At 34.2% G+C, this 72,089-nt stretch overlaps 1 long non-coding RNA gene across 1 annotated transcript; it reads right to left on the reverse strand.

The window, feature by feature from the left end:
• Positions 1 to 7,427: 7,427 nt before the first annotated feature.
• LOC124091794 (uncharacterized) lies at positions 7,428 to 33,727 on the reverse strand. The gene is made up of 2 exons (XR_009226687.1): positions 30,232 to 33,727; positions 7,428 to 7,840 (listed from the first exon to the last, which is right to left on the reverse strand). It is a non-coding gene; the product is annotated as an uncharacterized LOC124091794 (long non-coding RNA).
• Positions 33,728 to 72,089: the final 38,362 nt, after the last annotated feature.

Below are 72,089 nucleotides of genomic sequence, written 5' to 3' on the forward strand. Positions count from 1 at the left end.
TCTTGAGATAGGGTCTCATTGCCTCCCATGAGCATGCTCCATCTTTGGATTCTCTATGACTAAAAAAGTCTCTTTTATATTGTGCTATATTCTGTTCCTTGTGTATCTTCGTTTCCAGTCCAAGTTATGTACCTTATGTTTGGGGCAAACAAAGTTAAAAAATAAGCCCGTATCCTTCCTCAGCCCTCAATTATTAGAAGATAACACTGTAGCCTAATGTTCAATAGTAGATTTTCGAGTCCCATTTCATCAAGTGGCCACATTGTTTTAGACATACACTACTTTACATATATATCACTTATAGAGTAATGAACACAGGATTACTTGAAAAATCTGACCAACATAAAATTGAGAAGGTTAATTTGTTGTCCTACTGTGGAAATTATATCTGGATGTCATATATATATATATATATATATATATATATATATATATAAATTTACATATATATAAATTATATCTGATATATCTGTGTATAACTGATATTATATATATTACATTATCAGATATTAATGACATACATACAATTAGAATTTTTTGGACTATCATGTCACTCTGTGGGACACACAGGTAGTGGTTAGGAAACATCCCAAGTCTCTTGCCACGTACTGATGACAAGGCACATGTCTTCCATGACATCTTTGTGCAGTTAGCTCACTCCAAAGGCTGAACTTCCACATATACAAATGCAATGTCATTGTTTCCAACCCTGCCCTTCCTTTCAGCATACAGCAATCCACATAACAACTTTTTTTTTGCTTCCTTTGAAAAAATTAATTATAAATCCAATAATGCCTTTATCTTAGTGAAACAAAAATGTGGTGTAGGAAAGGATTAAAAACAGAGTCCTATTGCTCGCCACTCATATCCTCTCTCCAAACTGATGATCTTTAAAGCAGGAATTTTTATTTTTTTATTACAATTTGTAACAAAATATGGTAAGAATATAATCTTATTTTTAAGTCTTTAAATTTACTAATTTACAATTTGAAAATAAAACCAAATATTTGAGGGTCTTGTAAAACTTAGGAGTTTTGGTTTTTGATTTCAGATAAATGGGTCAAATAATTTCTTTCAATAAACTGTCTTCATTGTTTCCCTGTCTGTCTATAGGCACCCTACCTCCCTAGTCAATTTCTCAAAGAATAAATTTCACACATGAACTTTTCAATAGGTTCCATTGTTGCATTTATTTTGAGTATCATCATTGCACACAATATCACAAGTTTTTATTAGTTCCTTCTCAGCATGGATTAACATTTTAATTTTACCTCAGTGTTTTATTTTCCTTCTCCTTAGGCAGAATGACAATCCATTTGCCAGATGGCTGCCTATATGTTCCTAACAGACTGTGACCTAATCACAGGTTAATTCACTGAACATGGGAGACTTATCACCTAGGGTGAAGCATGAAAGGATTTTGCTTTCTAATTAAGCCACCAATGAATATATTTTATAGGAGTTATATCCTGTAAAATTCTCCAACATAATACATATCCATATAAGCTCAATACAGTCAATGACCATATTGTTCTAAATGGAAAGTCAATATCTTTTTACGTGAAAACTTGTTATGTTTGGATTTACATCAAATTTCCACTCCCAGCACAACAATAATACAACACAAACCCAAAGACAGTAAGTAAAGCTTAGATTAAACACAGAGCTAATTTTTAATTAACAAATGGGAAACTGCTTTAAAATCATGCATTAAAAATCCCCTTTTATAGAATTTTTTGAAATGACAAAATTGTTAAAGATGAGTGGATTAGTGATTGCCAGGAAAAACAGGTGGGTACAAAGATAGGTCTTTGTGGTGATGGAACAGTCTATACATTAATTTCAATGGTGATTACATCTGTATATTAATGTAATAAAATGGTATAGAACTACCCATGCACACGTTATTACCAACATCAGCTTCTCAATACTGTACTATAACTTTTTAACCATTGCGGGGGGAGAATTAGGTGACAAGTACATAGGACCTCTTCATATAATTTTTGCAACATGATCTATAAATATAAATTTACAATTGTTTCAAAATAAATACAAGAAAAACCCAACCTGTACAATTTATTCACTGTACAGATAATTGCACAAAAGCTATCTCAGTATCATTAATAGGTATTTACCAAGATGAAGCAAATACATACATAGAAATTGCCTCTGGTCATTTTTGGAATGAGGCAGGATTATGAACAAACTTTAAAAATTTTAAAGGAGTAATGGAATGAGGGATTAGGAATTTTGTGATTAAATGTGTCAAGTACAGAGTTAAAGTAAGCAAGCTGAGTCCATTTTCGGTAAGTAACAGAAACACACTGCTAGTTAGGTGACACTGCTAGTTAAGGGAATAAATGCTTCTCTTTGTCTTTTCCTTATGACATGAGCATCTAATGTCACCTAAGTCATTCAGTAGCTCAAATAATGCAAGAGGCCAAAGTCTTCTATTTATGTAGGTTTCAGGAAAATAATCCTCAGGAAAGATGTTCAGAATTTCATGTGGTTTTCTGTTGTTCATGGTCATGATAACCAGTGCTATATAGCTAAATTGATTCTGCTGTTTGGGAAATCCCCACAATTCAGAGTTTAAGCATGCAAACCTAGATAATTTTGTGTGTTTTTGTGTTTGTTTGTATAAAGAAAGTGATATATATATATATATATATATATATATATATATATATACACACACACACACACACACACACACACATGTGCACCTGTACATATACATACACACATACTACATAAATATATGTGTGTATACACACACACACATACGTATGTTTAAAATAGGATTATTTTACAGGGTCAGTGTTCTGAATGAGAGACAATTAATCTAGAAAAGGGTGAAGTCATGTATCAACTTGTACCAAGAAATCTGTGTAACGCTCAGAACAAATTAGTTCATGGCTAGAACTTGAATCTCAGAATCTCAAAAAAATTCTCAAGAGCCTAAAGACCATGATATTAAACTCCAGACGAAACACATGGACCAGAGGAAGACAGAATTTTCTTCTACATGGTCTTAATCCTGGACAAATCTTGTAAGCACTTTCATTATTATTATAAAATTAGAAGGCAAGTGAAAGAACTTAAGTTGTTTGGGTTCCTGCAGAATGTGTGATACCATAAGAGCAATTAAGTGAAATGCCATGAACTGTTGAGTCAGAAAGACCTGGGTTCCAGACATAAATCTGACATGAATAAGCTACTGAAGTTGGGCAAGGAATTTAGGCACTTATGATCACAAGAAAGCAAGTACATAGCCACACCTAGCCTCAGAGGTATGGAGAAGTGTAATTTCTCATGTGCCAAAAGGGAAGAATGGAATATTTGTAAACAACCTCAGTGACTACCACATTTTCTTAATTCTTTCTACTTCAATTTTGTTCCCCCGAAAACTGGGACAATAATGTCTAACAGAGGAGGACACATGTGCCTATCACGTTATGATTCACAGTAAATCTCTGGCACCACACTGCCAAAGTTGAAATCCCAGTTCCAAGCCCTATAAGCATAACCTTGGGTAACCTAAAAGGTCTCTGTCATCAGATTTCTCACCTGAAAAATAATATGCATGCCTACTATTTACCTGTGAAGATTAAGTCTGTTAATATGAACAAAATATTTAGAATAGTGCCCAGCACATAGTAAAGACACCAAGTATTTTCTCTTGACCCCTGACACTGCTCCTAGAATGTAGAGAATCCTGTGATGACTGGGTATGATGAAGATTATTACCATAATAGAAGCCAGGCTTTCTGCTGCCCAGCACTAGCTGACTGAATACCCGAGAAAGAATAAGTTGGTAAAAACTGACTGAATCAGATTCCACTCCCATCAGAGTGAACTGGAGTAGATTATTCTTGAGGACTTTATAAAGACTCACTGTGGCATATATTTAACAACAAGCTCATCAGGTGTTATCCCCACAAAACTAGAAGCTTCCTGAAGGTGGGCACATCTACTTGCTTGCCCCTGCCACCCAATGTGATGACCTCACCAAGTGGGTGTTTATGGAGTGGGACAGGGTGGAACAGCCCAGCATAACTGCAGTGATGTCAGGGAGACTTACCACATCCAAACAGAGCCACAGGCAGGGTCTGACTCTATTCATACATATACATGACTGGGCTAGTACGTGTATTGGAATTATTTTAAAATTCAAAGATGGTTTAAATGACATTTTTAAAGACACATCTAAGCCTAGTGCTGAAAGCTGTTTAGTACAGTCAGAAATTCATAGCTTTCTAATGTCTGAGTGATGCAACCAAGTTTTGGGTGTTGTCAAATTCTCCAGTAATGGGCATTATTAAACTATAGGAATAACTCATTTACCCCATAAAATTTGCAAGTTAAAATAGTGTTTTTCTACCTGAGCCATGTAGGATGCATTTTAAGACATATTTGGCTTCTTGGTGATAAAGCTTCTGATAAACTCAACATTGTAGAATCTTTGGAGTCACTCTGAAGTCACAGGGCATTTCTCTAGTCAGGTAATTTTATTCTTTAATTATGATTATTTTAAAGATCATCCAGATATTTCTCTTTCAGACCTCCTGTAGTGTCCTGGGTTTGAAGACGCTTCTCCAAGATATGTACTATTGTTATGTTTTGAGACAAAGAGAAAGTCTCTTTGGGACTTTTTTTTTTTTTTTTTTTTTGGTACTAGGGACTGAACCTGGGGGCGGTTAACCACTGAGCCACATCTCTAGACTTTTTTATTTTTTGAGACAGAGTCTTGCTAAGTTTCTTAGGGCCTTGCTATATTGCTGAGGCTGGCTTTGAATGTTAGGGACTTCTTAGGTAAGGGTTCTACCTGCCTTATCTAAGACCAGGTGATATAGTTTTATTGATATTTTTAATACTTATTTCCAATTTTTTTAATCAAACCATAGTACTCAGAGAACTGCTTAAATGAATTGTAGGCTGAGTAGTTTTCATAAATGGACACCTTTATAACCAATACTCAGGCAAGTGAGTACATCACACCACCTAAGAAATCCTGTTCATCATGTCCATTTACACTCATCAGTCCACTCGGTGGTGTAACTACACCCTGACTTCTATCACCATAGATACAGTTTTGCCTGTTATTAAAAGTAACATAAATAGAAACATATAGTACCTATGTTCTCTTTAATGTCTTGTTTATTTTGTTCAACTTTATGTTTGTGAAATTCACACATAATTTTGGGTGAAGTTGAAAACTGTTCAGTTACAGCACTGTATGGTATTCTCTTATATGAATACATAACTATTGATGAATTTTGTTGTTGATTGAAATTTGGGTATTTTCTGATTTGGAGCTATTACAAATAGTGCTGTTATGAACATTTATATTTATTTATTCATTTACTTATTTATTTGGATAACATTCTACAACTTTCTGTGAAGTAGGTAACAACTGAGACATAGGACACAGATGTTCAGCATAAGCAGAGATCCACCAAACAGTTTTCTAAAGTGGTCATATCATCTTATGATCTCATCAGCAGTGCAACTTCACATTCTTGACAACAGCTTTTTTTTTTTTTCCTTTAAATGTACTTGTTCTAGTAGGCATGTCTCAGCACTGAGTTGTGCTTTTTATTTACATTTACTTGATAACTAATTAGACTAAGTAAATTTACATTAATTGATCATTTATTATTCCCTATAAATTCTTTATTAAATGATCATTACAAATGTTTTTGTGAATTATCTGTTCATGGGTGCTCATTTTTCATTTGCTTGTATTTTCTTATTAATTTATAGGAATTTTTTATATAATCTGGATATAAGTTCTGTTACATGTACTGCTAATATCTTCATCCATATGCTTTGCTTTTTCATTTTCTTAATTTTGTCTTTTGATAAGTGAAGTTCTTAATATTATTATTATCTAAATTATGATTTTTTCCCTTTCTGATCAATATTGTCATGTGAGTATTTTAGGGGAACTTTCACCCAATTTAAGGTCATAAGGATGTTCTATATTTTCTTTCCTGGAAGCTTTACTGTTTTACCTTTCATATTTAGATCCATAGATCATTCTGTCCTCAGTACAACTTAGTTTCATCTTTACCACAGTGGTGTCTCTATCTACTGTATATCTGTGTGTATATCACACTCTTATAATTGCCATAACTCTATATTCTGCTATATGGTAGGTTAATTTATCATTTTTTCTTTAAGAGTACCTCAATTATTCTTCATTGTTTAAACTTTAGAATCAGTTTATCAGTTTCCAAATGAACACACATGTCTGCTTATATTTTCATTTGGATTGCACTGAATCTGCAAATCAACTGGGGGAGAATTAGGTCCTTAAGAATATAGAGTCCTGTTCTTAATGAAAATGGTATATCTTTCCATTTGGTGGTGGTGGGGGGGGGTCTTCTTTAATTTCTCTGAATAATATTTAGTTTCCAGTATAGAGAACTTACACATCTTGTTAGATTTATCCTTGGGGAAATTTGAGTTTTTTTGACACTATTATAAGTAGTATCTTTAATTTTTTTCATTTTTACTTGTTACTGCTATATAGACATACAGCTGATTTTTATATATTAACCACACAGTTTTTCAATGACAGAGTAAACCAAAATAATACCCCCAAAACAAATGTTGTGACTAAGAACTTGCCTTCTGCATTTTTAAAATCAACAAGAGAATGAAGCTGTATTCAAATCTTGAGAAATCTAAGCTGGAATAGTTTATAAATATAGATCACCACTAGATATTATATGTATGTATGTATGTGTGTGTGTGTGTCTATACATATATGTTTGTGCATACATAATATGCACAAACACAAACACATTAAAGACTTATTAATTTAAACAAATAGGAACAAGGAGACCATGAATTCATAAATCAGTAAAATATACTATAAATACACTTTTTTCCCATTGAGTGTTTAATGACACAATTAGGCTTACAGTGAATTATCAATTAAAGCATTTTTTTCCAAATAAAAATGTTTACATTTAAATATATCTTGTTCTTTTAAAGTCTTTACAGCATTTGTTTAGGAATATACATAATATAAAGATAAATAAACTGTATTAGCAGCATTTAAAGAGGTATAAACCTGATCAAAATCTCAAATAATAAAGTTTACTTTTGTATCATATGAAAATAATTTGAATGTAAATAATATGCAATATATAAACACATAAACATATCTTTTCATTTAACGGCTTAACAATTTATCTCAGCAAATATATATATATATATATATATATATATATACACACACACACACACACACACACACACACACAATAGTGACTGTGCAAACATTCTTGTGAATACTACTTATTTATGTCTCATTATTAGCTGCAGTGGGAACATATCTAGAAGAAGAATGCTGAATAAAAAGCTCAACATATTATGTAGGTTTATATCCAGGCTCTCATACACAACAAAATGTATGTTCTTAAATATTTAAATTTATTTGGTTTTAAAAGACTCAAAAAAGCAATAATACCATTTGATAAAATTAAAAATTTTACATAGAATAAACAATCTTTTTTTAAATCTTGCACCACTTACCACTGTAAGTTTCAGGACAGCAAGGGTTTTGTTCATGTGTTCTGCTATATTCCTGGTGCCTAGAACTGACACATAGTAGGTGTTCCATAAATATTTCTTGAATAATGAAATAAATTTTGGCATATATTTAAATAAGCTTTGAAGCATTCACATTCATGACTGAAAGGTAATATCCACTTAGATCTGGAATGTGCCAATGTTCCATTCTTTTAACTCAGGTGGAAGGACACATATGACCCCTCTTCTTTCCACTTCCAGCAGCTTTTGTCCTCACCCATGTAATCCACATTTCCTGGTAGAAAGCAAAATTTCAAACACTCACAGTAATTATTCTTTTGAGAAGACTGGAGAGCATTGTCTATAAGAGGGTTGCTTTAAGTCTGCAGGCAAAATTGACAACGCTTAATGACTCAACCAAGCTGAGTGACTCAGCAAGCACTTTAGCAGTGTCCATTACCACTGCAAAACCATCTTGTTCGAATACTTCCTTGAGACCACATGCTAAAGTCACTGTATTCACACACAGTTTTTTGTTAGACTCTTATGAAACAATCTTCCCTATTGTCTTATACTCTAAACACAGGGAGGAAGTGAAATGAAAACTTCCTTTAATACTTTTAAAAGCAATAGTGTGTCCTAGTTTATGTGACTGATGCTTATATGCCAAGAGTATAATGGAAGTAATTGTGTCAAGATTTAATATTTAAAGCAGATATAATTAACCTCATAAGGGCTTGCTATATAAGAATATACTTTATTATTTAAATATTCTCTTTAAAAAGAAGGCTTATTTAATATTGATTAGAAAATAACAAGACTCAAATTTTGGGTAAGTCAAATTCTAGATTATATGTTCAATAAATGTCTGATATAAATCATTTACTAGAAGAAGAAATGGAGTATGGAGAAATTTTCTTCATTAAGGCTGAACCTACAAGTTAGTTCTGTAGATTTTTTTCTTAAAACTTTCTTCTTACATGCCACCCCCATCTCCCACTATCCCCTATTTTTGCTTTAAAAGTATAACTATATTCAGACTTTACATAGCAGGCTTTTTTTTCATATTGTATATCATTACTACTCCAAGCATGGGGCCCCCAACTGCATCTGATAAAGTAGCAAGTCCCAGAACACCAGAACTTTTGCTTCAAAAGAGTCAAACACAATGTTTAAATGCAACTCAGGTTAATGGATAACTGTTTTGTCCTAATGTGCAATCATTTAATGTTCTGGTGCTTTTATAAAACAGGCCACAGCAATCCACAAATGTAGCTTTATACCAGTTACCAAAACTTTCATCTCTTGGGTATTTGGTAACTTAAAAAAAATAATAATAATGTGAGATAGTTCAAAGACAACTCATCTGACAAATCATTTTACGTTTCTTAGCATTAATTCATTAATTTACCTTTTTCTTCCTCTTGGAGTTGATCTCATAAATGAAGGACCACTGGATAGTATCAAATGTGACATATAGAAATACTCCAAATCCATTCCTCAAAGTTGATTTCCAAGGCAGAGACAGTAAACAGCCTTCTCCCAGCTTTCTTACTTGCCACAGCTGAGAGTGTAGGATGTTTACAGTATCTGTCGCTCAGTGCTCTCTAGGGAGGGGTTGGTGGTCAGCAGTAGAAGCCTCAGGAAACCCAGCACTATTTCAAGATTACTATAATATGTCACGGAAAAAAGATCAAAAAAGTATACTTGGGACTAAATTATGGCTCTTTTATAAACCTGGGCTGAAAGGGTAGGCGTGGAGGCCACACAATTCTTACTTGCTTTCCCTAAGTTCTTGTTCCCTTCCTGCTCTGTATAATCCAGGATTTTCCTGGAATCTTCAGCTTTGGCCATGCACATTCAGGGATTCTGTTAATATTGGATGTTCAATATCTATGTTTTTCCAAAATGGTCTCAAAAGTTTTATCCCCTCCTTAAATGGCACACATTTCCTTTCTGACTGTGGGAAGAAAAGTAATCTAGCTTCTCACTCTCTGAACCATATGACTTTGTTCCATCTCACTCCCACACAGAGCTGAGAACAATGGCTGAACTGTGTCTGCAGACAGAGGACCATCCAACAGTTTAGTAAAAGTTAGTTACCTTCATTATGGTTTATGTAGTTATAAATTCAATCAAATGAATAAAAAGTAAATGTTAGGATAAAAATCATGTGCACAAAATGGTGTATCGCAAATTGTTAATGCTTAAGTTTTTTTTTTTTTTTTAAATCTCATACTTAGAAGGAAGTAATTCTGTAATTGGAAACATATGCATAAATAGAGTTATTATATTCCTAAACTCTTTTCTAACCTTTTAAATGGTCATGATGCTCAAAACACTTGGGTGAAGAAGAGAATGTCAATACTGTATATCACAGAACAACACTACTTACCAAGAACACTATACTATAAACTAAAGTAGTATATAGTCTGAAATTGTTAGAGGATATCACTCTTTCATTCGACAAACATTTGTGGGTACCTGCCATATACCAGTGATGTTTAAAAATCTAGGTGGTAAGAAATGCATAACATCATCCCTGCCCTCAAGAAAGCTTGATATGACAGACACATAAACCTTTAAGTGTAACACATGTTATGGTGGGTCAAAAGTTGCCTGACAAACCAGGCTAGGTTGGAATATTGAATAAAGTTGGTGAAGTGAAGATAGTGCCAGTAGGAATTTGGAAAGGATAGACAGTGATGAAAGAATGTCACAGAGAAAGACAAAGTTAAGGTATGCTGAGACCTTCAAGAATTCAGCAGTTGGAACAAAAGATGCACATGGGGAGGGGGAGGGGGAAGTGGGGCTAGAGAGAAGCACAGGGGAAGATGGGGGCCCTTATATGCCAGGCTAAGGGATTTGGGCAGTATGTCGAAACTACAGAGGCCAAAGGAAAAGTGTAAGCAGGCAAATGGTATGACCATATTTGAACTTTAGAGAATTTGCTTTAGCAAATTCTGTAGGCAAGGAAAATAGGGAAAGGATGACTTTCTGTGTTAGTAGTATAGAGGATAGCACAAAAACTTTTACTTAGGGAAGAGATAGTAGGCACGTAGAGAAAACAAATATGAGAAAGCAGAAAGATAAAAAGCACAGCAGAAATCCATGAGTGACTACTTCAGGAGATGAAGAAGTTGCCTAATTCTTAAGTCTGGCTTGAGTGACAAGGCTTTTCATGCAGGAGAGGTTAAGTATGAAGACAAGTGATAAAGGAAAGAGCTCTGAGAAGTACCAATGGTAATGTGAAAGGGAAGGGACTGAAACATTTATGAACTCCTGTGTGTTGAATACTGAGTTCTGTCATAATGAAAGGATGAAGACATTTTTCATGACCAAATCACACAAGCCTACTCTCTATTTTACACTTGTGCTTACCCTTTTAGCTGGTGAATACCCATGCTCTTCAAATCCAAATCAAATGTCCTATCTTGTAAAGCCTCATCTGGTTATTGCCATCCCTGATACCTGCCCCCCTTCCCCCATCCTGGGAGAAACTGTTGAACCTGTCTTCTCACCACTACTGTAACTCTACATATTCTTCTAGCAAAGAATTCTAACTTTATTATAATTATTTTCTTACTGGTCTACCTCTCTGTAAAGCCAAGTCACTTGAGAAGAAACACCATGTTTTGTTTCACTTAGTTTAGTTTTTTAAAAATTCACACCATGTAGGAGCTTAAGTTGTGGCTCAGTGGTAGAGTGCTTGCCTTGCACATGTGAGGCACTGGATTAGATCCTCAGCACCACATAAAATAAACAAGTAAAACAAAGTTACTGTGTCCATGTTCAACTTAAAGAAAATTAAAAAAAAAAAAAATTAAAAAAAAAAATCACAACATGTAGCCAGGGTTTGTTTGGCACTAAAGGAAGTTCTTGGTAAACAGTGAATGAATGAATGATGCTAACATCTGGCAATTTATTAACAATTTGAATATGATTATTAATATTTTTAATCTTAAAATAAAAAAATATGAGTTTGTGAAAGCTGTTTTTAAAATCCCTGATAATGCAAAGTTAGGTTGTTTTACTTTTCTAAGGAATTCATGGCTAAAAAAAGAAATGACTGCATCACACTCTTGCCTTAAATGACAGCAATATCTCTTGGAAAGTTAATCTTTCATGAGGGCAGCCTGAATTTTAAATTTTATTTTTTGATAGATTCCAAGTGAAGAAAAGTCAAAGTAAAATGTAACTACAGAGAAGAAATCCATGTAAACAGTCTTTAAATGGACAAGAATGAAAGGAAATGGCCCCTAATAGTTGGGTCTGAATATTGAATAATCATTTAAGAGTTTAAAATGTTCTAACTGGAAAGAACCACACCCTTACTAAATATAGTCATTAAAATAACTTCAGTTACATAAAATGATTATTTTAACCACTCAAAGACAAGTCTGGAAAGTTCTGTCGTAACATGCAATCTAATCTTTTTGCTTTAGCAGGGCTTTTGACTTTAATAGGCATTTTAGTCACATAAAGCCAATCTCTGGTAAACTACCATTTGATCATTTTTAGTTCTAAATGAAAACACTTATTTTAAATGTATATTATAACTGATCACATTTGGCATATTCCATATTCAAAAAATGTGTGTGTGCATGCATGGGAATGTGCTGGTGATTGAACCTAGGGCCCTGCATTCTATAACTGAGCTAGCCCCCCCAACCCCCACCATCCCCATCCCCCACCCCAGGCCTCTATAAGCCTTTAATCTATTATATGATTTTAAAAATCCCTAGTAGTGCAGAACATCTTTCAGATACACAGGAGCTTTCTCTGTCATTTTTAAGTTAAAATGTAGCAGCTTCAAAGTAGCCAGTGAATGATTCATTGGAGAAAAAACATTGTTACCATTTTTGAAGCTTAAGGTATCTTGTGTACTAGGATTTTTAGCTGCTCATTCCCTGCTCAGGCATAGGTGTTACTAATTCTTCTTCTTTTTTTTTTAATTGTTGATAAATCTTTATTTTATTTATTTATTTTATATGGGGTGCTGAGAATTGAACCCAGTGTCTCACACATGCCAGGCAAGTGCACTAACGCTGCACCCCAGGCCCAGCCCCAGCCCAGATGTTACTAATTCTTAAAGTCAGGTCCAGGTCTCCTACTGCTGTTGGATTTTTAGAGCCAAATGGGAAAAAATACCTGGTGAGGAGGTTTCTTATTCTAAGGGCATGTTTCCATAAGTTACTTTGCTACCTGTCCCCTTCCCTTGTCTAGATCTGGCTTAGGGTACCATTTTCTTTTCCACCTTTTATTCCACTTTCATCTTGCATGCATAGAAGGTGAACATTTAATAGGGAAACATCACCCACCAGTTGAAATCAAAACTCCAAAACTCCCATAATGTAATAAACATATCATCATATAATAATGAATTATATGGAAACCTTTAAGGAGCAACTATGAGGCAACTATAAGTACAATAAATAACAATATGTACTTATTTTACAGTAACTTCATTTATAGTAACATTAGAAGTTCTTACTCTGGTTAGTTCTTATTTATACCCTGGATCCTAAAGTTTCCATATAATTCATTATTTCCTAAAGGAAAATTGCAAACATAGAACATCTTGCTATGATGTTACAAAATATGGCTAATCAACAACAATGGTTCTTTAAAGTAGATCAAAGTACTATATTCATAAAAATCATGGACCTTTATCCAACTCAAAAAATTCCATGGTTTTATGAATAGATCCTTTATCCTAAGAAACTCTACTTCCTCTTTAATTAACCTTCTCATGTTCATCTCCAGGAAAACATTCTCTTCCTTGAACCCAATTTGCTATACTTTGAATTTCTAATTTACATCATCTTTCTGTCTCAGGTACTCACTGTAGCTCAAATCAACCTGTAGTAAATTCTATAGTGCGTGGAATTGCTACAAGTTTGTGTCATATTTGTTTGTGTACAATGCTTGTGATAGGTTTTTAAATTATAATGATTAGTCTGGCATAACCTTCAATCTTACTTTTCTTGAAAATTCTTTGGGTTCCAGATTCCTTAATTTATTTTTTTTAAAGAGAGAGAGAGAGAGAGAGGGAGAGAGAGAGAATTTTTTTTTTTTTTTTAATATTTATTCTTTAGTTTTCGGCGGACACAACATCTTTGTTTCAATGTGGTGCTGAGGATCGAACCCAGCCCGCACGCATGCCAGGCGAGTGCGCTACCGCTTGAGCTACATCCCCAGCCCAGATTCCTTAATTTTTAAAACTTTCATGCATACAATTTTATTTAAGTAATTATGCTGAGAGGACAAGATACTCCTATTATGATGAATTCATATATATATATATATAATATAATATAATATAATATAATATATAACTTTTTGCTGCCTGTCAATATATCACTTTCCTATTAAGAGTATAAAAATCTTATTTTTTTTAACATTAGGGGGGCTTGAGTGTTTAAATGAACATACATGTGAATTTTCAATGAAAATTATAAAGTATTCAAACAAAATTTTCTTATAGGTTTTTTTTTTTTTTTGAGTCTTCATATATTCTGTGAACAGGGTTACAGGCTATAAATCATTTTGATCCTTTTAGTCATAGTAAATTGTGGATCTTATATTTAAAAGTTGGCTTATGTTGGCTATAGCCATGGAGATGGGAGTGTGACACTGTGACAGAAATGAAGGTATTCTTACCACTGTTGCCATAGGAAATATATATTAGAAGACTTAATCTATACAAACTAATAATTACTTTGAAATTAAAATGTAAAATGGTAGACTGACCAATATTTTAGCTGAATCCTGAATATTTACTATAGGAATGCTCAAATAACTTTAAAATAACTGTCACTGCTATAAAATATCAAATTGTTATGATGATACTTGGTGGCATGAGTTCAGGTTTTGATGAGGCTAGTCACTCCAATGAAAAGTCTTTACCAGTATGAACTGACTTCAGCCAAATACTATTATGTTTCAAACATACTGAGTAAGCAACCAACCACCCATTTCTATATTTAACATTGTGTGTGTGTGTGTGTGTGTATGTATGTATGTATGTATGTATGTATGTATGTATGTATTAGTAGTATTAGGGAAGGGTATCTAGAAAACTATAAACCAAACTGATGGTGGCAATTAGGAGTAGGGAAAGGAGGGGAGAACCAGGACTGATCACCAAAGATTTTAACTGTATTGGCAGTATTAATTTTCAAAAAGAGAATGTATTCATGCAATGTGCATGTAAATCTAAAAATTAAATTGGAACATTTAATTGTAAATTTTCTCATTGTCCAAATTAAAATATAGAGTTCACTTAAAAATTCTGGATTCCCTCGAGATTTAACCAAGTTGATTAACTTGTGACTTTGGGTACTCTAGAGTTCTGTCTTGGCTTTTATAAAATGATAAAATAAAATACTATGTGCATTATGGTGTGTGCCAGGTATGTTCTCAAAAAGTACACATCCTCAGAAATACTTCATGTCATAAAATATCAGCACAAATACTTCTAATATTACCATGTAAAAATAACTTCATTCTTTTGGCCTTAATTTCCCCCTGTACACAGGGCATAGATTTTTCTCAAGCCAAAGGTAGAAATATAGGGTATATTGGTTGTCTCCCGCATGGTTTCTGGCCACACAATCTCTTCTACAAAAGAGGATGAGAGCCAGGAAGGGAGCAGCCTCTTAAGACACATCCTAATGGATAAAATATTCATTCCAAGAGATGTTCTAGACAAAATAAGATTTTCAAAAACAAAAGCTAAAACAAAAGTACCACCAGGTGTCACTATAACACAAAGCACTGTTGGTTACTTTTATATTCAATTGGAAAGAAATGCAAGGATTTAATATTAGAAGCAAATGGGTACTGTCTCTCAAGGCTTGCCATGGCCTAGTCTATCTAAATAGATGCGAAAAGGCACAAGCTTCAAATTTAAAAAAAATATATATAAATATAGAATAAGACAATGAACAATAAATAATTTCAAATGCAGTAAAAAGACCTGTGGAGGTCAAGTTCAATTTTGCCTTTTGGCAGGCAAACATCAAGGACCACAGTTATGTGATATTTGATGGGGACAGATTTGATCATGGAGCAAATGAACAAGTCCAACTGATTACTCAGCACTTCTCTTATTATTTATTCCATATTAAGTTTGTTTCTTAAAGTGATAAGATGAAGAGTCAGAAGTGTTCATAACAAAATTCTAAGAGATTATAAATTTATTCTAGAGATAATTAATAGCTACTCATACATCTTAATTCTATTTAATGACCTTTCTTTAATTTCCTAAAGGCATATGACTTCTTATAGAAAAACTTATATAATACTCTGTTTGGGGTTTTAACACATAATATATATGGTAATAATAGTACAAAGAATGGAGGAAGGTAAATGGAACTCTAGTGTTTCAAATACACTAAATGTTTAACTAAATACATATAATTACATATGTAATTACATAGAATTATTTTTATCAAAGCTAATTCAATACTAATTCTAAGTTGGTTGTGACAAATTAAAGAAGAATATTGCAATATCTGTAGTGTTTATTAGCACCAATTCAAGGAAATATAATTTTAAAAAGACAACAGAATGAAATGGTATATCAACAAAAGAGGGCAGGAAAGGAAGGACTGAGGAACAAGCAACACATAAGACAAATAGAAAACAAATAGCAGAATAGCAGTCCTAAATTCAGCTATATCACTAATTACAGTAAATGTCAAGTGGACTAAACACTAATCAAAAGACATGTTGGGCCAACCTGTGTTAAAAAGCTAGCCCCAACTATGCTATCTATAAGAGACATACTATTCAACCTCTGGTTTAGTATGGCTCCTATATTTCCTTCTGTTTAAGCTTTAATCCATTCGTTTTATTTTCCATTATGATAGTATGCTCTTTATTAAGTGGAGCTTTCTACAGCTTATCCATTATTGACTTGTAAAAGACAGAGGAACTGTCTCTATATTTGTCATATGTTACCTTTTAGGTTTTAAATTCATAATGGGCAACAAGCATGTTTACCACAATATATTTCCAACTCCATATGGGTAGGCATTACACTTGCTTCTGAAGAGATCACGTATATATCTTTATCAATCCTTGTCTATTAATGTTTCAATGTGCATCGATGAAACCAAGAATGTTTGCTTCCAGAGCTATAAGCATATAGCTCCCCAAAGAAGAAATTCACATAGTAAAATATAGAGGTTGCTGCCTTTACTATAATTAAAAATTCAGGTCAACGAATTTTTGAGTTGGCATTTTGAACTTTAATATATGCATAATGTTGGCATGGTTGCAGTGAATGTTATATTCGTGTGAAGCCAAATGTAAGTCTACTTTTGATTTGCCGATGTTGCTTCATAAAGTAGTCCCTTAAGTCACTAATTTGATATCTGTGTATGATAATTTTTAAAAGTACACAATTACTTTCAACATCTCACACAGTTGTGTCTACAAAAAATGAGTAGGCACTGGAATATAATATGTGAAATTGAAATATTCAGGTTAGAATAGTAGAATTACACATCGTTTTTCTTTGGGCACTTTTTGTTACTATTTTCTAAATGCCTCAATAGATTTTAAGACAAAGATAAACAGGAAAGCACTGAGTCTCACAATGATGAGACTTAGATAAAAAGATATAATGCTCTTTGTAGATAAATTGTTCAAAAAGATGTTTGCTTGCTACACAATAATTGACTGCTTTTTAAAAAGTAGCAAGAATATAAACGTTTCTCCAGTGGCTTATTATATTCAGTTAAACCTGAACAGGGGACTTTTTATATTTTAAGAAAAGTCTGACAATGATTTCTCTTCACAGCACTGAGGGTGGTATCCTTGTGTAGTTTTTTTTTTTTTTTTTTTTTGTAGCTATCATACATTAACATGACACAATGTTTTCTTTTGATGTAAAACAGAACCCAGTAGAATCAAACGAAGAAAACTTCTACAATAATTAGTATTAAAATATTCTGGTACTTTGTTTCAATACTTAATCTTTGTCTATAAATGTGCTTACAAACGCAGATTAAATTTACCACAGATCTTAATTTTTTCCATTATGTTAAAATTCAAAGCTTGTCTCAATTGAAAAAGTAAACTTATAATGAAAAGCCTCATGATAAAATAACATGCTATTTTGTTATCTTTACAAAATAAAGCTTCTAGCCCAGTCTACTTTATTCCCCACCAAAAAACAAACAAAAACTTTGAAAAAAGCTGAAATCCTATCATTTGAAAACTCATGTGAAATCTGTGCATTTATTTTCTTTCCAATCTATCTGAAGGCTGAGGAGTTTCTAAGGGAAATAAGAGAAAGTTCAAATGTCTACACACAACTCAACTGGCTCCAATTCTAGCTTAATTGCTGAAGTGTCTAGGGCAGCAAAAGCCATCTCAGAGGTTGAAAGGGGCAGAACTAAGAAATTTGTAAGAAGTTGTCCCCAACATCTCCTCTATCCCCAAAAGGGAGGAAAATAAAGCAACACTAGTTAAATCTTGAGAACAGTTACCTTAGAAGTAGGACAAAGAAATGAAGAGTAAAATCAAATTCTTTTCCTTAGTGATAGTATTAGAAGTTCATGGAGAGGAACTAAAGATGTAACTTTCAGAATAACTGCAGGTTTCATTTATATTCAATATCCTGACCTTATTCATTCTGGTATGGAGTTGACACATTTCAATAAAGAGCTGCTTACAGACACAGTTTAACACATTGCCTTTTGTGTTCATTATACTTTCTTTAATAAAAATATGCCAATAATATTTGTAATTAATTTCATATTTTGTTTTGAGACATTTATCAGGTCACATGAATAGTGTGAATCTGACTCCATTTACTACTTGTGTGACACTGGGCAAGCAATGAACTTCAGTGTATACTTAGCCTTAAGAGAGATGATGGTAATGGCAACTCTCATTAAGATAAACATCAAGCTTCTTTTTTTTAGAGAGAGAGAGAGAGAGAGAGAGAGAGAGAGAGAGAATTTTTTAATGTTTATTTTTTAGTTTATTTGTATGTGGTGCTGAGGATCGAACCCAGCACCTCGCGCATGCAAGGCAAGTGCGATACTGCTTGAGACACATCCCCAGCCCAACATCAAGCTTCTTAATCATCAAAACATATTAAGTATTCTTTGTTGAGAAACATTACAGTGTTTACTATGTAGCAGGCAGTATTCTAGGTTATAGGGCTCTATCAGTGAGTCATTGATATCATGGTATTCATAAGGAGAAAAATATGATCAATTAAGAAATTAACATATAATTGACAGGTAGCAATAAATGCTTCAAAGGAAAATACAGCAGGTTAAGTGATCAACTGGGAGAGACAGCTATGTCAGATGAAAGCAGGGGTTGGGTAAGGCCTTTCTTTCTTACTAAATTGATGTTTGACCAAGAAACTAAATGAACCAAGGGGGTGCCTTTGTGTGTACCTGGCATCACATATTTGTCTAATTCATTTAGATGGGTTTCCTTTTCAAAGTGTGACATACATTTATATAGGAAGTTAAAACATGGAGAAATAAAATAGTAAAAGTAGTCCAGGAAGTAAATAGACCAGAAAGAAAATATAAAGGGAGAGTAGAATAATACAGCAATAGTAAGAAAAAGAAAACATTTATTTCCTTTTGGGCAACTGAGGTCTCACCTGTAGCTTCTGAGTTTGAGCACAATCACCCTTCCATGTAGCATCCATATAGAGAAGGGAGAAGGAAAGCTGGGCACCCAGAAGTAGGCTCCAGCAGGAAGCAAGCTCCAAGGGAAGAAAAAAACATTCCTTTTCCCCCCACTCTTTCTGTGGGGGCTACCCAATTTTAGACTCAGAGATGAGCTGCCCCAAACTGATTTAGGGTTAAACAGGAGTCTTGGGCAGATTATTTTATGATTCCCCTCGACAGTCCTCTGGAGATCTGTGCATGGAATATAAATAACTTAGAAATCAGGATAAGAGTCAACACAGGTATAGCACACACCTAAACAAAGAAGGACTTTCAGAAGACGATTAATATGAGCCCTCTGGAGAAACAGTGGGAGAGATGGATGTTACACAAGCAATTCTCTGAAAACTCACTAAAGAACATGAGTCTTAGGCAATGTAGTAAAAAATTGACTCATTGTTCTGCTATGCCCCCCCACCCCCCACCCCCGTGGCTAAAGAATCAAAATTCTTATATGGCAGTTCTAAGTTCAAAGACATTTATTTTAGATGACAGTGCCATTTTTAGAGCAATTAACTAGAATGTGTGAAATCTACCCTTAGTATGCACTTGAATTATGGGCATGAAGTCTATTAATACTAAATGTTTTAGAAAGTGAGCTGCTCCAAATTTCAGTTTCTTAGGGTTTATTTGTTACATAGTTCAAAGTTTCCCAATCTGTCTGGACCTTGATGGCTGTATTTGATTTTAGAATCTCAGTAACTTAAAAAGCTTCCACTTTTTACACACCCTATTTCCCAGCTCTGTTCTGTCCACCACTTACCCAGCAGCTGCTTTCCTCTCTCACCCCACCCACAGGCCTCTTTGAGAGCCTGGCAATAACAGACATTTCTAGGGAGGGCAGGGAAAACATCCGACTTGTTCACAGCTGCATCACCAACCTTAGCACAGTGTCTGGCTCAGAGTAACAGCTTAATAAATGTTTATTAGATGAATAAACAAATGTCTGAAATCCTCTGCCTTAGATCAGTGATTATCTTTTATCTTTTCTAAGAAGGATCTGGGAGAGAAAGCAAGCCAATATTTATATAATATGGATGTTGATTTTTATTTCCTCCCTTTTTAATATGATTACTGGATGGAGAGAGAAAATCTGTTAGGCAAAGTCTATTTGAACAAGTCTCAAGATGTCCTTGTGGAAAAATTTAGTCTGAATCCTAATACAATCAGGGAGATTCATGATGGCTGACTAAATGTACCCTAAAAGAGCTGATTACCACAGATTAACATAGAAGAGTGTTGACGGCTATTTATCTTTGCTTAGACATTCCCTATACAACATTTTAATTTTCATCTTTATTTATTAATATCTCCAATTAAGCTAAGAGAGGATAAAAAGGTTTTCCCAATATAACGCACAATTAAAGAAGTTAGTTATTATGTTGCATGAGTGAATCTGGACCCCAAAGGACTTAGACATATTAGTGCAATGGGTCAAGTCAAACCAAAAGTTAAGCAGCATTTCTAACAAATTTCCTATGGAGGTAAAGGTGACATAGCAGTAGTTCTTGTGAAATCTTAGGAATAAGTGTAAATACTTATTCACATTCAGAAAATGGGCTACACAAGCCCCAACTAGGGCAAAAGGACATTCATATGACAGTGGAGGGAGTTTTAATTGCCACTAAGCCCAACCTGAATAATACTGATGACTTCCAAAAAAAAAAAAAAAAAAAAAAAGAAAAAAGCTAATATGCTTTTAGCCAACATTAAAAGAACTGTGAGCCAACATTAAAAGAATTGTGCTATCTTTAGAAATAAACCAAGTATTTATGGACCTTCTATTGGCATTGTTCTGAGTGCTGTAGGGGATAGAGAAGTATTAGACATAATCCCTATTTCTAAGGCACAATTTAGTCATAGTGAGATTATCAGTGAGAGCCCAAAACCAAAACCCCCAAATCAAAGGCTTCTATATGCAAGAGGTGGACTCCATTAACTGATGTTTACAGCCCAAACTGAAAGTCATCAAGAACCTGCTGTAAATAAGGTCCACTACTCTTTTCAGAGAAACCAAGTAACAGAAATACATCTTCAAAATAGTCTTGTTTTATTTCTTTAGTTTTAAATGGGATAAAATTCAGTTATCTGGAGAATTCGGTTGTGGAGATTAACTCATTTCTAAATGGGGCCAAATACATCAAATACCACTGTAAATAGTTAACCACTGCAGTGTACATTCCAACTGTAATGCTAGAGCAAAGAGGGAAATAAGAATGAGTCGTCAAAGAAACAACATATTATATTCCAAACTCTCATAAAGCTGAGTCAGATTTGTGGGCTCTGTGTAGTTAAAAGTCATGACACAGCCAAACTGTTAACAGGAGGAAAAGGGAGCAAAGCTACTTCTTCTAGATAAGGCAACTGTATAACTTCTCAAAATACCTCCTCTATCATGTCCCTTTTTATAACTATGGTGCCCTACATGCCAAACAATGGAAAATTTCTTTCTCATGTGGAGTTTCTCATGCCCATAGTCTTTCTTCTTTCTGCCTATATTTTGTACTTTTGACTTGATGCCACAAAGTAAATACATACTACCCCAAATTTATGGCTTCTAATTTTAGCCATCACTCAGTGAAGCACAGAGCATGTCCACCTTTCTTTTTTTATATTTGTAGTTTTGGTACTGGAGATTGAATTCAGGGGCATTTTGCCACTGAACTATATCCCCAGCTTAGGGCCTCACTAAGTTGTTGAGGCTTGCCTCCTGTCTCAGTTTCCCAAGTCAGTCTCTGGCATAACAGTCATGTGCCCACCACATCAGGCCATTAGGCTCACAGCAGCTTTTCTGAATCTCCACCTTCCTCCCTTTTTTCATTCCCTTTAGCTGTGACCTACATCACTTCCTGCCGAATAAAGTATATTCTGTACCCAATATTACTGCATCCCATTACAAATCTATTCTAATGTTTTCTCATCCTCCTTCATACAAAGACACCTTTCTGCTCAAGGCTAATTACTTCATTTCTTTTCAGCTGTTGATACTGTTGACTTCTTCCTCCTTCTTTCTCTCTCTCTCTCTCTCTCTTTTTTTTTCACACTCTAGCTTCACTTTTCTCCTCCTCTTCTGAAGGCCCCCTTTGAAGCATTTTCCTCTGCCTGCCTTTCCATGCCACATTTCCCTGATTCTGTACATTCTTCTTTTCACATTGACTAAAACAGAAGACCCACCTGCAGCTCTTTCTGACCAGGGCCTGCCTTCCACACCTCCATGCTTTGCACACATTCTAGCTATTGGGGTATCTGCTCCACTGGTTCAGTTGCCCAGGATCTGCTTGTCTTTCTTTCAATACGTTCAAATGTATTTTTTTGAACTGCTTCTTGATTCTAAGTTCTACAGACCTTCTGTATATACCTTTTCTCCTAAAACTCTCAGCAGCAACTCAACCATAATTTCTCTCATGCAATCACTGTCTCCAGGGTTTATCTTCATTTAAATGTTAACTCCTTTACATAAGGAGGCTGCCTTGTTCTTTGCCATATCTTTATGTGGGCAAAAGCTCAATAAGCATCTATCAAGTGAATAGATTAATTTGATATGTGCAAAATGTGATGTTGGCATTAGTTCTTGACTCAGAAAACATCCAAACACTGTCTATATGACCAATGGGTGGGATTACTATTCAATAAAGCTATGGACCAAGTAACTTAATGCCCCTACCATGAGGAAGAGTTTATAATGTTATGATGATCCTGTACCAAGTAAATCTCAATTAAATTATTTTTTAGAGACTAGAAATTAACAGTCTAAATATACTGTATGATAAATTTAAAAGTACACTGGTGATATTATGCTTCCCTTTTTTTCCCTAGCAGACACTGAAATGTTTCAACCACAAAAGGGTAACTTTTGCTCTGTTATGGTGACATGGGTCACTGGCTAGTGAAGACCTATGCCATTCTTGTATACTGGATGTATAAACCTAGTAGGTCTTGGAGGAAAGAGATCTAACCTTATTCCTCAGAAGTTATCCTCTAACTTTCTATAGTAATTGCAGATAATCTGACACTATCTGATGGGGACACCAGATCCAGGAGACGTGTGTTGTCAGCAGCTATCTTGGAGACCTCACATGGCTGGAAGCAAAGGGGGATGATGATAACAATATCTTTTCCTCTACTTTGTGCAGTTTTTATTTTTTAATAGAAAGCTATTTGTGTTTAAAGCTTATTTAACTACCAAATCTTACAATGCACATGTAAAAGAAAATAACTTCATAGTTTCTGGTAAGGTTGGAGACATTAAAAGAACTTTGGTTGTTGGATAAATTTACTGTCCTGAGAGACTTTTACTTCCTCTCTAATTCCCCTTCAAGAAAACATTTGAGACCAGTATGAAGTTAAGAAGCTACAACTCTTTCTTCTGATGACTACCTTTCACGGAAATAACAAAATGGAAAAATTATTCCACAAGGTTCAATAAAACATCCAAATACTCCCAATAAACCCACAGATAACATTACTCTTAAACACCCTCCACTTATGGAGGGGGGTGGGGAGAAAAAGAAAATTTCCTTAGATCCATTCAACTATAAAAACATTCTTTACTACATAGAATTTTATAAAATCCCATTGTTAAGTACTTCCTCTCAAACTCCTGCCAAATGGGAGGATTACTGCTGAAACAGACAAGGAATATGTGACCTCCTCCCCATGCCCTGACGAACGTCAGGGTTACACTTTGGCACACACACAGATCTATTTTCTACAAAGGATGCAGCTTTCCAGAGATGTGAAGGATCTGGAATGAGAACACTGGCTCTCATCAACCCACTTCCTCTATTGGAAGGGAGTCTCCCAAATAGTCTTCTGAAGGAAATACTGAAGTGAAGTCACCCATGTTTAGAAAAGTAACAGTGGCTAGAAGATGTGATTGTCTCAGCAGTGGTACAAGGTCAGTCCAACAATTAGACTGAAAGTTCACTGGGACTTTTAATAAAGCAAGTTTAAGTGGATATTTGCACAGATGCATACACAGAGCTATTTGTTCTGCTTCAATGAAACTCATCCAAGTACTAGTTTTAAAATATAAACAGTGGGAAACCACTATAGTAAGGACTAGCAAAATAAGGCAATTATCTGCAAGAGTTGAAAAATCTAATAAAAAAGTAGGAAGTTGTGTGGGAGAAAAAGGAGTGACATTCTCTAGTGAGTCCATTTGGAATTTAATAATTCACTTTGGCAATCATATTTGTTTAGTCAGCAGGCCAGTGTTCCTACTGTGCTTGTACAATGCCAGGGACAGTCTTCATCTTAAATGTCCACTATGTTAAGACAGTAAAATGTTTGTAGCTAAGCTACATAAATACCATTCATGCAGCAGTCCTTGAATTTAGATTGTTTATTACATATCTCTGAGAAGATCTGTGCAGCAACATAAGACGCTTGTTAATTGAGAGATTAATTTGGCTGAATGGCACCAGAGTATGTGTTATTGAGCAATACTTTGAAAAATCCTGTGTTGGCAGAAAGTTATGCTCTAACTATAGACCCAGAACAGTTTCCCTAAATTTTCAACATCTCCTTAGTATTATAAATAAAGACAAAGACATGGAAAACTCTCATGCTTTTCTCCTTTTACTAAGCAGTGTTTTATTGCGTAGAGATATTTTTCTTATCACTGTTCATCAAAATAACTTACTTTTCAGAAGAGTTGTAAAAGTGAAGAGATTACAATGTATATATTGCCATAAATTTAAAGGTGGAGAGATGTAACAGATAATCAGAATAGCACAATTGAATTAATGTAACACTTATTTGATGAACAGTTCAAATTTATAAATAATGAAAAACTATGGAAGGCCCGTATAGAACACAAAATGTAAAAAATGGAAGTCTAAGAATATGAAACTGCAATTTATCTGTGTACATTTATTCATAAAGTATCTTTGTTTCCTGTGCTTATTCTCTAGTTCTCTGTTTGATTCTTAAATATCACTTAATTGGTTAAATGAGCACTTCACCAGGATTTATCTGTTAGAAGTTATTTATAGTAACCTGAAAGTCATAGACCTCTTTGTTTGTTGGTTGTTTGTTTTTCTCATGTAACAGATAGTGAGATATGCCTAGTAGATATTTTTTCCTATGGCAAAATTATGGTAGAAATGTTTGTGGAAAAAATGTAAATATTCTTTCAAAGAAGGAGAGTTTAGATATCTGACAAGAGGGTCATCCTGTGTATGAAGAAGCACAGAGCTTTATAACTCCTGGGCGATGAGAGATTTGTGCAGTTAATCCAACCTGGAATTATTTCCTTTTGATCAAAAAGTACCAGCTATAAACAGTTCCATCCCATAGCAAGGGGCAGATCCCACTGAGATCAGCCTAGAACAGGTTGGCCTCCTGCATATCAGAGACCCAGAGCAGAACCTGGTGGCTCCAGAATGAAGAGTGACTTCCTGGTGGCACAAGGGGAGTTGGCACTTTTTAGAATGCACTAGAGAAAAGTGGTCATCTCAGAGAAACAGCTTAGGAAGACTAAATGTTAAAGTTTGAATTTAGAGCAATAATATATCGGAAGTTGAAAATCTTTAAACTCATACTGCAACACATGTCCAGGAATCTCTAAGAATAACAGCTATGGAACAAGAGAAGAACCAAGTCTCATTCCATTCCCTCAGCATCAGCTATCTATGGAGTTAGTTATTTCCTATTTCAAAGATTGAAAGTTTGGACCTGTGTGTAATTTGGTAGATAATAATTTAGTTTTAAAAAATATTTAGAAAATTATAAATAAACTTTTCCTCCAGCATTCCTCACAGTCCTTGGTAAAGAGGGAAGCTGTGATGTAGAAAAAATAACATTCTATTATGGCTACCTTTGCCAAAATAGCCTCTCTCATTACAGGTCCAGTTTGACTTCGACCTCAGAATCTTTTGAACTAAGAACAACTCAGGCCATTGTGATTTAGAAGTATTCTGGTGCTAGAGAAGATACCAAGATGGTCAGGAGACAATGGCAGCATTAGAAGGCCCTCACTGAACAGAATATATAATTCCATTTAACAGCTGCTGAAGCTCATTAAACTATGCTGGCATGAATGATTCTTTACAACTACAAAAAGGATGAAAAACAGATAGCAGCCTATTTACAGATGCAGCAAGAGCTGTCCCTTGTTTTGCAGCTTTCAAGGGAACCAAAACATGTCTGCATAATAACTTCAACCTACAATTCAACACTATTTAAAAGTGTAGTTTGCTATAAGCTTGAAAACAGATTTTTGCACATTTCCAAAACATTCCAGCATAGTTTCTTAGTGTACTATTTCCAGGCTCCCTCTTACCTGTGGGGAAAGACTAATCAGGAAGCAATTAGCTGGCCCAGCCAATCTCTCCAGGCACACACCCCACCCTGCACTCCAACTTTTCTCTCCAAACATTCCCTGTACTTCATGTCCTCAATCTGAGGAAAGTATACCACGGATACTATCCACCTTTCTAGTTTAAACTGGCTGTTCTTGCCTTTTTATGAAAGCTTCATTGCTTTTTATTTTTTACTTTAGGTTCTCTGCCACTTCCAGAGTGATGTTGAATAAGTCACTATTAGGAAGATTGAAGTGTGGCACCTCAAACAGTGCCTGACATACAGCAAAGACCCGATAAATGTCATCTAGAATTTCATCATTACCACCATTTATGAAGACATCATTCACCAATGTTACTCATTTCACTTGTACATCATCTACTCCACTACAAGCAAAACTTCTTGAGGAAAAATTTAGAATCTGGGAAAAGTACAGCTGCATATTAGCACTTTCCTTGCCCTCCTCCCTCTTCCACCCCTTCCATATTCTCCACACCCTCCTTCCCCAAATACATACAGAGGAGGTTTTATAGGCATTATCTTGGCCTCTGAGAAAAAGTGAAGATTTAAGAACACATAAGAATGGTCTTTATACTATTTACACAGACTTCCCCTAAGGATATTCTTCCTACCAAGAGAAAGTGGTACCATGCAAACAGCTTCTGATTTTTCTTTTACTTTCTCAGCCTCTGTTCTTCAATATATTTCATATATACAACTGCCCAATATGGGGCTGCAGGTTAAAGGAGTGTAAGATAAATTATTCCAGGCCATCACATTAACATTCTATATTGGGGTTGGAGCAGATGCCCTACTTGGTGATAAGAAGCTATACTGTTTCTTTGTTCCCCTTCCTAGCATGTAATTCCTGAGGTACCTTTTCAAGGAGGTCTGGCTGGTCTCAGGTGGGATTCAAATAATCTTGGATGTCTGGTCCACATAACATCATATCATTCCACTCTTACTAGCCACCACATGGATCAAAGCTTTGTCAACTTTGTATTCTTCAGCCCCTAACACTCAGTATCCCTTATGCAAATAAGCATTTCATATTTCTTGAAGCAAGCTGTTATTCACATTTTGAAAAAACTACTACCTTCAGATAGGGTCAGACACTATGATTAAGGTGCTATCATTTAATTTAACCAAATTCAAAATTCAAAGAACATTTCATAATTACAAAATATTAATCCAATGCTTATTGGTAAATGTCAAACTTGTCACTATGACCTACAAGGCCCTGTCCATTGCTTAGCTCTTTGACCCTGTCTAGCCCACTTGGTACTGACATATTTCATAATTTTTGCTTGATCCAACTTCTGGCCACTTGCACTTGTTCTTTTTATCTGTCTAAAATGCTTTACCTCCCAGAATCCCACATGGTGGGCTGATTTTCATGATTCCTATCTTAGGGCGAAGAAATTGCCCACGGCATGAACAAAAATAGAGAATTCTCTCCACAAGGAAACAACAATGTAGAACAAAATCAAAAGAATGAATGCGCATGCCTGCGTATGTGCATGCATGGGTGTATGCGTTTAGGGGTAAAGGTAAGAAAAAGAAGAGCATTCAATCTATGGAGGGAAGAGCTAAGGAAAAGGCCTTGGGACATAAAGGAATAGAACAAGGTTGTTCAAAGAACTGAAAGTCTGTGTAGCTGGAACTTAGAGAACAGCAGAAGATGGGGCATGAGCCAGATCAGAAAGTATGCACTACAGCGTTTATGCACCTTAACACTTAACTAATATCTTGATCTAAGATAGAGTTGTCATTCTTCATTTTTAAAAAATCATTCTGTCTTTATTGGTGTTCTCTTATTCTTCTTTAATCTACAAATAATTATCTTAATTTAATCTAAAAATAATAAAGGTGTTGGTCATCCCTGGGAATTAAAATTTCCCTCAGGAAAAGTAAGCTACTACTTCTGGAGATTTAGGGAATAGGACTGCTCATACCAGACTCTGAAAGCTTGTTTTCTGATCCAAAACATTACCCTAATTTCTCTGGCACTAGTCCTGCCCTTGTCTCAGGTGGCAAACTGAATTATTTTAAAAGGTGGTTCAATTAGCTATTAATTTATCATATACATTCAATTTGCAGCAATACCTAAATCTGTACCAATAATCTGAATAGATTCTGTTCTATACAAAAAGAACAGATAAATTATATTTTAGTAAACTGAATTCTAAGAAATGAAATTCATACTTTTTAAATGACCTTAAATTTTTAGAATTTCTCACAATTCATTATGATTTATTTTTAATTACTCAGAGACTTAGGATCAAGTATGAAATCAGCCCAGAATCTAAAGCAAAAGTGTAGAAGGTTACATGATTATTTTATGGTACAGTTGAACATTATTCTGTGAATAAACAATGTGAAAATTTCCTAATGTCTTATTAAATTTCTGATTGTCATAATTTATTTGGGGGTAAAAGAGTATAATAAAAATCAGGCATAAACAACTATATATCTGATATAGCCATGAAAACATATGAAAAAGAACAAATGTTTGAAAATAAAAATTTCTAGATGGGCTTTTCATAGTTTAAAGATTAAAATTCTAAAAATAATTTTAGTCAAATGTGAAAGTTAAAATTAAGTAATTTAGTAAAATAATTTCCTTAGTGTACAGTTTAAGATCTACTAAGTACAAAATGTGAATGTTCAAATTTAAATATGTAAATTTGAAACTTTTACTAATTCTTGGATTCATTTCAACATTATTACACTCAGTGGAAGTAAATCTTCACTTAAACAGGGTAACAATGTTTCTATAGCATTAACATCACATCCTGAAAATATATATAAGTATATATTTTTATCTCTACTGACAGTAGAAATAATGACTATAAATGCTATTGCTTTATGGCACTGATACTTACATACATTTAACTGCATGTACTGCTATTACATCAATTTTTCTTTTCTTATAGACAATTGGTATTAGCACTTTCACTTTTTGAAAGTTTAACTCTTTAGCAAAAAAAAAAAAAAACAAAAACAAAAAACACCAAACCTAAAATTTAGAAATAGTGGTCAGAACCACAAGGAAGCACATTGAAATGAAACAGTTTATAATACCTTATCACACTGAATAATGCTTTATATTTTCCAACATGCTTTCCAAAATGTATCTTACATCTTGAGACCTTCTTGTATTGTTTTTGAAAGGAGAGCTATGGAGAGGTTCTGATGTTACTCATATAGTTGTAAATGTATCTGATGGACTACATTCATTAATTTCTTTAAACCTGCAGGATGCTGAAATCTATGGGGACAGTAAGTTTACATTTAGCTTTGGTGCTAAATGAATTCCCAATCTTTTTAATTTTTTTTAATTTGTGTCAAAAAGCTTCAATTCTCAAAGTATTGGATCACCAAGCTTATGTAACAATCAGATCTAAAATGTAGGAAAAGCAGATTATCACCTGGCAAAATTAACTTACCCACTACATTCTCATTACAAATTTAAAAAGTGTATACTAATGAGTAATAATTTGTCCATGCCTAACAACTAAAAAAGAATATTAAATAAATATTTAATTCATTGACTATTATTTCTAATAATAAGCACATTCAGAGAATAAGGTATTTTTTTTCATTTTATTTACTGGCTTTTGCCATTAAGAGGAGCAAGATGAAGAAGAAAAACAAAATAAAAACTCACTATTGGGGCTGGGGTTGTGGCTCAGCAGTATTGTGCTCGCCTAGCACATGCGAGGTCCTGGATTTGATCCTCAGCACCACATAAAAATAAATAAATAAAATAAAGGTATCATGTCAAACTACAACTAAAAAGTAAATATTAAAACAAAACAAACAAAAAAAAACCCCTCAGGGCTGTAGTTGTAGATCAGTTGTAGAGTGCTTGCCTAGCATGTGTGAGACACTGGGTTTGATCATCAGTATCACATAAAAATAAATAAAGAAAATAAAATATATCTTCTACATCTATTCAGAATCTTGAATACTTATTCTGATATAGCACAATGTGAAGAAAGTCTTTTCCATTATTTTAGTGAGACCAAACTGTGGAGCCAACCTAGATGCCCTTCAGTGGATGAATGGATAAAAAAAAAAAAAATGTGGCATATATACACAATGGAATTTTACTCAGCAATAAAAGAGAATAAAAAATCATGGCATTTGCAGGTAAATGGATGGCGTTGGAGAAGATAATGCTAAGTGAAGTTAGCCAATTTCCCCAAAAAACAAATGCTGAATGTTTTCTCTGATATAAGGAGGCTGACTCATAATGGGGCAGGAACGGGGAAATGGGACAAATAGAAGAATTCTAGAGAGGGAAGAGGGGAGGGAGGGAAAGGGAGGAGGCAGGGGATTAGCAAGGATGGTGGAATGTGATGGACATCATTAGCCAAAGTACATGTATGAAGACACAAATTGGGTGTCAACCTACTTTATATACAAACAGAAATATGAAAAAATGTGGTATATATGTGTAATAAGAATTGTAATGCAAATAACAAAAACAAACAAACAAAAAGATGGTATACTTAAGAATCATTTTGTGTAAGTTACTTCAAAAGGTAACAGAAACAATTAACATCCTGTTACTCTTCTAATATAAAAAAGCAACTGGAAGTTTGAATTTGTCTTAATAAATCACATAAAACTGACAGCCTTAGGAAAGTGTTTTTTTTTTTTTTTTTTTTAAATCCAAATAGTAATAGTTAGTTAAAATTTGGCTTAAGAAAAAAAGGCAATTCTGATAGCAATCTGGGCAGACATGGGCCACAAAGGTCTAAATTTCAAGTCCTACTCAGGGTTACACCCACATGCAACTCCCTTGTCTCCACTATCCCCTACCCTGGTTTATGCTGTTCTCTCAGGGAGGAAAGGGTTTACATAGGTGAGGTATTTATAGACATAATCACCATGAAATGAAATGCAGGTTCAAATCAGAGTTTCAGGATCAGGAAGAGTAAGTATCATTCAAATGAATCACCACTGCTAATTTTAGAAGCTCTTATACTTCCTTTAGGAAGCTCCCTTCTAAGGATGTGCCAATTTTTACTTTGGCAATCATAAATAAAAATGAAAGGTACAATAGTCATGATGGTTAGTCAGTTTGGTGCTATTATTTAAACATTACCAACTTTACAGAAACATTCAGGTTATGATTATCTAGCATCCACATTGACAGTATCTTATTCTCAGTAATTGATCTACTACAGTCCATTTTAAAAAGCTTAAGGAGTTGGGAGTGCAACTCAGTGGTAGAGAATGTGCCTACCATGTAAGAAGCCCTGGTTTTGACCTCCAGCACTGAAAAAAAAGATGATGTCCTAGTTCATGTATTATATTTTATTACGCTGATACAAACATGAAATTTAAAAAAAAATAGGAAAAAAACCACATGAAAGTAATTAGTAATGGTTTCTAATTTATGCAAAATGTTAATTTATCTTACATAAGTGCACAATTACTTTGTCCAGGTAATTGTAGGAATGTAATACTGTAAATTTTTAAAGTTAGATTCTTTTTGTGAAATAATAAAAAAAATTGTACTAGATCTTATTTCAACTATAAATAGCACACTGTTAATATTTTTAAATAGCATTTTAGATTGTTACTGTGGAAATGTGGGGAACAAAGCAAAACAAATAGTAGGTATCAATTTTAAAACTAACCAGAATGACTTTATGGAGGTTTGCATTTGTTGGTTTAAGAATATCTAAGAATGTTGTAATTTTTACAACTGAAGAAAATTCCAATAAGCAATTATTATGTGAAGGAAATAAGCAAATAGAAGAGGAAAATGGAAATTTTAGGAAGCAGTGAGGTGGTGGGGGTGCTTGAAATAACACACGCGGAGAACCTAAAGACAGTGAAGGTCAAAGAACCAGGAAAAGTTTACCCATTTCTTCCAACCTATAGTCATTCCCTGGGAAATAATGTAGGTTCCCTGGGACACAGCTGAGTTATTTGCTCTAAGTGTTTTCCGTTTACCTATTAAAACAGGCCACATTCTCAATTCCAGACCCCAGGGCCTGACAGAGGGCTCCCCCACCCAGCCCCTTGCATTTCAGTGGCAGCCAACTAACCTCTCATGGCTGGCATGACTAATTGAGTTTTTTCACTTGATGGCTTTATGTACAAGGGAAACTTACAGGCATTTTTATACATGTCTCTCCATTACAGCTATGAGAATGGATACGATTTAAAATAATGAGATAATCACACTGCTTTACTATCACTTCATCAATGGGCAGTAAGTGGGGGAACAGAAGCTATAAATTCTAAATTAAGGAAAATAATACATTTTTAAAATACTGTGTTTCAGAACATAAAGGATGCTGCCTTCACCTCTTTTAAAGTTTCTAATTTCAACAATTCAAGCAAATAAATATTCATATGTTAAAAATAAACAGATGAACTAGAAATTAAGTTCATTACAGATTCATCATAGGAGTCTCAATCTTAAATGGCTTTCATATATTTAGGATAGAATTTATTATTTTTAGGCAATATGAGTTATTGCATAAACTGTTCAATTGAGAGGAAAAAGTCTCTACCAAGGCCTAAACTACTCTGCTGAAAACAAGAACAAATAGATTTTTAAAATAAGAATCAGTTGAATCAATATTAGTTTATTTTACATACTTGACTATCTAAAAAATAAAAACAATTAACTGATACTTTATTATTTAAAGACTAAGAAGGAAATAAAGGAGGTTCAAGTCAAATAATGTGAAAGTGATTTGGTCTTTACTTTTTTCTCTTTTCAAATAATCTATATTTCATTAATAGAAATTTTTGTGAATGGCTCAAACACCTACTTTGAAACTGCAGATAAAGACAAATAGGATAAAACAGATCATTTTTTTAGAATGACTTTTAAAATACTATCTAGTATACTGGTTTTAAAAATAACAAAAAAAATTATAATACATTTCTTCATTTCTCTCAAGAATACTTTTTAAGAATTACACACACACACACACACACATCATATTCTATATACACACAAGAGTACTTCTTCTCCTATCTATCTGAAGCTATCTAAAAATATACAAAGAAGGTTTAAAAGTTATTTAATTTGCACCATTTTTACCCAAGCTTTTAAAAAATATATCAAAAAGAAAACAAGGTATCCAGTTTTAGTAAACAAGATAATTGCTCTTCAAGTGGATCCTTGAAGTCTGAGGCAGTAGGCAGCTGCAAACATCCGACTGAAAGCCAGTTTGTGGCTTCACAGCTTCCAGTCGAGGATGTTTACAGTCGCTCACTGTCAACAGGAATAAGCCTTCTTCAGCTTTTGGTTTGGTTAACCTGAAGAAAGCTTCCCAGCAGGTGTTTCTCAGATATACAGACAACAATTTGTAAATTTAAAAGCCCCTAACAGAAATATTCTAGAAAATGTCTCAAATTCAAAACAAGCACAAAGCTTCATGAATGTCTTCTGTTCATCTACCAAGTTTCTATAAAATGTTGTGATACACTGAGACCGCATATGCAAATAGCTTTCATCCATTACTGTTGTCTACAAGAAACAACAGGCAAGAGACCAGGTTACTTAATATGGCTCCAGCATGCATTATGTAATAAAAATCCTTCTTACAGCATAAGTAACCAAACATAGAAACTACACTCTCTTAACAGCATAATGTGCACATGTAACATTAAAAAGCTGTAGTTAAGTGAATTTAGACTATAAATAAAAATAGGAAAAAGTTATAAATTCTGACCAAAAAAAGAGAGACTTACGTGCTGTTTATAGATCACTTTTGTTCTGAAATCTGCTCCCAGGGAGAACTTGTACAGTCAGCTGATTTTTGAAAGAGTAAGCAACAATCAGAAGAAAAAAACAGAAAGGAATAACGAGGTATATAACACACTTGTATCCCATTGTGTATCAAAGTTTCCCACTGGAAAAACACAAAACTTATCACTCTCAGCGGAGTGACGCACATTAACTCCAAAATTGAATGTTTTGAATTCCACTCCCATTCTCTTATGAAAATAAATGAGGAAAACTGAAGGTTAAGCTCTATCAGTCACTACTTTCCTAAGGTAATTTAAAACCCTTATGAGTCCAGTGAAAGATTAAGCTGATACAGAAAAGTGGGTGTGCTTTTCCCCGACATTTGGTTTTAGGTGAAGTTGCCATAGGTTCTTAAGTTGCAGAAGACTTAGGAGTTTGTGACACCAACCCAGAGCAAAAACAAAATCCTCACAAATAGGAGCAGCATCATGCTTACTGAAATTAACAAAAGTGAAAAGCTCCATAAATTACTTTCTCAAAGCAAAGGGTAACTCTATCCCATTAAGGTTAAGGAAGTTAATCTTTGAGGCAGCAGGTGAAAACAAGCTGAATTATGTTGTGGCCTTTTTCTTTATTAACTACGGACTTTGAACTATTAAAACTTCCTAGGGAACCACATTTTCTCAATGGGTCAAGTCACATAGGGGAACAAAGCAAACTTTATCAGTGCTGTGCAATTCTACATTCCAGAAATTCTTAGTACTTGGCATTCATATACCACTGCTGACCAGAGTTTGAGTCAATCCTTCAAACTCAGCAGCAGTTATCAACCTCATGAACTCTCACCAAGATACCCATTTCTTTTAAGTTATCCACATACACAGACAGGGTATGCTTTAATTAAAACAGATAAGTCCCCAAACTTACACCCTACGAGGAAATTGTGTATCAGTTACCATTTACAAAAAGAAAATATTTTTACTTCCACAAATTTTTCAGAAAGTGATAGATCCCGGGGGGGGGGGGGGACTATAGCTAAGTTAGTAGAGTGCTTCCCTTGCATGTACAGGGCCCTGGGTTCAATCCCCAGCACCACACACACACACACATACAAAAAAAAAAAAAAAAGGTCGTAGAAAGTGATAGATCCTCTGCTTGCCTTGGAATCTTACCAATTTTGAGTAATAATTTTAAATTAAAAATGATGAATGGAAACTGACTTAGTATATACTAATCAAATCACTTTGGATAACAAATAATTCCATGAACATGTAGTGAGATAAACCTTAGCACAACTTTGAAAATCCAGGTTTTTACTCAGCAGTTTATGAACAGACATAAAACATTTTCTAAAGAGCCAAGTATGGTAGCACACACCTGTAATCCCAGATATTTGAGAGTTTGAGGCAGGAGGATTTCAAGTTTGAGGATAGCCTCAGCAACAGAGTAGATCCTGTCCCAAAATAAAAATAAAAAGGCCTGGGGAACATAGCTCAATGGTAGAGCACCCCTAGTTTCAATCCCCAGTCCCCCAATACAAAACAATCAATAAACAAATTATCCAAAGAAAGCATGGAAGACCACAAGATCATAGTTCACAAGAGTTCATAAATGGAAGGCCATTTTACCAGTTATCAGTATAGTACTTCATGGCCTATATGTATAGATTTATTTTTCAGCAAGATCCAAGCAAGATGGTATCTATGTAAAAGCTAAAGCATATTTATTCCAATAGATACTGAAAACTTTTGTTAGTTTTGGTGAGATTTAGTATTATTTAGGTGTTTAAACTATTTGTTTTTTGGTTACTGAGCTGTTTAGGCCATATTTCACTCTCTCTATATATATCTATCTTTCTATCTGTATATCAGTGTAATTATCAAAGCTAAACAGTAGTAACAGATTATCTAGACAGCTTCATCTAACTCCATATACCTCAATTTTCTCTTACCACAACCATTCTGCAATTCTTAATCAGTAGATGAGGAGACTGCTGGATTTGTATATTTTGCATGAGTTATCTAAGGCTTCCATTATATCATTCTGGCAGAGAACCACTGTTCTATAAGGACTGAACTAAGTAAGTTTGCTTAAGACTGAAAAAATCTTATTACTATCTGAAAAGTGTGACCAGTAAATCTACTCAAAATCATGGGTTAAAAACAAATATGGCAGAATAAGATCCAATTTTGTTAAATACATCAGATTTAATGCTTGGTCATTTACAACTCTGGAAATACCAAAAACAACTTGTCTAGTTCAAAACCATGAGCATTCCATTTCTTTAGCTCTGTTAATTGATGTCCCTGAGTCTTCCTACCCAAAAGGTACAGCTCTGGATGTCTATACCCTGGTCAAGTTTTATACTCTTTCCCATATCTGTTTGAAGAATTGTTTAATTCCTTCTTGTGGGGAACAGTTTGGGACCAGCCCCAGAAAAAAACTTAAGAATTTTCTTAGCTCACCTTAGTGAGCTAAGATTCAATATTGACCCTTTCAATTGACTCTTTAATAATGTACTTTCTGCAGGCTATATACATTTTAAGAATATCTTAAAATGTTATTAGGCACCCAAGTTCCCTACAACAACTATTCACAATTTATTCACATAAATTTAATGGCCCATATCTGACTGGAGATTTTAGGCACTTAGCAGTTGGTGAAGGTTACCATTGCTTATGATGTCTATGTGTCTGTCTCTTTCTCTCCTAGTACTCTCCTTTAGAGAGTGATGGAAATGAAAATGTGCATGTAGGAACCCTGGTCACCTAGAGAATAAAGCTTCTCTCTCTGCTTTCACCTCTCTCCTCTCTTGTCCTTATAACCTTCCAGTCTTCAGGCTAGAGTTTTTGCAGTGGTGCTCTAGGAAGGGGTGTATTCCAAGTCAGCACAGGGCATAGTGCCCAGGCTATGCATCCTTCCAGCCTACCTCTCTTTGAGGCCCTACAGTTCAGGCAATTGCATTAATAGTGTTGACATTCAGCCTCTGTCCTTTTTTTTTTTTTTTTTTTGAAACACACATGAAGACAAACACAAGTGGTCTCTCTTCCTTTTGTAGAATGCATACCTAGAACTCATCTGAAATGGAAGTGACCTAAATATACAAAAAAAAAAAAAAATCTACACTTTAAAATTAATCTTTGTCTTCTCTGATTTATTCTTTTACACTTAGCAGTCCTCATTGTTTTTAACCTAGTTCAAGGGCTTCTAATTCTCAATATACTTCTTGCTAATAAGCAGTCTTTTGTTAGCTTTTATTTATAAGTAATACAAATAAAGACCTACCTGGCCCTTGCCTTGTGAAGATGGATAGAGGGTACAGGAATTCCCTGAGAACATTTCTCATGGCTTATGCTCACATGAAAGATTAACAATCTGAAATTCTAGGAAGAGAAGATTATCTTGAAAGCATACAGCTTCCAGAGTTATAAAAAATATATATATATTCTACTGTAGAAATGAACATAATTATTTTGTTCAATAAGCATTCTTTGATAAAATGGCAGTGAAAATGAAGAATTAAGCTAAAAAGTATATATGTAACCATATATATATATATATATATATATATATATATATATAGTCTTAATTTAAATATAACCTCAACTAAGTATTTGTTGTATGTCAAGCAATGTCAATGCATGGCTTCATTTCATCCCTGTCACAGCATGAAAAAGCAGTTGCCATCACAGGTATGTCATCAGTATCACAGGATTGAGTGTAGAAATCACGCCCATCACTTACTCTCTTGTTCTGATGTTTTGTTTATTGTAAGTCTTTCTGGATCATTTGTGGTGCAAGAAGACTTCATGGGTGTGGATAAATATGAGATAATCAATAACAGTTCATTGTAAATTGAATATAAAAGTTAACCAAAAAATTAAGAGTAGAAAAGACCATTTGGTGATGAAAACAATTAAGTCACTCACTCATTTTTCATGTATTTATTCACTGCCAAGCTCTCCTTTAAAATAGTACTGATTCCCAGACAGGAGCTCTCAAACTTTATCATGAGCTTTTGGGCTGTTATCACCCTACTTTCTCCACCCACCCTGATCTACTGGGAGCCCATCCTCTCCAACTTTGGCTGGCATCCCTACTAGGGAGGGGGATTCCAGAGGGTCAGAGCATCATAGCTTTCAGGCTAATAAGGGACTTTCCACTGCACTCCTCCTGCCTCAGGGCCCTCCCTTTCCTCCAGCCTACACTGTCAGCAGTTCCCAGGCAGCCTCCCTCAGACCACCTGCTGGCTCAGCTCCACCCTTCCTTGCTCAGGCTCCATTAGACTTCTTCCTCACAAAGAGCCTCTCTCACAAGAAATACTCTCCCAGTTCTGCTGAAACAGACATTTCTGAGGGAACATTATGTAAATTTAGGATGAGTTTCACTGTAATAATCATGTGGCAGAATTCAAAACTTCGTCTTTTTTTAAAAAAATCAAAGCTATAATTCCCTAAACAGTAAAAATTCGACATGATTAGTACTATTCCTTCAGAGTAATAATCATTTCAGAGGCACACAATTCTATAACAGAAACTGCCTCTTAAATGTTTATTGTGTTTATAAATTTCATAATTTGAAAAACATCAATTTCTAATTCAGGTCCAAAGTATAAAGTTGATACTTCTGTCAACTTTTTCAACAAGTTAAAGGAATCTGCAACTTAATTCATTTTTTATTTTTTATTTTAGAAAGCATTTATAAAATCAAAGTTAATTTTGAATCTTTTATTAACCATTTTGTATAATATAATATTAATAATAAATTGGCATAAAAAGTCAGGTTGACATAATTAGAAACTGAATCACTTTGAAATTACATAATCATTAAAACATGTTTTCAAAGCTATGCAATAACTGAGAACTTTAGATATTTCATCAGGTTAAAGAAAATCTAAGAAAAAAAGTGATATAATCGTTACTATATTAAAGTATCTTACAAATTTTCTCTAATATGGATACTTTAATACAAAGTATTAAAAATGTTGACTCATTTCAGACGTAAGAAATAATACTTTCATTCCTCAAGAGCAACATAGAAAAAAGCAAGACATTTCTTGTGAATAGTTCTCTACGTGAATAAATCTAAAAAGAGGGAGGATTGCATAAGCCTTTTCTGTCCAGGTCACAATTTTGTCTTAATCACTACTGGGACCCTCAATGTGCCTGGGATATAGTGGATGCTCATATATTGGCTGAATTGTTAAAATGCTGGTAAGGAGATTTTTTTAACACACCTTTTACAATTAAACGCCATCTTTATTTTGAAAAATTTAAGAGCTCATAGTTCTCTAAAAATGTACTTTTTTCCCCCTTTAAAAAAAAGTTATGAAATAGGCAGAGAAGTTAATAATTGGTCCCAGGTGAGAGCCAACGCCAACATCTAAAGATAAGATTTCTCCATCCTGTGGTCTTGGGAACTCTCCTGAGATAGGCTATGATTCTGCCAAGATGGGAAAACAAGAAAATGAGCCCTTCTGATAGATGTCAGTATAGACAGGTCTATAACCTCCCCCTCCCTCCCCCAGACATGAGCCTGCTTTCTCTAGGAGTGGAAACTAGGATACCTATACCTCATAGAGCACTCCTGAGAAGTGATACAGGTATATATGAGAAAATACTATAGGCCTGTTAGCTATGTTTCCTTATTATTACTTTCTGATTATTAATGTGCTAGGACAGATTAATCAGAACAGTGTCTATTAATGGAAACGTACTAAACAAGCTACATGATCTCATTTAACTTTACCGGACATCAATCTCCTTAACTGTAATGAGAGGGTTCATAACATTCTCTATAAAATCCTTCTAGTTATAAAATGCTTTGACTCTTCATTGCTTAAATTTATGAGGTAGAGTGGAAACTTCAGTGAGGGAGGGCTAGAAGTTTTAAAAAATTAAACATACACAAATTATGGAAGCAGACTTCTAACTAGTGTGATTTTTCTTAATATAAAGAACCACCAATTACCCTGAACTCATTCAACATCACTTCCCACACCCACACATGTTTAAAAATAGTGGGACTACAAAATTGTTTGAGAGTATATTTACAGACACAGTAGTTAGCACCAGACTTATAAAGCTTTCTGCAGAAGAACTTACTTGTCTCCAACACTGCATGGTGTGGGGACTGGGTTATAAGAGGCTCATATACCTTATACCAGAGGCAAACAGGAAGAAAGCATACAGAAAACAGTGACAATGAAAATTTTACTCAGAGTCCAACCAAATCAGGCTGCAAGATTTCTATACCATTTCACACGAGAATGGATAACTTAATTTAAAATAGCTCACTCACATCAAAATCAGCAGTTACTGCAAGTTAATATTTGACTTAAAGTGTTTTGGACTATCAGTTGCTCAAATAAGAATTCATAGATTTTCAACAAAAGAAACATAAACCTATAAAAAACACCCTTCCTTTCAAAGAATAGTTATTTTAAAACCCATGTTATGATTGCATTCTACTTTTTCACCTAATTAATATGTACTCACAGCAGGTTTGTGATAAATGTGAATCACTAGAGATAATGATGAAATACAGTAAGACCACATAGTTAAACATTAAGAATAGAGGTAAGAAAAAACTCAGGTCAAACAGGGCAACTGCAGAAGCAACAGCAACAAACCACCAATTTCTGTTTTATTTCTCTTGCTTCTAGGGAGGACAGAGTGTCTGAGAAAGTATGGAATCATTTCCACCTAGCTCTAGGCCCAGGTTCCATTTCTGCCTTAAAGCAGAAAATCTTGGTGTGGTGGCAATCTAGGATGCTCAAATGGGGAGAACAGTAGAGCAAAAAGAATATTTCCATAAAATACAAAAGGATGGTGAAGTGGGAAAAAAGTAGGTTAAGCAAAAATAAAAGTAAAAAAGGAAAACTCCTTTTCCTCTTTTCTATTTCCTAAAGGTAATTTATTAGTGATTTCTCAAATGTGTGAACAGTATGTTACTGCCATACAAGTATCAGAAAAAAATCTTTAATTTACTTTGTTTCATGGATGGGGTTCTAAACAAACCTGATAGGATCATGTTTCTCTATCTGGGGAATGAACTACTATTTAAAAATAAATGAATTTATCCAAATCGACACTTTTGCCATTTAGATTAGCTTAACGTTCTGTTATTTAAACAGAATACTTTTCATAAATGTGAATAAATAATTACCTTTTCTACAGATAACATGATAAAAAGGGATACTTCCCTTCTTATAAAAAGGGGGGCCATAATATAAATTATTACAAAGTTTAAGAGTAAGATGATCATGTATTATGGATTTTCTGTAAGGGTCATTTTCAATTATTCTTTCCCAATATAATCATAAATAAGTAAGACATTCTTTCGAACCTGTGTCTGACCAGGAAAAGTCATGAGAGATGAGTTAAACAGCAGCAAAGAAAGAAACTAAAAGTCCTCAAAGAATTTTTGTTCCAACTTTAGTTCTGTATTGTATGAAACAAAAGCGGTACACTTATATTTCTGCTAGACTATCTATTAAGAAAAGGGAACTTATTCTATACTACATGAAGAATACTTTACACTTACCTTTTTAAAATGAACTATCCTAATTTAGAATCATTGGGGGAAAATCTATCATGGCGGTTAGTATTCTAAAGCACGCAAGCCTTAACTTTTCCTTTTATTTTTTCTTTCTTTCTAAAGTTGTTCTTCAAATTGCCTCTGGTATTTTCTAAATGTGCTCAGAAGTCCTATGGCTCTCGCAGTTTTTTAACTAATAAAATAAACATAGCAATCGAGTACCTGCAGTTCTGTTAACAGTATTGTTTGTGTTATAAGCCCCATCCACAAAGGCTACAGAGATAATATCCAGTACAAACAAACATTACTGAGATACCAGTGGCATCTTAAAGCAGCACACCCAAGTTTCAAAATGCAGAAGAGAAAAATTTTCCACTCCCACAATGCTCAACTCCCTGGTAAAGCACATGTCAGGGAAAAGAGAGTGACACTGCTGCTGTTACTGTGAATTCAGGGAGGAGGTGTGGGTGTGAAGCAAATCAGCAATTCTCTCCATTTTTTCACCATCCTTCCCCATCCCAATTTATCTCTTCTTTTCTACATTCTCTCTCTTTTTTTTTCTCCATATTTCTACTTTTTACTACATATTTCCATATTGTCTGATTTTAACTGCTCTCCAATTCCAACAAAAAAGATGGATTTGACCTTTAATTTTGTTGCTTAACATCAATCTCTGAATTTCATAAAATACAGATGCATAGACCCTACTGAAAAATATTTCAATGGAATATGCATAGTGCAAGGAAGGGGCTGCAGTGGGCTGAAGTAAAGGCTGGGGAAAAAATTTCTCCAGTGATTTGCAATGCCCAAATTCCCAGCTGAGGGAAAAGTTAAACCCTTCAGGGACAAAATGGCCCTGAGTCAGCCAAGAAATGCTAGGAGGTAAGACATAAAGGTTGGTGCAGCCCTGTAAGAATCACATGAGCCAGTACAATCCACCTGCCAGGCTGAACAGGCAGCTGAAACCTGAGGAGCAGCTCCTCTTTCTAAGTTTGTCCTTTGCTTCTAGAGCCCAAAGACTTAAAATTGAGTAAGGATGACATGCCACTCTTTAAGACTAGGCCCAGCTGAATCCTTACTCCTTCCTAAACAGACCCATCTTCCTCAAACTCCTGCATATCTTTCTTTTGCTTCTTAGCACTACTATTAAGTTATCTTCTTGACCTACCCTCAGTAGTCTCCCCCAACTTAAGGCCCTACCACAAGATAAAACTCTGTACCTTAGTTTTCTCAATTGTAAAATGAAGCTATGTGTTAGTGTAGAGTTAAGAGGATTATATAAACTAATATTTGTAAAGTATTTAAAACAGTAAAATATAAGAATTTGTTAAATAAAATGAAAATAAATCATCTTTGAATACATGTATCCAGATCCAAATGACAGGAAGGTCTTCATAATGGCAAAAACAGGCTTCAAACAATAAAATAATAGCAAAATAATAGCAAATATACTGATTTTGCAGTGTACCATCCATCCAAAAGACTTACTAAGGACTGAGAAAGATTTCTGAAGAAATGAGGTTTTAACTTAAAGTTGTATATTTAGTCAATTCTGATCCCAAGACACTAATCATTACTGAAGAAATAAGTCTATCTGCTGAAACAACACCTTACAAAATGAAAGTATGAGACTTCACCCTTAGTCTGGGGCATCTTGTACCTGACTATTCAGTATTGCAATGGTTTGCATTCTTTAGGCCTTAGTAAGATAATATTATTTAAGGTGTTTCACTGTACACTCCATTTTTTAAAAAAAGTATCTGAAGTAAAACATTTGATTAAGAAAAAATGATGCATTTTTCATTTGCACATGGGGCACTATGAAATAAAAAGGACAGGAAAAAGTAAGGAATAGGAAAAGAGATGGTGAGAAAATAAGGTCAGTTTCATGACAACTGGACTGTTTACCCTGCTTGTAATATGTGAATATATAAATAATATAATGTGATATATAATAATATAATTAAAACTTATAAAAAGGAAACAGTGCATTTCAAACTGGAACTATATATTTGTACAGTATAAAATTACATCATGAAAATGAAAACTATTTTAAACTTTAATAATCTCCTATTTAATAACCATTTTTAAGGTAGAAAAAATATTCAAAAAATGTCTAAAATGCCAAAAGTAAATTACTAAAAAATAGTAAATACAGGTTTTTATTTTTCTGTCAGAATTTAAAAAGGCTTGGAGCAGTGGCACATGTCTATAACCCCAGCAACTTTAGAAACTGAGGCAAGGATCACAAGTTTAAGACCAGCCTTAGCAACTTTAGTAAGACCCTATTTCAGAAAAAACAAAATACAAAAAACAACACTGGATGTAGTTCAGTGGTATAATGCTATAGCACCCCTGCATTCCATCTCCAATACCAAAAAAAAAAAAAAAAGAAAGAGAAAGAAAAGGAAAAAATTAGCTAACCATATTAAAAATTATTTCCAAACAAACGCTGGATTTCATAAATATAAGACCAAGAAATCTTACAGACATTCTCTAAGTGATAGTAATAAAATATTTTTTTAAAAATATATTCATATTTGACTTTTTTGTAATTCTTCAGTTATAGCAAAATTCTACTCAAAATCATTCAAGAATTATAGTTTTTCATGAAGATAGTTCCTGTGAATTCTTGTTTAATAAAAAAGTATTAGCACTGATACTTTTAATCTACACTAATAGAACTGATTTATAAAAGTTTATGTTAATATATATATATATATATATATTGAAGTATTACTCTTCTCTAAATTTTAGTATTGTGCTTTGAAGAGTTCTAACTTTTTCAGGAATAAAAGTACTTTTCATTTAGACAAGAAATTTCCATTACTTTGTATTAAGAAGCCACACCCCATACAACTAATGACAAGAAAACATTTTAATTCAGACCTCTAACTTGGCCTGAAGCAAATTAAAAAAAAAAAAGACTCAAAAAATACAAGGCAACTCACATTTTCAAAGAAAGGAAACTTTTGCTAAATAAGTCGCAATTATGCTGAAGAATTTATATGCTAAGCACGACTGAATATAAAAACACCAGAGCAGTCAACCATAGCTTTAGCACTTTCAGTATGATTAACAGAATGAACCTTCAAAGGTCAATTAAATGTCAACACACTTTAAAGAGATATTCTTAAAGTCTGGTCAATGTATAATAGCATCTCATAATTTAAGGGTATCCTTCTTAATTTAAGTATAATGTGCATGTGATATATGTACATATATATGCAGGCTTATAATATTTCACCAACCAGCTTACAATAAAAAGTCACCTGGCATCTATTCTAGAGTTTTTAATATCTTAATGTTTTTCAAGTTATGAAATAATTTAAAAAACTACAACTTTGTTACTATATAGCATTATTCAATGAAAATAAAACACAAAGTTGGCTTTTATATTGAGATTCAACTAAAGGTGGATTTAAAATATGTATGTAAAAATTGTTATTGAACATATGTAGCATTTGTATGTCATTATTACCTAAACAATACAGTAAAATAACTATTTACATTGCAGTAAGTATTACAAGTAACCTAGAGATGATTTAAAGTATCCAGGATGATGTAGGTAGGTTAAATGCAAATACTACTACACCATTTTATATAAACAACTTGAATATTCACATATTTTGGTATCTGTAGGAAAGTGGATCCTGGAACCTATCCACCATGAATACTAAGAAATAAGTGCAAATTATAAATTCTCAAGACTAAGTTTATACAGTAGATGAATCTATTTTTTCTATCATAGGAAGTCAATCCTAAGGATAATGCATTTTTGTCCCCAATAACTATCATCTGGTATATAATCTATCCCCCAGTAATCTTTTCTGAATTCTTGTGATTGAAAAGCTTCTCAGAAAAGGTATATGCCAATTGAAAATAGAAATCTGTGGGACTGAACAGGTCCTGAAGGTACTAAATGCTTGTATTGATATTTTCATCCAAGAACACAGTAAGATCTCCAATTTCATCTACCCTAAAGAAGGTCAAATTATCATAGATCCTCAGAATGAGAAAGGCATATCAATGTCATTTGGCCCAATCCACTCCATTAACAAGATAGGGAAATGTAGAACAACTTGACTTGACTCTTACAGCTCCTTGGCAGAAACTTTTCTTCCAGTAAATATAAACACATAAACACACACACACACACACACACACACACACACACACACACACTTCCATTAGGACTTTATGACTAGGTTATAACTGACCCAACAGTTGTGACTACTGTAAGAATTCAGAGGAAGCGCACATCCTCAAGATGTTAATGATTTTCCAAGAAGGTATCAGAAATGCAAGAATAAAAGTAGAAACCCATAGTTCAAAAGGAAACATCACTAATGAACTAAGCTATCATGGTTGTTCCTAAAATTATGGAAAGATAATGTTAGATTAGAATGGGACTCTGTTGTTTTTTTTTAATGTCACCCTATAAACAAGGCAGGAGAGATTCAATTTCATTAGAGGATTTTAAATTTAGAAAACCTAAAATAATAAAAGCAAAGACTGGCCTAGGAATACATGTGCGAGAGAGAAAAGAGGTAAAGAAAAAGATTGGGGTCCCTCCTAGGAAGTACTGGGGTGCTGTAAGAAACAAATAAGTTGATGGGAAAGAAAGTACACTAACAAATATGAATTGCTCAAGAAATTTAAGTTAGAACTACCAGGGGACAGGGGCCTCTCTAACCATGTTCCTATGTTTTGGTGGCAAATTCTCAAAAAAAGCAAATCTAGGATTAAATTCTGGAACCATTCCTACAGAATTACAGATAGAAATCTCTTAACCTCAATGATTCCAAAAGCTAGATCACAAGGGGATAGCTGCCATTCTTAAGCCTCTAAAAAGTAAAGGACCACTGATAATTAAATGCAAAACCAGGATTAAAACTTTAAGACAGATCACATAATCAGACAAATTGAGTAAGGAAAGAATATAATTAAATGTTAAGTAAGGTGGTACAAAAAGGGAAGAGGATAGAGGAGACTGCACCTGAGCCAGGAAGTGACATGATGAAACCGAATTATTAGCTGGCACCACATACAGTCCACATCTTTCTCCTATCCCTTTTCCCTCTGCTCAACAATTACTATTTAGTAATGTGCTTTTCCATTGTGTCCAGAGCTACTTATCTCCTCCAGTGTTGCCTTCTTTTCTGTCTTCTACATCAACACTCCCGAGCTAAAAAAGAAAATTTTAAAAGTTACCATAATAAGTTAAATGCTACATATATCAAGTATTACTGCATGGCAATTATTAGCTGATGATACTTTAAAAATCTTATAATTTCCACTCCTTTGAGGCTGGTACTATTATCCTCTTTTCCAAAGTAAGGACACTGAAGCTTAGGGGGTCAAGGATGCAGCTCAAGGCCACTGAGGTAATAATGTCAAAGCTAGGTTTGGAAGTAAGTCTGGCAGATTCCTCACCCTATTCTTTGAACATCTCTCCTACACTCTTTCCATTTTTTCCCAATAAACAAATTCTGTCATATGTGTTGGGGATTTTATGGATACAGAGCTTACAGGAGTGCTTATATGAGGTTGCAGATACAAGATTTGACAATAGAAGGCAGAGAGGTTGGGTGACAAACACTTGACTGCCAAATTATCAGCTTCAGGAACAAAATCTTCAAATTAGCATTGAAGAGACAGCTATCCATCCAGTATTCTTTTCTGTTCCCTCTCAGACCTTCTGTACCTTAGGACCCATTCTCAATCATTTGCTTGAAACCTTATCTACCCAGTTGAAAAGGGGAAAGAGCCTGGGATTGCCCCTCCCACAAATCACCCACAGGCTGGGGAGAATAGAGCAAATAATGTACTAGTAGGAGGTGTCTGTGAACTCTAGTCTTCAGCCTTGTGCAATACCAGTCTTAACTGTGTTTGTAGCTTTTATTTTCCTTTACCTGCAGAGGTGGTTCATGGGGGGGGGGGGGGGCTTTCTGGCCACAGGGCTCAAATAAAAGATGAACCAACAGGTCTGGTACCATAAGGAAGTGATCAGAGCAGTGAGCATCTGGGGAGCTTTTTAAATGTTCCTAGGAGAAAGCAACACTTGCCATTACAACACTGGCAAGAAAATTGTAATGCTCATTCTTAAAATTTAGTGATTAACTCTTACTTTGGAAGGAGCTTAGGAAGACAGTTATTCTCCTCACAGACATTCTGATTCTGTAAGTGTGGGAGGTACCCAAGAATCTGATGTTTTGCTAGTACTACAGGTGATTTTGATAAAGTTCTAAGGACCAGGCCCTGAAATACATTGCTCCAACCATTTACAAGGCTGACCAATTAGCAAATATGAGTGGAGAACACAAACTCTATAAAGAAAACTTGTACAAATATCAATGCTAATTTCTAGGTTGAGAGATCACTTTTAAATAAAGCTACGCCGCTTTTGAGAAGTTTCAGGGTCTATAAATGTTAAGACCTTTCCCCTGATGTCACCAAATGGACTTTTATACAAGCCCTTCAAAAATAACAGCATATCTCACTATGGTACATCTTGTATCTCTCCTACACACAGTACTTGTCTAGAGTGAAGACCCTGACTAAATGCTACTTCCAGTGCTTAATTTACATTTGGTGTATGGTTGGAGATAGTTCTTAGTGCAGATTTATTTGATTTCAAAAGAAGCACTTCCCTTCAGACAAATGAATCAAAAGATTTCATTCATGCTATTTTTAAAACAAGTTTAAAAATTGAACAGTACTCCAGCAAAGTATTATGGTTATGATCAGGACATTTAATTAGACATTCAACCATAATGCAAACAGCCACTCATTATTTAAGAAACAAATCTTTCAAAGACTCATGTTCTTCAAACAAAATTATGTCATGAAATATAGTATCTTAAATCAATATTGCTAATCTTTCTCATAGAAACCCTACCAATTTCTTTCTTTCAAAATGCAAACCCCTATTTTAAGCTGTAAATTTTGGGGATGCATTCTAGAATTAAGCTCAATTTTTCTGTAAATTCTTCCTTTGATAACTTCTTTCTCTCCAGTAAAGCATGATGATAATTCACTTTAAGGACAGGTAAGATAGATTTCTGATTATTTTTATCTGAGCACTAGGTATTTTACTCAGCAAATAGTTTTTGAATACCTTAATGCACTTCTATATTTAAAAAAATCAACTACTGTTACTATAAGCTCCACCAAGGGAGAAACCATCCAGTAGAGCACTGGACATGTAAAAGGCACTTTCATGAATGGTGAGAAAACTAGGGGACTTGGTCTTATAGTGAACAAAATAACTTCTTTTGTATAAACTCCTAGCAAAGTGTATGTGCAATATTTGTTAGAATTTTGTTCATGGAAAATGTTTGACTTGACTTTCTTATGAAAAATAAATGTAGGTTATCATGATAACCAAAAATTAACACTTCATTGTTTTTCAAATCAATCTGCATTGACAATATTTCAATAACTAATGCCAGACCAAACCTTTAACATTAATTATTTATCAAAATTATACATGCCACTAACACATCTCAACAAAGATTATGTAAGTGCGCTGTCTAGGCGTCAGTGATACTGAACACAGTAGCTATTTTCAATCCTTCATTAAAATTAGATCAAGATGTACTTGTATTTTGTGTTACAGTTCCTGTAAGGAAGATTTAAATTACTCTACCATATACTTTGGTTACAAGTAACATTTTCTTTTTCTTCTTTGTCAGAAGAGCCCCCATCTCCCAACAAAAGTTTTCAGTAAAAATAAGCAATACAGAAACTAAAACAACAAACACAAGCACCTGCCCTGTTTACTCTCTCCCTTGCATAAAAAAATGACTTGTTCTCCCTCTAAACTGAGTCCAGAAGGACTTGCTGGGGGCACCTGCCACTTCACCTAACTCTTGACTCTCTGTGTCCATCCTGGTCCCCAGGATTCCAAATGGCACAGCAAAGTAGATCAGTCTTACAAATCATAAAACAAGCAATTCCGGGTAATTTATTTTCCCGGAAGATGACCTATAAGTATTGGTGTTTTTAAATATCAAACTTAAAAGTTGCTTCTTAGTAGGCTGAAAGGTGAATCCAGGCGCATGTAAATATATCCTGGCCTACCGCTCCTGAACCTCGTTGAAGCACAGAAAAATCTCAAATGGAGATTAATTTTAAAAAAACGGGCACCACAGATCACGTAGCTGTGGCCCCATATATCATATACAGGGAGATCTAAGTGGTTCAATCGTTTGTCCAAGGTCAAGCAGAGCCAGTTACAGGCAGGGTTGCTCCGCGACCTTCTAACCTTTCCGCCTGCCCCCCTCCTTGCACAGGCTCTTGGCAGCCCCCGCCCCTGAAAGGTTCCCACGGATACGGTTCGCAAGTCAGTGGCATGTCAGTGCCTCTCCAGCGACGGCACTTTTATTTGTTCTCCCAGCCTGCTCCAAAAAGTATTAAAGGCTCCCTCCACGCCTTCTCCCTAGCCAGGCGCCCCAACTACTTGAGCCCATCGCTCTTCAAAACCGACTCACCCTCAGCCGGGTCTGGGGAGCCCTCGGACGAACTCCGGCCCTCCCCGCAGTCCCCGCCGACCGCGCCGCGGCCCTGGCTGACGACGAGTCTAGAAAAGTCACCGGCGGTGACCGCGGACGCGAGGGGCGGGCCGCGCCGCGCCGCCCCGCGGAGGCGCCGCAAACTTTTCCCGGCTCGCAAGTTGCCGAGCTCGGCGGCCGCGGACCGACTTCCTTCGCCCGCCGCCGGAGCGAGGGGGCGCCCCTTCCCCGGGAGGGGGCTGGGCGAGCCGAGAGACCGTCAGTTCGGGGCCGAGGGAACGCGGGCGCCCGGTACTCTGAGGCGCGCCGGGCCAAGCCCAGCGCATTGTCTCCGCAGCTTCGGACCAAGACCCAGCGGCAGTGGCAGGAGCAAGAGCAGTGAGGAGTTGCGGTCCCAAATTTGCCGCCCCTTTTCGTCGTCGCCACCCACTGCGTTCTTTGTGTGTCTCCAGCCGTCCTTGGGCAGCTCCGCCGCTTGCCTGACAGCTGATGGGCTCACCACGCCGGGTCCCGCGTCCCCTCGGCGGCCACCGGCGAAGCATGGCCCAGCTGGCGGTGGAGCAGGGAGGAGTGTTGACAGATGCTGTCTCGGAGCGGTCGCCGCAGAGGGAAAACGAAGACTGGCCTGCGACCAGTCTAGCTCCGCACTCCCTCTCCAAGACCCGGTCGGCGCGGAGACCCTCCCTTCGCGGCCGCCCTCGCAGCCTGGTCCGGCACCCAGTGCCCGGCTCCGCGGACGGGCGCGCTCGGTCAAGAATCCTGGGGAACCTGCTCCGCCCCTTGGCTCTAGCGCCCTCCAATGATCTCGGCCTACAGGGGGCAGTTCTGTCCAATCAAGTGTTGGGAAGCCCGGCCAGTCCCCGAGAGTGCAGCCAATAGAACGCGACTCCGGCAACACACCCGCCCTGATCCACTAGGAACAAACCGCTCAGAGCCCAGAGGTGGGACTCGATCCTGGAGCCCAGAGCAAGTCAAGTCGAGCTGCAGCTGGGTCGCAAAGTGGAGACACAGTCTGTGGGAGAGAGGTCTGATGTCTAAATTGCGATTATTATAAGGAGTTGATGTAAATGGAAATCCGCAACACACTACTTTTGTAGGTCATCAAAATCCACACCCACACTTTTCTGGGGAGAGTGCATAAAAGAAAGCTGCACAATGCGTCCTAGCACTATTAAATATTCAAGTTAAGGCTTTTCCTTTTAGAACACTACTTTAAACCAGGTGCAGGCCAATCCCAAGCATTTGTGTTCTTAATACATCGGACAGAACACCCGATATCTGAAAAAGGTTAGTTTCTGTCCTGCTCCAAAACGCAGACTGTCACTGTTGCCACTGCAATGTTTTTTTTTTTTTTTCTTTTCTTTTTGTTTTTAACCTGAAAGAAAATTGCATTCAAGAATGAAAATATGAGTTCATGAGTTCTGTATCTGAATTATTTTTATCGTGGACTTTATTTCTATAATAAAGTCACAGGAACTATCTTTAGTGGAGATAAAAGAATATAGATATAGATGATATATATATTTATGATTATCTATTTATCTACCAAGACTTGAGTAAAGTGCTGGCTATAAGTGACTGCAGCTCTTGATCACAGGACCTTGTCCTTAATCAGCACTCCGTAGTATTTTCTAATTTGACTTGAATAGTATTACTCAGTTGTTTATGTGAAGTTAATAAACTTTATTAAGTTCTTTATTGAAAGACTACACCATGATGACAACAGTTTTGGTAACAAATATTTACATATTTTAAAAATAAAATTACACTTATTTGTATGCTTCAAATTGTCATGATCAGTTTATTTCTTCTGGCAATGAACTTCACATAAAATTTTTTTGTACACATGTGACACGTTCCTCCTGCATAAATTTCTTTGATGACCAATCTCATTTTTTAAAAGATCCTCTGTACAGTGAACCAAAGAGAAAAAGATATAAAAGAAAAATTACTATCTTACCATTTTCAAAGAGGAAATTACTATATAACATATTGCTTTCATGGTTGAAACCCACTGTGCCTTACCACATTTGTTTCAGGGAATAGCATGAAGCCCAAGACTGAGTTTTGTCAAAAGATGCATAAGTCCTGGATTGACTTTGAGCAGATCTTTTAATGACTAATTTCCTAATAAGAAGCTAGTATACTGGGCTTTGCCTGCTTCATTGGGCAAGTGAGAGCCAAACAAGATAGCTTTTGTTAAGTTCTATGTTTCCTGTAAAATATTGTGCCAAGTGAAAAGCAATATTAAATATGTTACTATTCTCTAATTTTCTATAAAGATACGCACCCACTAGCAGCCTAATAATATTTGCTTGGTACAGTTTTTCAATCTGAAAATTTTTGAGCCCATCAGTTTTTCTCTCAAAATAGATGTAAACAAAACCTCTGTCTTAATATTCTAGAGCAAAGCAGTATTTCAGCTGGGTCCTATGGTGCATTCCTATAGTCCCACCTACTAGGAAGGCTAAGGCAGGAAGATTCCTTGAGCCCAGGAGGCCAGCCTGGGCAACCTAGTGAGAGCCATTACTAAAACAACAAAACAAACAACAACAACAAAAAATGCAGCATTTACAATATTTTTTCTATCTTTTTTAATAGAGAGGGTATTAGGTTAGAAAACAAAAGTACTTAGGAAAGAATTCTGGATGGGAAAATATGAGAAATTTTGTTTACTATTGTTACCATTGACATATTTCTGAAAAACAAGATGTATTAATGTTCAACTTAATACTCTTCTACATATACTGTTTAAAATATATGAAAACTTCAATGTATACATATAAATAAATTAATGTATCCTATTTCTGCTAAATTTCCATAGTTATACATGGCAGTTATTAATGGCTAGGTCAAATTGATACTCATATAATCAAGTATTGAATTTAATATTTCACAGCACTTGTTAGGGATTCACTATGGGTTTTGTGATTAACTTTCAAAGAGAAAAGTATTTTTAGATATATTTCCATGTATTAAAGTATAATTTGTTTACTTTATTCCCAAACTTGCCAGCTAGCACAGAAATTTAATTACTGCTTCAAATAAATGTAAATATGGTAACAATAACATGAAATTTACTGAATTTCATTGAACCAGTACTTGTCATTTGTACATTTCATTTTATGAGTGAAAACTGTAGGAAGATTGATCAATAGAAATCTACTATTCATCTTTTATTAAGTAGATTTAAATCAGAGTATTTGATGATTTCCTGATATTGACAAGTCCACACCCTTTTATTGCAGGGGATAAATATTTTCTCAGTTGTCTGAGTTATGCTCATGACTCCACTGTAGTGATGTTTTATTTACTGATATTTTCAATTTTTTTTTTTTTATCTGTGACTTCCTTATCAGTTGTCCAGTATGGAACACTAGAGTTGTAGCTCCAGAAGAGAGCTGTTGGGTTTGGCACATATTTAAAGGTTTACTGAAGAACATTTTTTACTTTGGAGTTAGTCTTAGCATTTGTTGATATTTTTGATATATAAACATACAGTCTAAGTTGCTTCACGTGATCTGTGGTAATTTGACTAATCACAATATTATTTTCTCTGTATTTTTGTATTTAAGATACTATCATCTTAAGATTGCTTCATCAATGAGTATAACAAACAACTGGATTTGTGGTTTCTGGATTCTGATAGTTGAAATGCTTCTGAATTTCTATGTTTTAGGCAAATCAGACTTCCATGTGATTTCTTTCCAATTCACTGCATCTAATCCATTCATCTGAAAATGGTGTTATTAGGAAAAATGAAATAATATCTACATAGAGAATAGAAAAATAATTAGCTCTATTTTTCTTTCTATTTTTGACATGGATGAAGGAAAATTGCTTTAGTGAACCACAACATCAGATCCTTTTAACTCTTTTATGAATCTTATATTTTTCTGATTTCTTGAATCTGACCATACAGTTTCCTCATTGTGTGATATAATTCCTGGCAAAAATATTTTATATGCATAAGAAGGAACATAAAAAATTACAAAAAACACTGGTGATGGGCACACTTGACTCCCTTCTCCATTTTATTTTGGGTTCCAACCCCTCAGAAAAATTGCTCTTAGAGTTACAAAATTTTATTTTCACTAAAATGAATTTTTTATAACTTTTTTCTTAACTTCAACTATTAGAAAATGCAAAACTAAATTTACAGTTCAATTTAGCAAGATATTCACATATTCACTGTGATATAGATATAGATATAAATGTATTTTAGTGATAGGGTCTCCCAATGTCACCCAGGCTTGTCTCCAACTTCTAGACTTAAGCAGCTCTCCTGACTCAGCCTCCCAATTAGATGGGACTACAGAAACATGCCAATGCCTCTAATAAACATAATATTTAATTTGTCTTGGCTTATTACTTTCCATTATGTTTATGTAATTTTTTTACTATTTGCATATATACATTTATTTAAAATATTTTATGAACTTTTTTACTATTTGCATGTATGCATTTATTCAAAATATTTTATTATATGAGATTAAATATAAATGAATGAATAACATATTTTGAGTCATATATAAACCCTGGGAAAGATGGACTGAACAAAACTTACATATAGTGAGACAATATGAAGGATATCACTGTCTTTCTCCTTCAACAAGGAATAGAAATCTGATTCACCAGGTTTAACATCTCAAAACCTTTCTCAGAGAGACAGAAAAATAAATAAATAAAAAATAAATAAATAAATAAATAAATGTACCAGAGGGATGAAATTTATTACACTTATTTCTTTAAAGTTGAAGTTTTGTTTAAAAGTCATACCCTTGGGCTGGGGATGTGGCTTAGTGATAGAGTGTTTGCCTTGTACATGAAAGGTTATGGGTTCCATCCACAGCACCAATCCCTAGTACTGAAATAATAGCTTCTCTTGTGTAAGATATTGGCTTATAAAGAGTACAGAATGACATCTTAGCATTTTTTTTGTTTTGCTTTATGAGATACATTTTAAATAACTAGAAATTACAGGTTAAAAATATCAAACATCCTTTTAAAAGAGAGTATTCTATATAGATAAACAATGTATAGATAAAAATCTACAATCAATAGATTTCCTCTCCAGGCCAGCAGGACAGCATGCAAGAGGCTTTCAGTAGAATCAGTAGGTTTCAGGGGTAGTTATAGAAAATTTAACCCAACATGATTTAAATATTTTTAAAAAATATTTTCTCATGTGACTAAAACTTTGCAACCACAGTGAGGCAAAATCAAGGTAGTTAGTTCATGGAAAGTGGTAGATTAAAGCAGAGAGCAAAAGTAAAGAGGCAGATAGAGGCCAGAACAGCCTTATGCACTAATAGAGGTGTCAAGAAACTGACTAGAATTTATCAGACAAAAAAACAGAAATGTAGTTGGACCAAGTGGTGCATGCCTGTAATCCCAGCTACTCAGGAGGCTGAAGCAGGAGGATCACAAGTTCAAGGCCAGTTTGGAGGATTTATAGAGACCCTTTCTCAAAATAAAAATAAAAAAGGGCTGGGGATGTAGCTTAGTAGTAAAGTGCAGCTGGGTTCAATCCCCAGGACACAAACAAAACAACAACAAATTTTTTAAAAGGCATAAATATATATTGATTATTTCTAAATTACAAACAACAAAACTAAAAATAATATCAAAATTATGGAGTTGTGGAGAGAAGCAATACAGTAAAACCTCTTTTTACATTGGCGGCAGATAGTAAATCACATAGAAATAAAAATACAGAAATAATTAGTAATTTCACTTTTTTTTTTTTTTTAAAGCAAAGAGTCTTGTTTGGCTATCCACAAGCAGAAACTAAAAGCAGAAATGGTTGAAAGACTTTTCCTTCTGGTGATGATGTTGCAATTGAGTATGAGGAGGGTTGTGGTTGTTTCATATTTTTGAATATTGTTTTGATGAAAATTGTCAATATTATAGGAAAAAGCCTTAGTGTGAATTATTAAATATAAATTAGGGTACAATATATCTTGGGAAGCCCTAATTGTAAAGTAGTTAGAGTATGATAAAATGGGTTAGGACCTCAGTATGCTAAAATATGAACATTGGTCAGGAATATGGATGGTGGTTTTAAGAAAACAAATATAATGAATATACAGGAAAATTATCTTATGTATTTTATAAGCTCTTCACAGTTTAGGTGGTTATCTTTTGGTGTGTGTTTGAGAACAAATGTGCCTTTGGGTCCCAAAGATTCTAGGGCAGATTCAGTCTGGGAGAGACTGCTTGCTAAGTGCCTGTTTGTTTTTTGATGAAGTAATTGTATCATTTAAAACTGACTCAGCACACAGGAAAATGTGTTCATTGTGAGTTTCATAGCTTGAAAAATGAGTGAAAATTATGGAGACGATTCTGTGGAAAGTTACAAAAGGAATTAAAAGTCTGGAACATAGATGATTTGAGAAATTATCATTTCAAGCCTTTGAAACTCCAGATTTTCAGATATAATTCATTGTTCATTTTCTGTGCAAATGAAGGAGACTATAGGGCCCAATGTGAGATGCCCTAGGAGGTGTATTAGAATCAGTTCATCTTGAATAATAGGGAAATCAATCTGTTGGGCTTGCAGGTTGTGTGGAGAGTACTCATAAGCAAGGAAAAATATCATTACCAGAAATAATGTAAGAAAAAGGGTATGCATATCTAAGTGGGTAAGGAACCAACTCAAACAACCATTTGGATCACTGCCAGTTGATAATAAGCAAGATGGATATGAAAAACTATCTGTAATAATTAAAGCAGCAAGACAGAGCTGTAAAACTACTGTCAGGATACAATATTTAATCCTAATACGTAGTTTTATTTTATAATGTATAGTGTCATTTGGAGATAATATTTGTGGGAAGTGCCTGAACTTTTACCAAAGCATTCTCATATACATGACATTTTTCTGAATTTTTCTGAAGAAACTTATAGTAATGATAAGAATTTGTTTTACATACCTTTAAAAAAAATGGAAACCACCTTTACATGTATAATGCCATTAGAGCCTAATATCTTTTCCTTGAGTTGAAGAGGAAGTTAGCTTGGTATAGTATTTAGATTAAAAGACATGTTTGAACTCCACTACCCAACAAAACTCAACCAGGTCACCAATTCCTCTGAGCCTTTAAATGAGGATGTAATAATTATGGATGCTGTATCTATCTCTCTCGCTGTATTGTTAGAAGGATACTAGTGGCTGATTTGTGTGAGCACCTTTGCAGACCTTTCTGTAGGTGGCCCATTTTCTTATTAGCATAGCTTCTATTGCTATTTTATTTTATTATGTTTGAGATACTGGGGATTGAACTGAGGGATATTTTACCACCAAGCTACATTGCCAGCCTTTTTTAAAAAAATTAATTTTAGATTGACTCTCACTAAATTGCTCAGGCTGGCCTTGAACTTGTGATTTTCCTGAGTTGCTGGGATAACAAGTATGCATCACTGAATCCCTGTTCTATTTCTATTTTATTAATAATGGAAAGGAGATGCAGTGATCAAGAGATAATCCAATTAAATAAGGTTGGGTCCATGGTCTTAGATCCCTAGGTCTTTTAATTACTACCAAGTGTTCCATTCCACTACTTTGATCCTTGCTTTGGATGATGATCAATGAATATAGAATTAGAATAGTCTGTTGGTTTCCTCAGTTTCTTTTTTGGATTGAAGAGTTAGACAAATTGATTACCAAGGTCTTCTGATTATAAATCCTACTAGTCAAGTACTTGATTCTCCAGCTCCCTTGGGGGTCTCCACTGGTCTAGAAGGGGTGGCAACCAAAAGAGAGTTAAAGTGCTCTGTATAGAACACAGATGAATTTCTCTTGTTCCTCAGAGAAAAGAAGGGACAGAGAAACAAGAAGATGATTTGAGGTTAGAAAGTACAAACCATGAAACAGTTTATGAAGATTTTCTGAATGTGGGGACAGAAGTGATGTGTAGAGGACTTCTAAGATTCAAGTATCAGTTTCAGTGAAATCTTCTTAACACATAATGTGAGCTAATAAGCTATTATGTGTTAATTGTAGTTTTGTTGTTGTTATTTGTAGTTTTGTTTTGTTTCAATGGATTCCTGTGGAACATAGGAAAATAAGAGAAGACTATGAAAATATAAGTCCCCTTCTTCTTTTCCCTAAAATTCTTGAAAAATTGTCAGGCCTCTGAGAATTAATTTCTAGACGACACTTAGAATAGAATGAAAAAGTAAATAAGTAAAAACGGAGGCCTAATTGTGTTTGAGTTTCCCTTATCTTAATAATGGTAAAGCCTATTGGTACAGAAACAGAAAGGAAAATTTCAGTATATGGAGATTATTGATGAAAAATAGAAAAAGTAGAATGATTTATAGCTAATCCAACACCATGTGCTTTATTGCTCTAAAAATAGTTGTCTGAGAAAATTAAGTATGTTTATCATTGCATATTTTGTTTTTAATATATCATCTAGCAAACAATATGTTTAATTCATATAGGATAGGGTAAAAATTGTGCCCTGTCAAGGATGTACTATAGGGTCATGTTTATGTAAATATAATAAAATCTAGACAAATCAACAACTGAATGTTGCTAACTGTGATTATTTGTGTAGTAGAATTTAGTAAGATCAGGGTAGTCTACATACTTTTCTGTATTCTCTGTAATGTTTTACATAAATTCATTACTATTAAAATGATGAAAAGATGCTCTATAAAAGATATATAACTGGGCAGGAGGTATAGGTCAGTGATAGAGTTCTTCTTTAGCATATATGAGGCTTTCTGGGTTCAAACCCTGACACTGCCAAACAAACTATATATGTATATGTGTATATAGATAGATGGATGGATAGATAGATAGATAGGGAATCTGCCACTCCTCCATTGTTACATTAGTTATTATTAAGTTTATAATTAAAAAGAAGGATATGAATTGTATGAAATTATCAACTTCATATTGAAAATCTCTTTACTTGGGCTTTTGAAAGAAAAGTTTAAATATCCATTGCAATAAAATAATTTGGATGATTTTCATGATCAAATTAAAACAAAAAATAATATAGAGAGTAATGAAACAAAATTTAGTGTGATGGTTACCTCTAAAAATCTAAATTCCAGCATTTTTTGTCAGCTGTTTATTTTTTTCTGCAGGATATGAAAAATCTTTGTTGCTTATTAGCTCACATTAAGCAGAATATTTAAGGACTAGCAAAATGATTTAATAGCAAGAATTCCTAGAAAGAAAGGCATGACTTTTCACTTTTGGGGGACTTTGTAGTCATTAAAGAAGATAGGTAATGTGTACGTAACACTCTGATATAATTTAGAACAGAGTTCTCAACCAGGGAGATTTTGCCACCCTCCATCACTCAACTTCCTGGGGATGTTGGCAGTGTCTGGAGACATATATACTTATCACACCTGGGGAAAGGTGTGTGCTACTGGCATCTAGTGGGTAGGCACCAGGGTTACTGCTGTGTATCCCACAATGCACAGGAGAGCCCTCGACTGCTAAGAATTATTCAGCCCAAAATGTCAACAGAATACAGGTTGAGAAATCCTACTTCAGGTACCTGTTTACTGAGAAACTAAATAGCAACATCAACCTCAAACTTAAAAAAAAAAAATTAAAAAAAAAGAAAAGAAAGAAATCTTCATTCATGTTTTCTTACAAGCAATGGAAAACAAAAATTCCATTTCCTTCCCCCCAAAGTTGAATATTTATCATACATTTGTTGTGATATAAAGTAATATGTAGAAATTAAGAAACCTAAGGTAGCTAATCACAGTCTTTGAAGAAATAGAACTGAAATGGTAAGTCTCTGAGAAAATAAATATGCTTCAGCAGGTTAGTTGGGAATGCCTTTAAAAAATGCCTCAAGAGAATATTTTAGCTAGCAACTTGAAACTATTGAGAACGTGAATCCAGTGATCTGTCAGGATCATATATTAATAATGACTGCTTTTCTCCCAAGAAACAAATGAAAACACAAAATGCACTTATTACAATGTTTTATGTGCTGCTCAGAATCTTGAGTTATTAGAGAGGCAGTGTGGGTCGAGGTGCAGGTACACAGGACAGGAATCTTTTCCCCCACCCTGCCAACATGCAGCCTGTGATATCTTGGCAAAGTTCCTGACAACACAAAGGTGGGCAGTATTTTGTATTGTGTTAACCCCCAAACTCTGTAGCATTATTTTAAAATGTAATTTCTGTTAGTTAGTGCAGGAATTTCAATGAAGGTCATTGCATACCCCACCCCAATGAGGGCACTAACAAAGTTGCCTATAAATACGAATGAACGCGATTGACTCAAGCATAATCTCTTATTCTTTATTATTATTTTCTTCAAGGAACAAGGTAAGTTTTGTGAAGGATGAAATGATATTTCAGGATATTATTTTTGGTTTAGTTTTTAATTAAATGTGTTATGCTGCACAAAACAACAAAATCATTCTGGGAATGTTAGATGAAGATGTGCTGAGGACCACGTTACTCTATGTTGTCAAAGGTTTTCCTTTTAATGGGTGATAGAATTGATTCTACCAGGTTAATCAGAAAGGTATAAATCTCATTCTTTAAATATTTATTTTATATTTTAATTGGTATAGGGATCAAGAAACCAAAAGGATTGCAGGATGAACTCTTTGTAAACATTCCGTGTTTTCTTTATAATTTTAAAAATATAATAAATATATTTTTCATTAATAATAATTTCTTTCTAGTATACAAGTAATATTCACTTGCCACTTAAAATTTGAAGAATTCTGGAAAGGATACAAAGAAAAAATATCTGCAGAGACCTTCACTTTCAATGTATGTCAACTTCCCTCCACTTCCTCCTTAAAATGGGTCACTGTATATCCAAACCCTACCCTCAGCTCCATCACATTTATCCATCCCATCAACATTCTTCCAAACCAAATTTTAACATGGTTGCATGTATTTTAAGTGGCTGTACCAAACTCAGTTCTGCAAGCACTTCTTGTTTTTTTTTTTCCTGGATAACACATATAGATATCTAATGTTCACAAGTCAGTAAATGCTAAGGCACATGTACATAAGGAAATTTCTGGCATATGCAAATTTCCTTCTTGGATGTTTGCCATTTCTCTGTTCCTTTCTTTCCCACTCATAAAGTACACTGAAGTATGGGAATAACATTAAAGGGATAATCTGGATTCTACCCTAATTTTTTAAATAATGTTCAGAGTTTGGTACTTTTCCTACTGGTCATGACAAATTACTTGTAATATGCCTCAAAACTAATATAAGTATTTTGTGGATCTCAGGTGATTAACACTAAATTCAACTAAATGAAGATGTCAGGCAACAATGAATGGCCCTGCCCTCAAATGTTCTCTAATCATTTTCTTAAGAGAACTGGCTGAAAGTAGAGTTATTGAATTGAAGGACATTAATTCTTTATATCGTCTGTTAACTTGCTTTCCAGAAAAGTTGTTCCTATTATAATAGTCTCACATTCAACAATACTGAAAGATTTAATCTTAAATGAAGTATTTAAACACACATGTTTAGTTTTTATTTGTTTCCTTGTGTTTCCTTCCCTCCCTTCTTTCCTTCTTTTATTCTTCTGTGAAATATTTGTTCATATCCTTTATCAATTTTCCTATTCATATTTTAAAATTAACATGAGTTCTTTATGTACTAATTATACCATATTTTGGTCATAAATCTGTGTCATATATATTCCCCAACTGAGTACTTTAGAAATTATACTTATTTTTTTCATGAAGATAGAAATTTTACTTTAGTTCTTGATGCTTTTTCTTGTTGTTAGTTTCAATATAATTTCTCCATAGTCAGATTTATACTATTTTGTTGTTGTTGTTGTGAAATTTCTGTTAATACTTTTATAGTTAACATTTTCCCATCTTGAGATTTTTTTTTCTAGGTTTATTTATGTGTTTTTCATTTGTAATTTTCATTTATAATATTTAATCATTCTACAGTTTGTTTTCTAGTATAAAATGAGATATATTTTATTTAAACTTGTTAAATAATTATCTCATATCACTGATAATTATGTCTTTATCCATTTCTGGTGTTATTTTTATATTACATAGAGTTTTTTTTTTAATTCTTGTCATCATTTTGTTTTTTAATCTACCAGAGCTGGCTTGTGGTCTATACATTCTATACCATTGTATGTCCAAACCCTATCCTCATTGTTTTATCTATTTCCGCATTCCACTGAGGCAAATTTTGTTTATAAAGCTTTCGATCTGTTTTAGTTTCTCCCATTTAATCCTCTGATAAACTTACAGTTGTTTTGAAAAATACTTTTTTTATCAGACCCATCATCAAATAATTTATTTGGGAGTTTTAATGGATTATTTTCAATCTATTTTTTTAAATGAAAGTCTTTTTATTCCTTTCACAGCTTTTTATTATTTTAATTGTATCAGTCCCACACAATTCTTATAAGGATTAAGCTTATACATTCTGATATTTTGGTTATTATTATGGATAGAATGTTTGTCATTACTTTTGATCAGATATCATTCATTCATTCATTACTAACAATAGGATGGATTTTTGTATTATTAGGCATTTGATCTACACTGAACCATGCTATTAGTTTAAATATTTCTTCAGTTCATTCCCTTTGACTGCTTGATAGACAAACAAAATATATGAAAATAATTTATCTATTCTCATGATTTTTAAATTTAACAATTATACCTTATGTTTCTGTTTTTTTGTTTGTTTGTTTTGTTGTTACTTATTTGTTTTGGCTACCATTTCTAAAATAATTACAAATGACAGTGATAACAGTGAACATCTTGAATTGTTTATAATCCCTCTAGTGTTTTGTTATAAAACTTGATTTTGTCTGTATTTTAAACTATAAATAAATACTTTATTATGTCAACGATGTATCATTTTATTCTGAGCTTATTAAGCAAGTTTTGAAATCAATGAAAGTTTATTGAATTATATCAAATTATTTTCCAGATTGAGATGTTTCTGTGTTTCCTTTGCAACCTATTGGTGTGATATTCATTGGGATCTATATATACAAATTCTCAGGGTAACCCTTAAGTATTCAATGTAAATTATTATTTAACACACTTGAATTATACATGCTATCTTTTTATTCAGACTTATGCATCTATACGAAGCATTTTTAAGTTTTGCTCTAAGGGTCATCATAGCTTTGTGAAGTGAGTTTGAACATTTTCTTTTTTGTTTTTCTTTGCACAAGAGGAAAAGATTATACCTTGCAGGAATCATTTCTTGAAAGTTGAAATACTCATTGATAAAACTTCCCTATATCTGTCTTGAAGGTACTTAATAAAAATAAAAATATTTTCAATTTCAGTTCTTCAGATATTATATTTCTTTTTTGTGTGATAACTTTTTCCTTCATTATTTTTGAATCTTCATTATGAAGGTTTTCAAATTTATTGAGCTGATTAATTTATGTTAATACTTTAAAATAATTTTAAAACCCATTAGCAAATCCTTTAAAAATTATATGCCCCTTCTTATTTTGAATTTTGGTTATTATTTTTTCTTGAATACATTGGTGAGCTGTTTTGTATTGCTATTTGTACATGTTTTTCAGGAATTCAATCCAATTATTTGTCAATTTTATTGGTTTTCTGTTTTCTCCTACATTAACTTGTATATTTATATTTCTCCTCTTGTTTTGTTTAGATTCTTAAATTGTTTTAACTTCTTGAATTAAAACCAAATTTAATTAAAAAGGTTTTTGTTTTTGTTTTTAGTTAGAACAAAGAATATTTCACACTATATATTTGCCTTTGCCACATTCCACAGAGTTTGAGAAGGCATGGTCCTATTTTCATGATATTAAAAACAAGTTTGTAATTTTACTTTTGATTTTTCTCTCCTAAATAGCTAATGAGAAAGGCCTCTGTGATTTGTAAAGTATTTGGTTTTTGATTGTTTAAACTTTTATATATATATATATATATATATATATATATATATATATATATATAATGTTCATACTGAGGTTGGAGAATGCAGCCTCTTTAATACATGATTTGAAAACTTTTGAACGTTTTCTTTGTGACAGTATTCACTGAATTTTTATAAAGCATTGTTACAATAATATTGATAATAAAATACATGTATGTACTTTTTTTGAGTATACAAATCAATATATCTACAGATTTAAATTTACTGATGATACATAATAATCAAACATTTATCAGAAACTAAGAGTATTGAAGGTTGCCTTAACAATATGCTTTTTATTTCACATTTCTAGTATTTCTAACATCCTTGTTTTATATATGTTATTGGCTTATAAAAGTGAGTGGATATTATGTTTTACTCATGTAATGCATATTTAACATAATGTAATTAATCTCTTGGTCACTATTAATTTCATAATTTAATTTAATATCTTTTCCCCTCTTCTGAAATTATGTATTTACTGTTTTCTTTCATGGAAATCTCATGTATATTTGCCCATTCTTTTATTGTTAGTTGTCTCCCTCATTTTATTTTAGAATCTTTTATTCTAAATAATAATACTTATATTATTATTTATTACTACATGATACTTATCAAGTAGTTCAACATTTTAAAACTAGATCTGAATTATTTTTGTTTTCTGTTAGAAAGTTTTCAAGTAGTCAAAATAGTTATTATAAGTCATTATATCCATTCATATTTTGTTTGACTTGGTTTGTGATTATTCTCATGTTTTCCTAGTATGGGTTTATATTTTATTTATATGTCTGGTTTATATTTTACACTCTCTAGTATTTTAGAAAATAATGATTTGGATTTTAATCATTTTAAAGATTACTTTTGGATTTTCCAAAATTGTGCTTTAATTCATATTTTTTAATCCAACATTATAAAAGAAAATACTGATTTTTGGCTCTCTTCATACAAAGTGAAGAAGTTTTCTCAGTTTGCTTCTCTGCTCTTTCTCTCACTTCTATGTTTCCTTTAATATTATCTATAATTTCAAACCAAGATAGTTATCATTAACATTTCACTTATATATTTGTGCTGTATTTTATAACCCTATTAGCAAGATTTCCTGATATTTTCCCTCTTATTTAACTGGCTTTGATGGTTTCCTCTGCTTGAGATCTTTACTATGATTCATCTTTTGGTCAATAGAAGTACACCTTTAACCTTTTTGAAAGCAAACCTGAGAATGTATTTCTTTTTTCCGTTTCTTTCATATCCAAAGGTCAAATTCTCTGGGAACACAATTCTTGAAACTTTTACCCTCATGATTTTATCTGTAAGAGGTATCTGCAACACAGTCATATTATACATATTTTTTTAAGTGTAAACAATCAAAACTGAAACACTTTGCAAGTTACAAATTGCAAATGACTTTCTAAAATAGCTATTTAGATAAGAAAAAGCAAAGTTAAAATTATAAACTTGTTTTTATATAATGAAAATAGGATCATGACTTATCCAACTTTATAAGAAAAAAATTTTAATTGTAATTATTAGTGCATATTAACTATACAAAATAATCTGACTCATTGTGGCAATGTCATACATGCACATAATGTACTTTAATCATATCCACTGTCCCTGTTTTCCTCTACCCCTTCTCCTGATTTCCTTCCCTTTTTCTAATATTTTTCTTTCTATTTTCATCCCCTGGATTCCACGTATGAGAGAAAATGTGTGACTTTCTGGGTCTACCTTATTTCACTTAACATAATGGTCTCCAGTTCTCTTCATTTTACAGAAGATGTCAGAATTTTGTTCTTTTCAGGGTCTGAATAATATTCCAGTGTTTATATTATATACCACATTTGCTTGATCCCTTCTTCTACTGGTGAGCATCTAGGCTGATTACATAACCTGGCTACTGTAAGCGGTTTGCTCATTATTTTTTTTGCTCATTATTTTTTGCCCATGGATTTTTGTCTTGAATGTGGTAAGCACTAATACTAATACTAATACTCCATTCTTTTAATGGTGTTATTCATGTAAACTTCTGTTTTTTGTTTTTGTTTTGTTTTGTTTTTTGTTTTTGTCTGGGGCATTTTTCATTATCACATCGACTCTAGTTTTTATGTTTCTTTTTGTTGAGATTACCTATAACCACTGAGTTTTGGTTCTCTAGCTTCTATGATCACTGTTTTCTTTTTTTAGGAATTTCATCTTTTTCCTCTGCTTTTTGTGAAAACTACTCAGATGTGTCCTTAAACTTCTTGATTTCATTTTTCATGGTGAAAATTCTGGGAATTATTGTTTTGTTGTGAATTTAATTCATCTCTTAAACATTTTAGGCATTAAATTGTGTTTATTATTTTATGATCGTTTGTTAGGATTTTTATTAGACTTTTGCTAGAACAAATCTTCATACCATAAAGATTCATAATTATAGCTCGGGGTACACCTATGCAAGACAGATCTACGGGTACAAATTCTACAAGTGGAATTTCTGAGTTACAATCACATTTTTAGGTTCTTTTCCTTCTGTCTTCTCTCTCTCTTTTATCATCTAGGTCTCTTAATTCCATCTCATATTCATTTCTTTTATGCCCCTTACGAATTTCTGCTCATGTTTCATAGAGAAAATATTTTCTTGTATCCTATGAAAGATGAGAAACATCATTCCAAAGTAGTTAAAACAATTTTAAGTGAAGTTTTTAATATAGGAATTGAAAACTATGTGTTTTTTTCTCTTTTCCTTCAATTGCACCATTTTCAGTTTATTGTGGGTTTTTATTTTTTTACCCTTAAATAAATAACCATATTTTCTATATCAATGTTGTGTTTCAGTACTTCTCAGCTCTACTATGTTTCCACTGGAGTTACTATAAGGTTAATATGCCAGCTCTTAGCCCCAGTGCCAGATGTTCTAAATGACAATTCTATTGCTTATGAAGGAATCTTTTCCCTGAACCTCTGAATTTATGTCCAACCAGAAAGTACATGAAAAACTGAAATTCCCAGAATGCTCTCTGCCCACTTGTTTGACATTCTAAGGGATCTTGCTTTCCTTTTATCGTACTTAACTTTTTTTTTTTTTAATATTAAGCACTTTTGGGTAAGAAGTTGAAAAAAGCTTCATAGGGGATGCTAACCAGATCCCCCTTTAGAATAGAACCCTTTATATGTCTCAAATGGATCTTTCCAAGCCAGACAGATTTACTGTTGTCCTATTATCTTGAATTCTAGAGGGCACTTTGGAATTCGTATCCATATTACTCAATTAAGCAATCAATGATAAGAATGAATAATTCAACGAACTGATCGTCACACACAAGCTAGTGGGAATTTTTTTTTTTTCCAGCTTGGTGATTCCTGCTGACCTACTTCCTTATAAAATAACACAACAATTAGTTGATCAGAAGATTGTATGGAAACTAAGAGTGCCACCTGGTGTTGTGCATGGCATCTTCTCCAGTATCAATTTTAGATTGCTTTGTGAAATGCAAAGCATTTCACAATTTTATTTCACTTAATGTTTTTCATTACCTTAGGGTCACTGTAAGAAAATTTTGAATCATTCCTATATTACAGATAACCCAGAGGAGGCAAAAGCAAAAACATCGTTTTGTAATTAAACAGAAAGTTACTCCAAAAATTAATAGTGTAATCCAAGTCACATGATTTTTAGGTAGATGAATTTTCCACTTCTTAGCATATGGGTATCTTTTCCTTGTGTAGCACACCTTTGCAGGTACCTTGAATAGTAGTTAGGGTAATGAGTTACTTGTTCAGCCAAGTATGACAACATCATATTTATTACTCCATGAATAATCAATGTTATTGATTTGATATTTTCATTCAGTAAACTAGAATATTTTTCAATTACCTTAAAATAGCTGTTAATCATGGAGAAGTATTATTTGTTTCATTAACTGTTTTCAGAGCAGCATAGCTTATCCAAAGAGTTACACTTTTTTTTTAAGAGAGAGAGAGAAAGAGAGAGAGAGAGAGAGAGAATTTTTTAATATTTATTTTTTTAGTTTTCGGCAGACACAACATCTCTGTTTGTATGTGGTGCTGAGGATTGAACCTGGGCCGCACGCATGCCAGGCGAGCACGCTACCACTTGAGCCACATCCCCAGCCCAAGAGTTACACTTTTTATCTCCCACATTTCTAAAAGTTTTAGTAATTTTGTTTCTGTGTGTAAATTATACTTGAGAGAGATATACATATCTTTGGTAGTTCATGCTTCATTGATAATTAGGTTTCATTTATAAAACAACATCTTTTCCTTCCTATTAGTAATTCGAAAGACAACTAAAAATAGAGAGTAATATAAGCAATAATAATAATGGAAACAACTCACTATTTGTGTGTGTGTGTGTGTGGTCACCAGGTCAAGCTTCTTTACACATGTGTTGTAACTCATTTAATTCTTAGTGCCCCAAGTGAAATAGATAATTATTTATTATTATTGTTTTGAAACAACATCTTGCTACGTTGCTGAGGCTGGCCTTGAACTCATGATCCTCCTGCCTCAACCTCTCAAGTAGCTGGGATTACAGGTGTGTGCTATTATGCCCAGTAGCAGTATTTTCATTTTACATGATGATACGAAACCTTCCCAAGACATCACAATGTGTCTGGCATGGCCAGAAATCACATGCAGACTGTGATTTTTAACCGTGCCCACAGGATCCCACCATGCTACACTGCTTGCAAACAGTGAGACAAGAGATTTCCCCCCTGTTTTATAAACTAACTGTTAAATTTAGACAACTAATCCTTGGTGGACGAAACAGTGCTTGGTTCATATGGGAGAAATTAACAGCTCTTTCCCAAAAGGACAAAAATAAGAAAAAATAATAGTGTTGGTGGAGATTAATTCAAAAGATGTGTCTCTTTGAGACATCTTTCCACATTCTTCCATTTGTTTCATTCCACTGGGATTTGCCCAGCCCCCCGCTTAACCTTTGCTTCTTTGGCTTACTTAGCAGCCTCAAAAGTGGGAAACATTATGAAAAGCACAAGTGTCAGAGTGGCCAGCTGGCAGAGGGAAATTCCAGTCATATTGTGCATCCCCTTGTGAGCTTTTTATTTCAGTTGTTCTTTGGCACACACAAGTCAAAAGCTCAGCTGGCTATCTGTTTCTTGCAATAGAATTCTGCAATATTTCAAATGTCCAAATGCAGCCAACGAGAACTAGTCTTTGCAGATTTTGAACAAGCTGTAGTAAGTGAAAGAAATTATAAGACAGTGTTTGGGTCATAGGCTGTTGAGAAATAAAATTACAAGAATAAGAAAGAACAATCTTTTTTTCCTGTGGCTTTGGACTGCCAGTAGGCTAAAGGTTGGGAAACATGTCCCAAACACAGCTCTATTGTATCATAACCATGGTTAGAACAGTCCTGCAGCTCTGTAAAGCCTAGAGAATAAAGCCAATGCACATCACTTGGCATGTGAAGAGTTCCATGGCCTGACTCCTACCTTCTATCTTGCTTCATGCCCTGGACATGCTGTAGTGACATTCAGAGGCCACACATGGCTACTGCCTTGCCATTGGTCTGCACATGCACTATGACTGGTCAGTGCTTATGCTTTGATAAGTGTGGAATCTTTTTAATCTCACTCCTTCTTTACATATATGCACCTTATACTGTACTTTTTATGCTTTTTAAGACTGTTGGCTGTTTCTTCTTCCATTTTATATTTACCATAATGCCTGGCACTTCCTGGGCCAAAGTAAGCACTAAATAAATTGAAGAATCATCAGTACTGGGAGGATGTATTTGTCTGCTTCTTATCATTTCCTGAGAAGGAAAAACAACTGTGGTAGGCCTCAGGGAAGGACAAGAGGGGAGTGTCATGTTGAGAAGGCAGCAGGTGTTTGTCACCCAGTCCCTCCAGTGCCGGAATCCCTAGCACTCATGATTATGTTTCTTAGTGGTCAGGGAGAAGAGAGAACCACCTTACAATCTCAGATAGATTACTGTGGAAAAAGTTAGGCCAGTATATAGACTCCAAACACAGAAAAATTATGGGGTCCCAAGACTGAGAAATATCCAGGAGTTTCATACTCAAGAACATCCATTGTGATAAACTCCATGATGGTAACACCCATGTGTACCTAAGTGTTGATACATGAAGGCAACTGATGTATCCACTGAGTATTTGCTAGTGTCTAAAAAAAAAGATTTTTAAAAGTCAATATTAGACTTGAATGCCAGGGTGCTTGGATTCAAATTCTGTTTCTACCACTATCTACACTATTGAGTTCATAGGGTAATCAAGTGCTTTATGAAATAAAGTACTGAGAGTACAGGCTAGTACATAACAAATAACATATGAACATGTATTTAATTGAAAATGTGAGCACATTTTCCCCCAGGAAACCTTTTGATGTGGTTGTTTTGTATACTTTATTGCAATTTTACATCAGTTTTAAAAGGGATGGTAATAAAAGCTTTGTGCGCGCATGTGTGTGAAAACATAATGAAGTGTGAGACAGCAATGACAATGAAAGACCTACCACTACTTGTAACAATAGGAATGGACTTCATAAACAAGTTGAGTGAATAAAGCCAGATACACAAAATAATATAATTCCATTCATATAAAGTACAAAAAAATAGGCAAAGCTAATCTGTGCTATTTGCAATCAGATAATTGCTACCCTGATGATACAATGGGTGTTAGTTGCACAGGGATGCTCATTTTGTGAAAATTCGTCATTAGGGTATATATTTATGACATCCTTTTTGTACTTTTGGTACAAATGTTACATGTCAATAAACAGTTTTTAAAAAGTGATGTAATAGTGAAATGAAAACCTATTGTAAGTGTGAGTCAGTAAATGATCATTGATTAATACAACAAGGAGAAAGACCATTAGAAAGAGAACCAATAAATCTTTGGAGTGCATGGATGGAGATCTGTCAGAATCAATCAAAGAAGGATTCACACTGAAAAGCTTAGCAAAAGGGCATTCTTCCAGAGAGGGATTTTAGAGCTTCTCCACCACTAAGCTGCATCAGTGTAGTTCTGTACTATATTCAGGACCATGCTAGGTTAACAAAAATGAATGCACTGAGATGGAAGCCTAAACTTTTTCCATGTCATCCCCATAGTCAACACATAAACACTTATTGAATTGAGAAGATGAATCCATTATTCTCCACCATCATATCATTGGAACTGAGACACTAAGAGTTCTAAGTTCTAAATGATCAAATTCCAGCAGACACTTTAGAAATGCCTTTACTTCCAAGGATGACCTAGTCAAGGTAATAGTCATTTTAAAAGTTGGTATCATGTTTTTACTGTTATTATTCCAAAGTAGCAAATTGATAATTTTAGCTTCACTCTTCTAATCTTTATGATTTTTAAAGAATAAAAGGAATTAACGTGGTTTAAAAAAAGCCTATCCAATTAAAATGTCAGTCTCTCAACTTTGAATGTTTGGTGGCAACCACTGCTTACAAGGAAATTGACAAAAGCAAGGCTTTGCCTGCTGAATTACACCAAAACCTATGGGTGAGTTTTCTTACACTTCGTTGTGGCCATCTAAATTCATACCACTTTTTACTGCCTTTGAATATTTTAATGCTACTTAAGTTCATGGAGCTTAATGACACTGAAGGTATTTTAACCTCACAAATTCTTTATACTGCATTCCATTTTTCCCAGTCTGAACCTTCACACCTGTTTCCCTTTTTTAGCACAGTACTTCCTATCCTATGCCCACTCATTGTCCATTGAATCCTTCACACTTACTATTATCTTTCACAGATAAATAAATATAGTCAAGAATTTTTTATTGATTATCACTAAAGCAACTAATAGGTTTCACAAGGCAGCATTGTTTATCTT

Source organism: Marmota monax, unplaced genomic scaffold (genome assembly GCF_021218885.2).
Source record: "Marmota monax isolate L192 unplaced genomic scaffold, Marmota_monax_Labrador192_F-V1.1 WCK01_AAM20220418_F8-fsc00091, whole genome shotgun sequence".
Taxonomy (NCBI): Eukaryota; Metazoa; Chordata; class Mammalia; order Rodentia; family Sciuridae; genus Marmota; species Marmota monax.